A 60,948-nucleotide genomic window follows, 5' to 3' on the forward strand; every position below is an offset into this window, starting at 1 on the left:
TGTGAACATTTTGCCATTTTTCTCACCTTTGCTGATAGATGCTCTGCCACTTTTCCATTTTCTGTCCACTGCCTGGTCCCAAAACTAATGCCACGTGTGTTAGGTTTGTGGATAGCAGCCCACCCCCACCATCACCCCACCTCTGGATTCCAAATTCTGTTTCAGTCAGTTTTTGCTGCATAAGAAACAACCCCAAATCCACTGGCTGAAAGCAACCACCATTTTGTTTGCTCATCATTGTACAGTTCAGCCGTTTGGGCTGGGTTCAGCTAGGCCATCCTTCTACCAGTCTTGCTCAAGCATCTGTGGTCAGCTCGTGACTGGATGACCAAGATGAGGACCTCAGCTCTTCCCTGCCCCAGGGGTCAGACATTCTCCACTCTGCTAAGCCTTGGCTTCTTCGCCTGGTGGTCTCAGGGCCACAGAGGTCAGTGACGTCAGCAAGCCTCAGTGAACAGGACCATGCCAACCTCTGCCTACAGTGTGTGTGCTGATGTCCCGGTGGCCAAGGCAAGTCACACAGCCCAGCCCAGAGTCGAGCGGCAGAAACAGCAAAGTGCTGATGAGAGGAACAGCAAAGTCTGTGCAAAGGAGCAGGATACACCATCGTGTGCAAGCTCCAGCCAGGTTCCTGGCTTGAGGCAGTGTGGATGGCACACCTCCTCGTGGGGATGGGGAACGGTGGGGGACAGGGAGCTGGTCCAGCGGGGCCATCCTCAGTCCCTGGTACCTGCTAGGCACCCAGTATGTACTTACTGGCACTTTCCAAGTGGTCAACCTTCATGATCCAGCATGGTCACCGCTCCTTCTGGGCGGTCTTTCCACCCCCAGCCCGTCTACTGGCTAAGCCCAGCTGATTGGAGGGGACACCTGACCCCAGGGCGGCCAACCCACAAGGTGGTCTGTGACCTGCGACTGGGAGTCTGGCTCAGAAAAATGACCTGCACCAGCCAGATTCCACCCCTGGCAAGTGAACTGGAGCATCAAAGACAGAGCTGCTGGGTGTGGGGGACCCGGAGCCAAGGTTGGGGTGCAGCAAATGCTGGGGGCTGCATTGGGCCACGCTGGGCACAGGCCCTGGAGAGAGGCTGGTCACACTGAACAGTGACCTGGAAACAGGCCCAGAGAGACAGTGGGATCTGTCTGAGGATAAAGCCCAAAGCTGCAGCCGACCTCAGCCCTCTGTGCGGGCCATCAGGCGGTGGCCCCCTCCAGGAGACGGCCCTGCCTCTGAGCACAAGCGTGCTGTCATCGGGCCGTGTGGGCAGCTCTGTGTTGTTGCTTCTCTTTCAATCCTCCCAAACCAATCGGCCAGCCCGTCCCACAGGTCCACTTCCTCAGCCTCCCTCCTACCTGCCCACGTCTCCATCCCCAACTCGGCGCACCACCACCCCACCCCCTGCTTCTCCTGATGACCGTGGTGGTCTCTCAACTATCTCCGTTTGTCCCATCACCCCAAACGTATTGTGTCCCGCAGCCAGCCAGCTGATCTTTCTCGAGCACAGAGAAGAACACGCCATTCTCCTTCCCAAAACACTGCCTCATCCGCAGCACCTCGTCAGTCAGCCCATATGGGAGCACTGTGCCGGGCCCACCCCCAGCCTCCTCCAAGCCCGGCCCCCCCACGCCCGGCCTCCCCCACGCCCAGCCCCCCCTACACCCGGCCCCCCCCACACCCGGCCCCCACATGCCCAGCCTCCCCCACACCCAGCATCCCCAGGGCTCAGCTCAGCCAAGGGCCCTGCAGGAGGGCAGAGGGCAGGAGGGAGGAAGCCGTTGTCCACCCGCAGGCCCCGTCCTGTGGGCCCTGGCTTGTCCACTCTCTCCCAGCTCTTTAGGCTAGAGGTGCTGGTCCTGGGAGCTCCCCAGCCCTGGCGGGCTCCCTTAATCCACCCCACTGCTGGGTAAAACGTCCCCTCACTAAGCCAGTTCGCCAACAAGGAATACAGGCTTGATAGTTTCCATAAAATGTAGCTGTTCTTTTGTATTAAAGTGTAAATCCATTTGTAGGAAAACATTTGCAATGCTCGCCCCTCCCCCCCCCCGCCCTCTGCCCCGCCCCGTCGCCCAGCTAACCCCTGCTCCCTTCTCGCCTGACCTGGGCTCTGGGAAGGACCCCCTGACACGCAGGCTGGGAGGAGGCAGGCAGCACCGGGGCCTTACCGCACTGAGGGCAGACGGGGTGCGGGGGGTACTGACAATGAGGACTGGGGGCCCTGAGCCTCCCTCCTGAAGATCCACCTGTTAGAATTCCTGCAGGGGCTCTGGAAGCCGGTAACAGTCCTCGAATGGAAACAGGAGTCCACCCAGGAGTGTGGCCGTCTGGCTGGCCGCCCTCCGGAAAGGACTGGGCCCTGGAGCCGCACAGAGCTGGGACGGGCCTGGGTCTTCGGTGAAGGGGGCCCTCTGAAGACACTCTGGGTCAGGGGGCTGGCCTCTGAGGGACCCCGGGGGTGGGGGCTGAGCCCGTAGGCCCCAGAGCAGGGCACAGAGCAGGCTACCTGGGTGGACTTTCTGTCCCCTCCGTCCCTTGGGGAAGCTTCACACTAGATGAAGGTGGAGGGGACCTCTGGGCACCCGGGGTCCGGGCTGCAGGACCCCCAGCTGCCCGGCTGGGGGGCTGGAGAGAGGCTGCACTGCAGCACGACGGAGGGGGAGCGAAGGGGAGACCTGGGAGACCCCAGGTTGGAAACCTGAAGGCACAGGGGGCCGCCCCCTGCCCCAGCGGGAGATGCCCACGGAACCCGGGAACTGCCAGGCCCCTGCCGCCGCGCCCTGAGGACAGTGAGCGCCATTCAGAGTTTAACAAGTGGAGAGGAAATGGTGTCACTGATGGATCATTTACTCTGAACATATTGTGACGTGGTGGGGTTGTCCCCAAAACCCCAGGTGGAGGGGACTGTTGGCTCGTTGTTCCTGCAGGGACGCGAGGCACTTCCCCTGGCCCCTCAGCCGCTGCGCAGCCGGCCCCGATGCGAACCCAGGACTGACTGGCTGCAGAGTGAGGCAACCCTGGGGTCCTTGCACTGCGTCCCCACAACCCAGCCCGGTCCTGGTCACTTTTTCCCTGCTTCCGGCAACTGTTTCGCTGCAGAAAACTCCAGGCCTCCAGGGAACACAAACAGATTAGAAGTGGTGGCCAGCAGTGGTGCTTTCAACTTCCTTTTTAGAGATTTTCTGTCTCCCAAATTCTCCACCATAAGCCTACGTTGCTTGTATAAGTTGGGGGCGCAGTGCAAATATTTTAAGACCAGATATCAGATCACTTCCCCCCCTAGAAGGAGGCTGTCTCCGGGACCTGGGAGGTATCCCGGGGGCACACGCGGCCGTGCGGGCCAGCTGGGTTTAACTTCCGCAAGTGTGAGGAGCAATCCAGGGAGAGGCCAGAAGGACGGGGAGTGCGGAGCCATCAGGCAGGTTGTGGGTGTCAGGTGGATGAAATTTACCCCAAAACCATGTTTCCCAAGGGACGGCTTCTAAACTCCCCTGACCCCCAAGGCGGTTTTGCGTTCTAGGAGCACGAGCGAGGGGCTTTCCACACCCCGCAGCCACACAGACGGGGTCTGGTCAGCAGGGAGGAGCAGGCGCACGTAGATTTAGAAAGTCCAGCGCTGACGCCCCGTGTCACAGAGCAGGGGCGCACGGCGGGGCCGGGGAGCGCCGAGCCGCACGCTTCGCCCAGGCTGCTCTGTCCTCTCCCCGCTGTCCAGGGAGCCCACACCGAGGTGCCCGCGAAGCACCCCAAGTGGATGAGACTTGATGAGCTCCTGTCCGGGAGGGAAGGAGGCTCTGTCCCTGCCTCTGACCCCCAGGGCCGTTCAAACTGCCGGCAAGACCACTGGATCCCCCCAGACGCTTCCTCATCCGAAGGGGAAAGCTAATCACAGCGGAGGAGCCCCGCCAACAGCACCTTCATCACCCGATCGACACCAGTCCGACCGGGTCGGGACGCACAGACCTGGGCTCCTGATGCAGCGCACAGACAGGAACACACGCTCACTCCTGTGGGGCTCCCGGGAGAAGGGCACAACCGCATCCAACCACGAGGAGACGTCAGAAAGCAAAGGTCAAGGGCAGCCGCACAAAGGTCACGAAGACAAAGACCGACAGGAACTGAACTGGATCAGAGCCGATGTGCGAGGACGGAGTGGAGCAGCCGCCACCTCCAAACCATCCTGGGCCGGAGCGAAGGGGTTCCGGAGTCAGCCAGGGCACCGGAGCCCCGTCTGCAGGGGGCGTGGAAGTGGGGTGTCTGTGCCAGCTTCCTGGCTTCCACCACCGGGCTGGCTCGTGGAGGAGAGCTTCCTTGTCGTAGGAACCACACACACGCTTATTTACAGGCAAGGGAATCATGCCAGCAACTTACTCTCAACTGTTGCGTAAAAAATACAGGAGAGAGAGAGTGAGAGAACCGCTGTGGCACCGTGGCACCTCGGGGAGGGCTGGGCCAGGGCACCGGGGGTACTTGTGCTATGCTGGCGACTTTTCTGTATCCTTGAAATTATTTCAAAATCAAAGATTTATTAAAACAAAACTAAGGGGGTGTAGCTCACTGGTAGAGCACACGCTTGGCATGCACGAGGTCCTGGGTTCATTCCCCAGTGCCTCTGCTAAGGGGGAGAAAAAGTAAAATAAAACCTTCCAACAGTAACCCATGGCTCCTAGAAAAAATGAAGGTAGGCCCCCCGCCAGATCTGGCCATCCCTCCTGCCCCTGCCCCCACCTCCTTACCTGCTCCCACACTCCAGTCACCTGGCCTCCCTTCTGCATCCTGAAACCGCCAGGCATTCCTGCCTCAGTGCCTTTGCACGTGCTGCCTCGCTTTGGGGACATCCTCCCCCCATGTGTTGGAATGGCTCGTTCCCAGATATCATTCTGCTCTGTGTTCTGATGTCACCCTCCCAAAGAGGACTTCCCTGAGCAGGGACACTGTCCCTTTTGCTCAGATTCCCTGACCTTGCCCTGTTTATCCTCAGCACTTTCAGCACACAGCACATGATCCCTCTCTCGGATTGTGGTCATTTATTTCCTGTTATCTCCATCCCCTCCCCAACAGGCCACCACGGTGTGCTCCCCATCCTGGTGTGCTCCCCGCCCCTGGCATTGCCCTCCGGGAACCTCCCCACCCTGCCATCGTCTGATTGGGCGCATCCTTTCCACTAGCTTGTGCGTCCCAGTCCTTCTTCCCTTCTTGTGCAGTGAGCAACTTACACACCTGTACATGGCCACCCTGCCCAATTCAGCAGCCCAGGATGGGAGAGGAACTCTGATCCTGCCCCTCTACTGCTCAAAGCCCTTCCTTGGCACCTCGCTGATTCGGATTAAAACCTGGAAGTGCCTTACTCCAAGCTCCCAGCCTCACCTCAGCCTGCAGTGGCCGACCCTCACCACACAGAGCCCCGCTGTTCACTGTGGCCCCTTGCAGGGCAGGGCTGGACCCTTGCCTTCTCTGCATCAGCACCACCTGGTGCACGGAAGGCAATGGGCAAACGTGTCACGAGCTCGCCCTCACTTTCTCCGACTGTTTACTGGGTCCCAGAGCCAGCTCGGAGGATGATGCTTGAAATCGGGGGATGGGGCGGTGGGGAAGGACTGGGGAGGCAGGGAGGAAGGCTTCTCCCAGGAGGCGACACTGAAACCACATCCCCGCAGCTCCCGCATCTCCGCTCCACTGCCCCACGCGCCACTCCCCTCCCCGGGCCAGCGCCTCCTCAGCAGAGACCTCACAGTGTTACAAAGGCCAGGACAGGCCTGGTGAGACCTCCGAGGCCCAGGGCGCAGAAGGTCAAGTGCGAGCGGGGCGAACAGCAGCGCCCCTCCCCCGCCAGCCAGGGCGCCCGACTCTTTCATTGGTTGGGGGGTTTGGGGGGGTCTGTGACGTAATCCCGCCCCCGTACGAGTCTCCCGCTGAAAGCACACAGCGCAGACCTCCAGCACTGCAGACGCCCTGTTCACCGGCCGGCTCCGGCCGGCACCTCTCCAGCCAGGGACGAGCCACGTGCCCAATGAACAGCGTCCTTCGGAGGGACCGCGCGAGGAAGTCTCAAGTTTATTTGAACAATACTGCTTTGGACAAAGTATTTTGAACTCCTCTTGCAGAAGTAACCGCGGAGACCATTTACAAGTCGCACTTATCGGTGACCCGACGGGGAGTGACCAGCTCAGTCCCTCGATGTTCTTCACCAGACTTGGCTCTAAAACACCACGAGTTGTCTCCAAGAGTTGAATCCCACGACCTGAAAAATGTGAGGCTCTGCAACTATGAACGTGTCAAAAATGTATCCAAGGCACACGGGCCGATTCCAAGAGCCCCCGCCCCACTGGCGGCTGTGTCACTGCAGTAAGTAAAGGACGCCTCCCGGGGTGGGACGAAAGAACGTGTGCCGTCCAGTGACTCTCAGTAGAGTCACCACATGTGCAGCCGTCACCACAGTCGATTCCAGAATATTTCCGTCACTGCAAGGAGAAACCCCGTGCCCTGAGGCGCCCCCCGCTCCGGCCGCCCAGCACCCCCCCCCCGGCCCCCGCTCCCGCAGCCACTGACCTCCTGGTCGCTGTAGATTCCCCTAGAGATGGCCCGCTGCTGGACTGTTTTCATTTGCTTTCTGAACAAGTGCTCCCCCGGGTCTCCCGGGTGCAGGTGGAGGACGTGCCCTCTGAACCAGGCGCCCCCTTCCCCGTGGCCCTGCACACGCCAGTGGGTTTTCCTTCCACATTCTCGCTGACGGCAAAGGGGGAGCCAAGTCCTGCTGGACGCGTCCTCCAAAGACCCCCTGCTGTTGACCGTCACCCCACGCTGGGCAGTCACCCTGGGGAGAGTGCTGGAAAAGAAAGGGGCGGCTTATGCGACTCCGGCTTGGCCCCAGAGGACAGACTGCGCACGACTTAGGGACTTTGCAGCAAGACTACAGACGTCTACAACTGGGGCTCAGACGGGACAGGCTCTGCCCGAGGAGTCACGGGCTCAGATGAAGGTCGGCGCTGGCCAAGTGGCAGCTGCCGCTCGGGGAGCCAGGATGCCTGGGGTGGGATGGCAGAGAGCTGCCTGCTGGGCACCCAAGTCCTCCACATCAGGGCGGTCACGCCCGGCACGGAAGAACGTTCCCAGGAAGGGACTCGCGCCCCTTAGGTGTCACACCTCCTTGACTTTCTCTTCTTTCCTTTGACAGCTTTTAAGGGAAACCCAATTATTTCCCAGCTTAGTAAACTTGCACGTGTGAAATGTAAGGCACAACTTTGCAGATGGCGACCACGATTCTGATTGTCAAGGGCGCTGTGGGTATGTGCGTGCACTTGAGTTAGGACCTCCTTGGTGGCTAAGACCCTCCCCTGGGAAAGGGGGCGGCGCCCCAGGGGGTCTGCGAAGCCCTTCCCAGCACTTACGACGCCCCTTAAATGCATCAGCAAGTCCCGAACTCTGCAGGCGTGAAAACGCTCCTGGCTGCCTCCCTTTCCAGACGTCCCCCCCCAGCACCCAGGTCCGCGCTGGGTGGGGCCGGGCAGCACACCCTGGGCTCAGAGCCCCATTCGTTCTCCAAAAGCCAGGAGGAGCAAGCGAGCCAAGGCCCGGGGAGCGGACACCGTGAGCAGAGGGAGAGCGGGAGGGGGGCCTCACCCGGGCGAGACCCAGCCCAGAAGGTGCGCGGTGCGCTACAGACGGGACTCGTTTGGGTTCAGCTCCCACGTGTAGAGGGCTGCAAGGTTGCCAGCCCCGTCTTCGGAACCAGGAAAAGCCTCACAAACAAAGCCAGTGCCTCTTCCTGAACCCAGTGGAGCCCTGAGGTTCTGCCACCCTGAAACCTGCCGAGACAGGAATTCAGGATATCGCGGCTCAGACCTGCTCGCCTGGAACAGGAGCGGCTCAGCCAGGACTTGGGAGGGGAGCGGAGATGGGAACACTAGGCGGCCTCGGTGGAACCGTGAATGGGGCATTCCCAGGCGCCACAGGCCAGGGAGCCCTCCCTCTCAAGGGCTCTCCCTCCAGGACCCCCCTAGGCGCCCCTGGCAGGGGATGGGGGTGATCCTGGGGAAACAGGCCAGGGCTGCTCCATCCCTGCCGTGTCTGCGTAGTTGGTCTGGGAGGACGGGGCCCATCGCCCTGCCAGGCTCCCCACGCCCTGGGTGCCGCTGGCCACCCCCCCCCCACGCTCAGCCAACCCGCCCCGTCTGGTGGGCTTCCCGCAAGGCGGCAGCTGGGGCCGGGGGCCCCATCACTCAGGCCTGGTCCCCTCGGCCAACCCTTGGGGCTGCCGTGTTCCTCATCGGGGACACAGACGGTCTGATTACCCCTTTTTAGGTCTTCAGCTGCCGCCTCCCCCACTTACTACTTCCTCAGGAATTGCAAAATGGCGACATCCTGACTCTACGATTCCTTTCACTACGAGCTGGAACGCCTTCCCTAAAAACAAGGCTCCCTGGCAGGGAGGGCGCAGCTCAAGCGGTAGGGCACGTGCTTAGCACACGTGAAGTCCGGGCTCGGTACCCAGCCCCTCCCCTAAGAATAAATAACCCTAATAACCCCCCCCCCCGGGAAAAAGCACCTGAAACAAGACGCCCCCGTGCGCTGCGGGCGGCTCAGGGCGCAGCTCCCTGGGGAAGGGGGGATGCGCGGCCCCTCCGCCCCCGCTGCCCGTCCCCCGCACAAGGGGCTGGTTCCTGTTGTCCTCCAAAGGTGGCGATCTGGGGGTTTTTAATGTCATAGTGAACTGATTTTTAAGTTTTACTCAAATTTTGTGTTGAGTAACCAGTGAAGGAGGGCGACTCCACCGCCCTCAGGACAGAGGACCGAGGAGGCGGGTCCTGGCCGTCACAGGGAGCAGCGGGTGGCCCCCGAGCGCTGGCTCCCGTGAGGGGAAAGCCTGTTCCAGAATCGGTGTCTGCCCACCCGAGGTCTCCCGCTCCGTGTCCTCACCAGGGTGAGGGATTTAGAAGTCACCGGCAGGGTGAGCTGGGACGTATCCACAAAATGTTTACCACTGTTATCAAGACAAACGAGAGTCCCGGGTTGGGGGCAGGACATTTTGATTGAAGCTCTCTCTGTCGCTGGCCTGTCCACAGTCTCTGGACCCCCAGGCTGGGCAGAAGTCCTGTCTTCTTTTTCTTTTTCCTTTTTTAGTTATTTTAGTTTGGCGGGGACAGGGTGGGTAATTAGGTTTCTTTGTTTTTAGAGGCAGCACGGGGGGTTGAACCCGGGACCTCGAGCGTGCCAAGCGCGTGCCCTGAGCTACGCCCTCCCCAACTACCGGCAGCGCCCACTCATAGGCCTCAGGGCCAGGCAGAGCTCTGCTCTGCTCCCAGAGCTCAGCCAGAGACATCAGGGAAGCCTCAGAGCAGAAGCCAGCTGTCAAGCACGCTCTCTCTCTCTCTCAGGGGTCCCCCTTACATGCCCAGGTTTCTTCTTTGAGATTTTAGGCGGAGTCACGTCTCCAGTCGCCAGGGGTCCGGGGCGGCCTCAGGGCAGGGGCCGCACACGAGGAGCGTCTCGGCCGACCCACCGGCGCCCGCAGCAGCGGCCCTCCAGCCCGAGACCTCGGGTCGCCCCACATGTTCTGCTCCAGGCTCCCAGAGCTGGGGTGGCTTTTTAGCCAGAGGTTTGCCCAGCACCCCTTACCCTCCCTGGCGACAGAGGCTGCAGATGACAGTGGCTGGGGATGCGTCGGGGCCTGCCCTGTTGCTGCCTCCTGGTCCCCCACGCAGACGATCGGCTTCTGAGCCGGACTCCAGCGGTAAAAGGCAGTTCCCTAGGGGGAGGGTGTAGCTCAGCAGTGGAGTCCCGGGCTCAACCCCCCGTGCCTCCACCAAGATAAATGAACCTAACCACCTCCGCCCCCAACCAAAAAGCTTTTATTTTTCATTTCAATTCTCAGAATATCTGTATCAGATGCTGAGCTAAACTGAACACGTACAAGTCTCTACTGTTTACACACATTGAAGATGGAACCAGCTCACAGCATCCTAGGCTGTATGCACGGGGACTCCACGGGGGGACGTGAGAGGCCACCTCTGCCCACGTCGATAACGTAGCCAGCTGGTCAGGCACCCAGCGAGTCAGTCGTGTAACCCTCGGGTGCTGTGCGGCCTGGGTTAAAGTCTCTCCCTCCCTGGCTCCCACTCCGGGACTTACAGCCAGGTCTTATGTCTGTCTTACTGGTCACCCTGCTCTCGCCTTCCAGGATGAAGAGTGAGCAACCCCGGAGATCAGGGTTTCAGAACGGAGGGTAAAGCTCAGCAGCTGCTTTTCGCTTTTTACATTTTTTATTGAGTTATAGTCATTTTACAATGTTGTGTCAACTTCCAGTGCAGAGCACAACTTTTCAGTTATACAGGAACATGCATACGTTCACTGTCACATTTTTTCTCCGCTGTGAGCTACCACCCTGCACACATTTCCCTGTGCTGTGCTGTATCACCTTGTTTAAGCAGTGGCTTTTTACAACAGGGCTCGCCCCGCTGTGTGGCCAGGCAGCAGGTCCACCTCGGAGCGTCCGCCCTGGCTCCCTGCCGGCTCCCCCGCGCACACTGCATCTCCGCCGGGGCCTCACCCGTCTTTCCCTGCAGCCTGGGTGCCGGGCTGGCTCGGGCATGTGCATGACCACACTGTACCAGCCAGGTCTGAAGAAGAGCCACGCTCACTGGTCACACTCGGGACAGTGAAGGAGGAAAACCCGGGCTCCCCGGATCCTCAGGGAAAAGCTGTGTCTGAGGCTCTGACTTCAGGGAGGGGAAACCTGCACTGCCCCTGGCTCCCTGCCCATCCAGATCACTCCTCACCCCCAGCCTCCGACCGACCGTCTCTGTGCTTGGCCAGAGAGTCAGCCTGCTGGACCCACCCTCAGATGGCACCCTCCAAAGGCAGTCACCTGATGTGTCCCCCCCCGCCACCAGTGGGTCTCCGTTGACCAGGGTAGAGCTCACGGCTCTTCCCAGGTCTACAAGTTCCCGACGTGGCTGGAGGGAACGCAGCAGTTATGTCTTCCTGCTCACAAGACAGAGGGCGCTGCTCCCAGGATGGGGCACAGAGGGTGTCGTGGCGGGGCAACGGCAGTGGCCCTGAAAATTCAGATGGTGCCTTCCGGAACCGAGGGGCGAAGGGGGCACAGCCCCCCACGCAGCCCTGCTTTCCTCTGACGGCCCCAAACTAACCACCACACAGAGAAGCCGGAACCTGGGCGAGCCCTCCCCGTCCCGAGCCTCCGCGAGGGAAGGCAGGGCTCGGGAGCGAGGCCGCCCTCCACACAAAGAAGCTGGAACTTTCCAGGTGGCCGCCCCCAACTCAGAGAACGTGCAGTAGACCTCTCTCCCTTCTGCCGAAGGAGAACCGAAATAGAACCATTTCCATGGCTCGCGGGAGTTTTGAGACTGAAGTGTGAACCTTCTCGGAGCCAGTTCATCTCCTGGGAGCGCAGGAGCCTCTTCGAGACGCGTTCTGCCCGAGTTTGCTTCTGTGGCCGCACGTGCCGGCCTTTCAGCCCTGACCCGTAACATCCCGACCCAGGTTTTCATCTCTAAGCCTGGCAATCTTTTAGTTTCTTGACCTGTTTTCACCAGCCTCCCCCACCGAATGTAGTTGGCACAACGTTCCTAAGGTTTAACAAGTTAACTCTCTGCCTGAAATTTGGACCGAAAGAGCTGCTGGTGGCGTTTCCGAAGCTCGGGGCACGAGCAGGTGCTCCCAGAGGAATAAAGTCCTGGACGGTCTGCGGTGCCCGCAGGGCAGCTGCCCGGGGCGGTGCTGTGGGAGGGTGGCCGGCACTGGGCCCACAGAGATCCCTGCGGGGCCCAGCCCGAGGACACTCTGTCCTGGGGTCCCCTCCTTCCCGGGGCGGCCCACGTCCAGTGGCCTCTGTTCAGGGGGCGAAGGGCCCGGCCACTTCCCTCGATGGGATGATCTGAGGGGTCTTCTCAGCCAAGGCCCCCACAGCGCCCACATCACAGCCACCTCCGCTCACCCAGTCCTGCGTTCCCAGGGCGCTCCAGCCTGCCCCCCACCGCCCCTCATGTCTGTGCGGACTGACCTGAGACGGGCTCCTGCCCCAGAGCCCCTGGCCCGAGACGTCTGATTTCTGCCGGCCGTTGTCACTTTGCCTTCGTCAGTACGTTTTCCTGCCTTTGAAGGGGCCCCTCGATCCCAGCCTGAGCACCCCCGTCCAGCCACCTCCCAGTGCCACCCCAGGACCCCCTCTGAGGAGAGGACAGTGACAAATCTCCCCAAATTGCCTCATGAGAATAATTTATTTTCTGAAAGAATCTGAGAGACAAAATCACAGAAACATCCCGCTCTTGTGTGAGTAAATGGGAGGTGACGTGCCTTCACTTCCGTTTATGACACACCGGGTCCCCCCGAACACGTTCGTCTCAAGGCGCCTATTTTCTGCCTCCGTCTCGCTGCCTTATAAACAGACGCTCTTCCAGTCACGTTGTCCCTTGCAATGGTAAATAATAAACGGGGTGAAATCCCCTGGCAGCCGTCAGCTTGTCCTCTGTGTCTGTGAGTCTGGTTTTGTTTCGTAAGTAAGTTCATTTGTGTCCTTTTCTAAGATTCTACGTGTAAGTGAAATTCATGCCAGGAAAATTCTGAGAACCTGACACTCAAGAAATAAGCTGAATAAAAGTCGCTTCTGAGGCAAAAGATTTAAAAAGTGGTTTCACACAATAAACGCTGGAGAGGGTGTGGAGAAAAGGGAGCCCTCGTACACCACCGGTGGGAACGCAGGTTGTGCAGCCACTGTGGGAAAGAGTATGGGGGCTCCTTGCAAAACTCAAATACCACATGATCCAGCAATCCCACTCCCCACTCCTGGGCACATGTCTGGAGGAAACTAATTTGAAAAGCCACCTGCACCCCAATGTTCACAGCAGCACTATTTATGATAACCAAGACACAGAGACAGCTGTGTCCATCGACAGATGACTGGGTAAAGAAGCTGTGGTGTATCTATACAACGGAATACTACTCAGCCATAAAAAAGGATAAGATAATGACATTGCAGCAACACAGATGGACCTGGAGATCGTCATACTAAGAGAAGTAATTCAGACAGAGAAAGAAGAATACCATATGGTATCACTTACATGTAGAATCTAAAATAAGGACACAGATGAACTTATTTACAAAACAGAAACAGACTCACAGACATAGAAAACAAACTTATGGTTACCAGAGGAGAAAAGGAGGGGTAGAGATAAATTGGAAATTCGGGATTTACAGATACACACTACTGTATATAAAACAGATGAACAACAAGGTCCTACTGTAGAGCACAGGGAACTATAGTCAACACCTTGTAATATCAATTAAAGAAAGAAAAAATGCCTTGTAATAGCCTATAATGGAAAAGAACACAGAAAGGAATATATACGTGTATAGCCGAAACACAATGTTGTGCACCAGAAATTAACACAACATTGTAAGCCAACTATAATTCAATTTTTTTAATGGTTTTGCAGAAATAGGATTTCCAAAGGCCGACTCGAGTGGGCAGAGGTCCTTGGACCGGGTCTGGGTGGAGGGTGTGTGCGGCCACACTCACACACGTGAATGTCCATACATTCCATTCAGTACTTCGTACAGGTTAATTTTTGTGTCTATGAAAGCAATGCTCATGATGTTAAAAGCTGAAACAACATAAAGAAGTCAGCAGGAACAACACAGGTGCCCTGGCCGGCCCCCCACCCTGCGCCACTCCGCCGAGGAAGGCACACTGCTGATGGTTGCTGGCAAGTTCGGGGGGGAAACAACACGCTCTGCATCCGCTCTGCTGGGTAGCAGGGCACCGGCCACCCACGGCCGTCTCTGAGAGCAGCCCGGCCTGGGCTTTACGCGGCCCTGGGCTCCCCCGGCGTGTGGACCCGCCTCCTTCTCTCCAGGCAGGGCTCAGGGTGCAGGACGGCATCCTTGGCTCCACCGCCCCTACTAAGAGCTCTGTAGGGTTTCTGCTTTGTTAAATGAAGAAGCGTCTTTGTAGAGACCGGTGTGCAGGAACCGCGGGAGCAGAAGCTCAGGACAGGGCCTCCGAGCGGGCCGGCGGGCTGCGCGGCCTCCAGGCGCCACGGCGCCTGCCCGCATTGTGGCAGCGCCGTGACTTGCGGAGGGAAGACGGGCACGAGCGAAGGGGCCCGGCTCCTCTCGCTCGCACTGGCTCCAGCTGTCGCCTGGAGGTCCCCCGCTCCCTGCGGAGACAAGCAGGGAGCAGGACCCTCTGAGGGTCCTCTGCCCCTCGACAGGAGCGGTGATCACCCGGGGCCCCAGAGCGGCCTGGACGCCCAGCCGCCGCTCCTGTCCCTGCTCCCACCACTCACCGCCTGGGGGACAGCCGAGCCACTGACTGTCCTAGAAGCGCCTGGCCTGGACCGAGCAGAGAAGCCAGGGGTCCCCCTGCCTTGGAGAAGGAGGCCCCCTACACGGGGGCCGACGGGCCCACCGCAGGAACGGTGGGAAGGCAGCCCATGGGCGGATCTTGGGGGACCCCGAACCTGCACAGTTAGGGGCTTGATTACGAGGAAAACTGGAGTCCCTGACGCCGCCGCTCACAACAGGGACGTTTTGATTAAAAACAGATGCCGCCCCTTGCTCCTCCAGCGAAGACCTCACAGCGTGCGGGAGATAAGGCTTCCTAAAAGGCAGAACATAGCTACGTGTTCCTGTGCGCGCGCTCACACGCGCGAGCCTGCGTGTGCCTGCGTGTGTGTGCACGTGTGTAACTGGAGGCCAGCGGCTTCAAAAAGGAGGGCAGAAAGCCTCTCCCTTCCAGAACCTGTTTGTTACCCGTCACTCCCCTGGGCACCCGATTCCCACAGGGATCTGTAATTCCTGCCCCTCCGTGTCTTCAAGTGCTGTCTCATTCTGAAACTCAGCCATGAAATGGGGGCAGGCTCTCAGTGTGGTAGAAGCTGCCCCGGGCTTTGCCCAGAGCCGGAAGCCATAAAGGAAACTTGACAGATTTCGGCTGCATACTGATGTAAACCTTGTGCACTGCACACAAAATCAACAAAACACTAAATCCAAAGGTAAAAGAAAAGTGGCACGCTGAGAAGTAAACGCAGTGCACAGGAGTGTACGGGGGGACGCGCCAGACCCTCAACGAGAGAGGTCCTGGAATGAGAGGAAGGCCCGCCACCCAGCAGAAAAACTAAAGACGCACGGAGAGCGCGCACAGGCAATTCCCAAGCGGCTGACAGCACGGTGAGACGCTGTCCTGCGTCGCCAGCAGTCACAGGAGTTAAAGTCAGAGCGGAAAAGGCACGTTCTACCTGTGAGATCGCCGGAGACAGAACGGAACAAAGAATAAAATCACGCCATTTGCAGTAACGTGGATGGACCTGGAGGTCGTCATTCTAAGTGAAGCAAGCCAGAGGAAGACAGACAAATACCATATGATATCGCTCATATGTGGAATCCAAAAAGCACAGAGAAAAGAGGACGCTAATGAACTCATCTACAAAACAGAAACAGACTCGCAGGCGTAGGAAACAATCTTAAGGTTACAAGGGAAAGGGGGTGGGAAGGGACGCACTTGGGAGTTTTAGATTTGCAAATGTTAGTCACTCTGTATAAAAACAGACTGAAAAAACCCCAGGTTTCTTCTGTATAACACAGGGAACTGTGTTCAGTATCTTGTAATAACCTTTCATGAAAAGGACTATGAAGACAAAGGCATGTACGCATATGCATGACTGGGACATGCTGCTGGACACTGGAAACTCACACACTGTAACTGACTGTACTTCAATTAAAAAAAAAAAAAAAGAAACGGAACGACACCACCCAGGCCCCTTACCCACCCGGTGGGCGGACCATCAGTCAGCCGGTCACTTCTGGAGGGCATTTTGGCCACAATGCACCATGGTCCTTGGCTAGCGGTGCCTCTTCCAGTAATCACCCCTAAGGAAAGGCTCAGCCCACTTCCAGCGACACATCACGGAAGCCGTTCATCACAGCCCCGTTCAGGCCCTGGCGTGGGGAGGACACAGCTCAGTGGTCCCCGGTGCAGGCCCAGGGCACCTCCTCTAAAAATAAGTAAATAAACCCAATGCTCCCTCAAAATAAATACATTTTAAAAATAAAAGCAAAGTAAATAAAAAACAAAAACTGTGGAGAAACATGCCAAAATATTTGTCATCTGTGTTTCTGGGTCATTGGGTTATTAATTAGGTACATTTTCCCAAACTTCTGGTAATGAGAAAATCTTATTTATTAAAACCGTTTGCTGAAGCATTAATACAATGTTTTCATGGGTTTCTCGACACTTGGCCCCCAAATCCCCCAAGGTGATTAGACTAGAAATAGCCCCCTTCTCGTTCCCACAGGAGAAAGTTTCTGATTTTTCATCCTGTCCAGCCCCCGGCACTTGTCTTTAAAGCATCTTTATTGCGGTATAAGTATTGTACACAACACTACACATAGTCCGATGTACAGTTTGAAGAATTCTGACAGATGTGCACACCCACGACACCACCGCCACAATCAAGACAGCTAGCACTTCCATCTCTCCCCAGGAGGAGACAATTTCTACTTCCCAATTAATCCCTCCCCACCCCCTTTCCCCCCTGGTAACCGTAAGTTTGTTCTCTATGTCTGTGAGCCTGTTTCTGTTCTGTAGATGAGTTCACTTGTGTCCTTTTTTTTTAGATTCCACACATGAGTGATATCATATGGCATTTTTCTTTCTCTGTCTGGCTTACTTCACTTAGAATGACATTCTCCAGGTCCATCCATGTTGCTGTAAATGGCATTATTTTATTCTTTTTAATGGCTGAGTAGTGTTCCGTTGTATAAATATACCACAGCTTGTTAGTCCAGCCATCTGTCAATGGACACTAAGGTTGCTTCCACGTCTTGGCTGCTGTAAATAGTGCTGCTGTGAACACTGGGGTGCGTGCGTCTTTTCGAATTATATTTTCCTCCAGATACATGCCCAGAAGTGGGATTCCTGGATCATAGTTCAACTCTATTTTTAATTTTTTAAAGGAATCTCCACACCGTTTTCCACAGTGGCTGCACCAAACAACATTCCAACCAGCAGTGCAGGAGGGTTCCCTTTTCGCCACAGCCTCTCCAGCATTTATTGTTTGTGGACTTTGTAATGATGGCCGTTCTGGCTGGCGTGAGGCGGTACCTCAGTGTGGTTTTGATTTGCATTTCTCTGACTAGTGATGTTGAGCATTTTTTCAAGTGCCTGTTCGCCATCTGAACCCTGGCACTTTCTAGACAGGAAACGAAACTCCAGTTCACTCTCCTATATGTCTGGGTCAAGGAGGCCAGTAGGGATGGACAGACAGACTGTATTTGTGTCTTGCTTTCAGTCTGCCCACACACACACTGGTCTGGCTCAGTCCCCACCGGCCCTGGGCCCCTGAGCAGCACCGGGATACTACGAGCCCTGGGCGAAGATTTCTGCACTGTTTGAAAAACAAAAAGAACTGGAAGGACCTTCAAGGCCACACAGTCGGTGAAGAGACCAGAAATAGAATGCGGCTAATAGTCCCTGGTGGGTTCCTGGAAGACAGCGCTCTCTCTCCCCTTCCCAAACTGGCCAGATGTCCAGCAGAGATGTGTCTTTAACATCTACTTCCTCCTGCGGGCACCAGGCTGCAGGTGCACATGGGGAGCTGGCCCCAGGTTGCCCCAGCCTCAGAGAGCCTGGAGGCCAGGCCTGGGGCCTGCACACACTCAGGGCCCCTGCTGCTCTGAAGTCCCCCAAGGCTTATATTTCACCCTACTTCCCGCTTCCCTGCCGCGGGCTCCTGCCCCCGGCTGTTCATCCCGTCTCAGCCTCGGGGTCCTTATCCCTAAGTCTAGGCTGAAGCAGGGGGCACAGACACATAGAAGCATCCGGCAAAGGCAGCTGCAGGCCTGGGCAGCTTTCTTGGAGAGAAGGCTGGCCCTGCAGCCCGGAGCTCAGAGTACTTGAGGGCGGTGGGGGGTGTCAGCAGGAAGAACTCCTGCTTCCAGGGAGTCTGGCTTAGCCTTGAGCTTCGCGCAGCCTTAAGGCAAGGAACCACTCCGCCAGCCGGGAGGGGGAGGAAGGGGGGGAGGGTACGGTGCCGGGCACACAGCGGACACTGGACAGGTGGGAGCTTCCAGTAACGGCGCAGCTGAAGATCAGAGTAGCAGGATCAACGCTCCACTAGCCCACCAGCGGCTCCCCGGCCGCCCACACCTCCCAGCCTAACCTTCCCACCGAGGGACCGCGGAGGCAGGGCGGTGTCTGCCGACGCGGCCACTCAGCGCGCGCCCCTGGCGCCGGGCAGCTGGGGCCCGCCGGGGACAGGGTGCTCGACAGCACCGGAGGGCCCCCGCCTCCGGCCGGGAGCGGGGTGGAGGTCAGACATCAGCCGACTACTCACTCCAACCGCACCAGGCGCGTTTCGGGGGCCTGTCCGAGTCCGGGGAGGGGTGGGGCGTCTCCGAAGGCTCGGGCCGCCTCCGGGCTGGGCGGGCGGGCGCGGGGCGCCGGCGCGGGGCGGGCGCGGGGGCGGCGCGCGGCGCCCGCGGCTCCTCCGCAGCGCGGCCGGCAGGTGGGCGCGCGCTCGCCGGGCGGGGGTCCGGCCGGGCCGCGCGCCTCCCCCGGAACTCGGCCGTGCCATTCCCATGATGCCCAGCCACCGGGCACGGCTTCCGGAGCGCGGCCGCCGCCGCCCCGCCGCCGCCGGTAGGTCCGGGGTGGGGGCTCCACGGGCCGCCCCGCCCCGCGCCGCGCGCCCCGCCCCCCCCCCGCGCACCACCCCCACCCGGCGCCGGCGGCCCGGCCCCCTTCGCGCGGGGACCCGCCGCCTCTCCGGGACTCGGCGCGCGGGGCGGGGGCCGGAGGGCCGGCGCCCGGCCGGGCGGGGCGGCGGGGGCCGGGTCGGAGGGCGGGCGTGCAGGCCGCAGCGCGGCGCCGGCCGCCGGGGAAGGGATCGCGGCGGGCGGGGCGGGCTCGGCTGGGCGCCGGCGTCGTTACCTGGCCGGGCAGGGATCGCGGCCCCGGAGACGGCTCTCGGTCCTCCCCCCCACCCCGCCCCGCGCTCTCCGCGCCCGCGTTCCTCGAAGCCGGCCGGGCGCGCTGCCCAGGTGAGGCGCAGGTGAGGGCCCGCGGCGGGACGGCTTCCGGCCTGGCCCCGGCGCTCGCGGCTCACCGCCCCGAGCGCGGCGGAGGGCCGAGGGCCCGGCGCTCCCGAGAGGGGCGGTTCGCACCCTGCGCCCCGCGCAGCTTCCGGGAGGGTCACCGGGCTCCCCGGCCGGCCCCTCGCCCCCAAGCCCACGAAGCCCAACATACACCCCGGGGGCGCAGCCCTGCTTGGAGGCCTGACCCCTTCCCTGCCGGAGGGCCCGGTCGCTGCTCCAGGCGCCAGGATCCCTCCCCGCTGAGGCCGCGCTGGGGGTTAGCACCCCCAGGCCGGGGGCAGGGGGGCAGCCCGTGCTCCGGGTGAAAGATCAGGGCGGGGGCAGCCGGGAGGGTCTCGCCTTGCCTCGGGGCCCCCAGGCACAGGCAGTGAACCTGCAGCTTTGCTAGGGAGACGTCTTCACCCTGTTGTAAAGTCTCACCTTCCCGCAGGCCAGGGTCGAATTCTAGCCAACGCCCACTCCGGGCTGGCCCTGCTGAGAGGGCCCTCTTTCTGGGCCTGGTGCCCTCACTCGACCCTCCCCTCCCTAACCCTGGGGGAAAACTGGGACTGGGAGGTAAGAAACAGGAGCTGTGCAGCTTTGGGGTGCACCCAGGAGATGTATGGGGGGCATCTCGTGCAGGGAGCCAGTCTATCAGGTTGATAAGCATTAGCAGGGATCTGCCCTCCTGGAGGTTAGTGTCTAGACTGAGAAAAGGTCCAGGCACCCTCCTCCACTTTTCAAATTCTGGCACCACGGGGCTTTGGTGTGCAGACCTGGATGTCCCCACAGCCTCCTTCCAGACCCAGCTCTGGGGCCCTGGGGTGCAGGGTGGCAATTTGGCAAAGTGGAAGCCCCTGCCTTCAGCTCACAGCCTCTCCAAGCACAGCTCAGGGGAGTTTTCCAGAACGATTCATCTCACAGAGCTGATTGTTTCAAAGCCACAAGCTGTCGCCGGAGACGCCCTCTGAATTTTTAACCTCATTCTGGCACTAGGTAGTTTGACACTTCAGAAAACCATTCACTGAGAGTCCGAGCTCTCTACGCACGTTTAAGAGCGGTGACCATGGTCAGCTTAGTTAGAGGGGATGAGCGGTTCCCCTTTGGCCCACGCTGCTTCCTGAGTAGTAATCCTGCAGCCCCGTGCACTTGAGCTCGCCCCTGGGCCCGTCTTTTAAGATGGCATTGATGTTTAAGGAGTTCATATTTTAGATTCAGACTCTTCACAGCCCAAGGGCTACGCGAATGTCTCGTGGTCTCTCACTTTGCTGAGGCAGCTTGAATTATTACCGCAGTGTGCAGGGTGGGCACAGGCCAGTGACAGAGCCCTCCCCCCTGCACTGCTGGTCCCCAGGGGTCTTCGGCCATGGCGGGGGGTTCTCCCGGGAGGGGGCTGTCGTGGGGTGCTAGAACCTGAGGACTGGTAGACGGCTGCACGCGCTCCCCCAGCCGCGTCACCACCTGATGGTGGCAGACCTATGGCCCAGAAGAGCTGCACTTCAGTTGTGATTAACTGTATTAGCCTCAAGGTAGGTCCTTCCAGAATTTAACTCTGAGCCCTTGAATTACTGCAGTTTCTTTCCACCCGAAATATCTCCCAGCCGTGGCTTCAGCCCCTGAGTTAGGACTCTGAGCCTTCAGTGCTGCCAGCAAACGTCCACTTAGTAAGCGGGCGTGGGACGCCACAGCATGTCCATGGAGGGACAGAGACCCGGCCCCCCGCGCTGTTCTGCAGACGTCCCATGGAGCCTTGTCTTGAAGAGCGTTCCAGGTGACTGCTGCCTATTCTTTTACGTGGCAGTTTAGCGAAACTAAACTTTTTTTTGAGTGCAAATCAGCAATAACAAAGGGACTTCCTTCTGAATCGGTGGCGCCCTCTGGTTAATTGCTGGTCGCAACTGTTTGGGCACATCTGTGCCTAGGTGGCCGGGCCAGGCTTTCTTGGAAAGGACTGGGGTGTGTAAACACAGGATTCTGTGTCTGTCGGAAGGAAGCTTCTAGCGGAGAAAGATCTGCATTGGAAGCAAAGCAAACACACAGACCACTTCCAGCCACCCACCGAGGTCCGGGGTGGTGACGGCCTTGCCCAGCTCTGTTTGGGGTGGGAACTCACCTTCCCGTTTCCATAGGTGCTCCCGAGCACCCCTCTTGCATCTCAGCTGCTCTGCATTCCAGTTTGGGACCCGGAAAAGTCAGAGAAACGTTCAGAATTAACCGTTACATGACATGTCTCACGGCTTTCTAACCTCCTGCGCAGGGCCTGCGCCCCGCTCCTCTCTGCGGCAGTGGTCCTAGACCTTTAGCGTAAAGGCTGCTGGGAGCAGATCTTCAGAGTGTTCCTGAGACCGGCCCAGCGGCTCTGCTGACCCGGCCACATTTGGTCCGAGACGTGGAAACTGGGAAAGCCACACTGGATGAGAAGGGGTCCGTGACTGCGTTCAGGGGAACTTTTGTGCTAATTAGTGAAAAATAACGATGTGGTCCCATGAGACCACCTGGGAAATACACAGTTGACATTTTCAAACAAAAGGGCTTTGGTGTAGATGGTTCTGTAAAGGTGTTTGGAGGAAGCACATCAACTCGCTCACGTCACGTAACTTCTCATTTCAGGAGCTGCGGTTCCCGACAAGGCGGGCCGACCCAGGACGTCTTGCTGAGCCTGGATTCACACCAGGCATTCTTTTCTGCCTGCAGAGAAGCACTTGAGGCTTTATCTCAGTGGCACCTCCTGACCACTTCTGGAGGGAAACAAGCCCTCTGTTTCTTTACAGAGAAGATGGACAGACGGACGGAGAAACAAGGTTCATGTGGGCATCCGCCGGCTCCATGCAGGCGGCTCAGACGCGTCTTCTCATGAACCTTCTCAGCCATTCTCCCTTTACAGCTGAGGACGCCGAGGCCCAGGAGGCGTGAGTGGCTTGCCCGGCGGACCCTCGCCAAGCCTGCCCGGGCGCTGTGACCAGACCTCGGGCCCCATCCCTTCGTGCCATCTCCTCCAGGATGTGAAGCCGGCAGAGAAGCCAAGCGCCGCCTCTCTGCCTGCCCTCTCGTCTGCTAGGATGTTTCTCATGAACGCCCCTCCTGTGCTCGCTCTCCAGTCCAAATGGGAGGCCTTTGGGCCACCCGGGATCTGTAGGTTTCCCGGATGCTTCTCAGAGCCCAAAGAGGGCGTCTCGAGAGCAGCGGTGAGCGCCAAGGTGCAGATGGTCATCAGCACACTTCAGGGCGACGGGGCCGCTCTGGGCATGAGCGGCGAGCATGCCCGGCCGAGAAGCCAGAGGGCAGAGAGAGGCTGCGGCGCCCGGCTGGCCGCCAGCCCTGCCTTTGCTGCCTGTGGTCTTGCTGCTGGTTTTGACCCCAAGGGTGAGGAGGAGGCCGCAGACCTCGGCCCCCTGGTGCTGGATTCGGACAGTGACGACTCCGTGGACCGGGACATCGAGGAAGCCATCCAGGAATACCTGAAGGCCAAAAGTGGCGCCGCCCCGCCGCCCAGGGCTGCAGACTCGGCTAGTCGATGCAAACCAGAGCCACCTCCGAGCAGCGCCCCAACCGCCCTGGGTCCCCCAAACCTGGCAGCTGGCTCCAGCCAGGGAGCGGGCAAGGACCAGGGCTCTGCCTCCCCAGCCAGTGTGAGCAGCGATGACTCCTTCGAACAGAGCATCCGGGCGGAGATCGAACAGTTCCTGAGCCAGAAGAGGCAGCGCGACACCCCGAAAGGCGGCACCCCTGCCGACAGAACAGCAGAGCCCAGCGACGGCCCTGCCCCATCAGCGCGCAGACCCAGCAGCACCCCTGCCGACAGAACACCAGACCCCAGCGACGGCCCGGCCACGTCGGTGCGCAGACCCAGCAGAGAGCCGGTGGTCAAGGCGCACCAGCAGGACCTGGCCGGCACCTGTAAGGAGTTTGTCTTCCGGAAACCTCCCCGGGCCGCAAAGTCCGGTGCGCTGCCCAGAGGCCCCAGGTCCAAGGTCACCACCGAGCCTGCATCCACCGCGGGCCGCCCTGCAGAGGCAGCCCCGAGCAAAGGTGGGGTCCGGAGGGGTGCTGGCTCAGGGAGGAGGAGGAGGAGAGCCAGGGGCACGGCCCCAGTGTGCGAGACGACTGACTCCAGCAGCGATGATGGCATCGAGGAGGCCATCCGGCTGTACCAGCGGGAGAAGAGGAAGGAGGCCAGCGCCGACCCGCCGCAGAGGGCACCACGTGCAGAGGAGAAGGGGCCCGGGCCCCCCGCACACGGTGCCTGGCCGGAAGCCCTCAGGAAAGCCCTGGGCAAGAAGAAGCCGGTGGCCGCCAAGCCCTCGGACCTCACCCCTGGTGGTCTGGACCCCGACCATCCCTCCAAGCCCCCCAGGGAAGTCACAGCTCCTGCACCTCCAGTACCCACAGCCGCCAAAGGCGACCTTGTGGACCGGGCCCCATGCCGGGCAGACACATCCACCGAGCTGATGTGCGCTGAAGCCATCCTGGACATTTCCAAAACGATCCTGCCAGCCCCCCCAGAGGGCAGTGACAGACCCCTGCCCGCCAGCCCACTCCCTTATCCCCCAAACGTGCCTTCCCGCTCTGACGGCGACAGCAGCTCCGTGGACAGTGACGACAGCATCGAGCAGGAAATCCGGACGTTCCTGGCCCTGAAGGCACAGTCAGGAAGTTTGCTGGCCGGAACGGAGACCTGCCCGCCGCCACCAGCACAGAGCCCACTGCCATCGCCCGGCCTCAGGGCCCCAGCCTTTAAAACTCCAGACCTGTCGCTGAGCTGCAAGAGGAAGCGTGGAGGTGGAGGCGTCGGCAGTGCGGCACGGCCGTGCCCACCCAAGAGGACCCGAGAGACGGCCATGGCGCAGGAAGGGGCCCAGGACACGGACCGCGGCCAGGGGAGAGCGCAGTCCGGCCAGGGCAAAGCCAGCGAGGCTCTCGGAAGGGAAGGCGAGACCAAGGGCCAGCCTCTCCCCTGCAGGACGGTTGGGCTCGGTGACGAGCACACAGCCCAGGACATAAGGGGGACCTCGTCACCCGGCCCTGGGAAGGCGGCCGAGGTGAGGCAGGTGGACGGGAAGGGGAGCTCCGAGGACAAGAGCAGCTCGCTGGACAGCGATGAGGACCTGGACACGGCCATCAAGGACCTGCTGAGGTCCAAGCGGAGGCTCAGGAAGAGGTGTAAGGACCCCCGAGCTGGGTGCAAGAAAAAGGTCAGATTCAGCACCACAGAGACGCAGTTCTTGGATAAACTAGGCGGCTTCCAGAGAGACTGGAAAGACAGAAGCCCACACTTGCTGAAAAGTTGCCTCTCCAAGTCCAAAAAAGACGACAGGGATTCCCCAGGGAGACCTCCACGTGCCCTCTGCAGGGAAACGGAGAGAGCAAAGTCAGACTGCACTGCCACCGAGGACGCACCCCCGGCTCTCCGGTCCAGGGTCAGAGCTACGGGAGGGAACCTGTTCTCCAGTGAAACGGAGGCCCATGAACTTGCAGGTCCAGCCCCAAGCCCCAGTTCCCTCTCCGATGACAGCAGTTCTGTGGACAGTGATGACAGCATCGAACTGGAGATTAGGAAGTTTTTGGCAGAAAAGGCCAAGGAGTCCGTGAGCGGATCAGAAATTCAAGGAGGGGGCCCCACAGCTCTTGGGACAGGGAGCATGGCCAGGCCAGAACCGCCATGCCGGAAGGTGCCACCTCCCGGCCCAGCCCTTCATCCCGGAGTGTGCACGCGGAGCCAGAGAGCCAGGGCGTCCTCACAGCAGGCCGAGGGCCCAAGGGGCCTGGGGAGAGCCTTCACTCCGGCCGGCAGGAGCAGCCCCCGCGCCGAGCAGGCCTGCCTCCCTGCAGCCCTGGCCAGATGTGTGACTGTGTCTGCCAAAGGCTCACCAGCCGGTAGGAGAAATGTTTATGCTCACAAAGACCAGAGCACGAGAGGGGCCGAGCCTGCCGTGGGGGAGAGCGCTTTCGGTCAGCTGCCGGGCTGTGTGGACCCCAGTGCCCGGGCGGAGAGCCGGGGCTCGCTGGCGCTGACCCCAGGCGCCCAGCAGGACGGGGGGCCCCGGGCCGGCCTCGCCCCACCCTGGAGTGACTTTGCGCCCCGGAGCCGGCTGCAGAGCGCATGGGCGCTGAGCTCGGGGGGCAGGGATGCAGCATGGAGAGGGGGCCTCGGGGGCCAGAGAGAGAAGGGGTCGGAGGGCCAGGCCCGGGGCTCACCCAGCCTCGGGATGGACCCCAGGCGAGGCCTGCCCTTTGCCGGCTTCTCCCCGCTGCTCTCCAGGCAGCTGTTCCACTTTGGGAAGGGCATCTCCTGGGGGGGCAAGCAAGCCAGCCTCTTCAGTCCCCCCCTGAGTCTGCCTCTGCAGGGCCCGTCCTTCTCGGCCTTCCGAGGGACCCAGGCCGGCCACAGCCCTGTGTTTGGCGGCTCTCACTTGCTCGTGAAGAAGGAAGGGGGTCACTGGCCGCACAGGAAGTCCCAGGTGGGGCTCAGCCTGCAGGGCAGGAGGAACTCGGGGCCAGAGGAGAGCCTCTTAGACCTGGGGTGCAGGCAGAGGGTGAGGGACCGAGACGACGGAGACCAGGAGGCGCTGGGCAGTGACGCCAGCGAGCTGAGCGACACCTCGGTAGAGGAGGGTGGCGGCCCCGGGGCCAAGGGCACCGTCCTCAAGCTGTGAGCGCGCCCCCGGCCGAGGCGCACGGGGAGCAAGTGTGCGCGTCCCCGCGCGCGTCTGACACTGAGGTCACAGTACGGGGGGGGGGGGTGCCCGGAGGACCCCGTCAGCCTGTATATCTGTACACTAACACGAAACGATGTTTTTATTTAACAGATGTGTCCTGGTAAATATGATTTTTGTAGCTTTTTTGTAAATTATTTAAAGTGCTGTAAAAAATATTTTTAGCAAATGCTGTCGTCCAATTTTGTAGGGCGTTCCTCGCCCCAGTTCTCGGTCGTCTTCGCACAAGTCTTAGATCCGCAAACGCCTGGGGTTCCACCCAGCCCAGCCTCTGCCCTTTGGGGCGACTGCTGGTGGAAATACATCTCACGTAAAAGAGCCCCCGGTCCCGGGAGCCCCGAGCGCGACTTCTGAACACTGCCATCACCACCTCCGAGCGGAGAAGCGTCTCAAAGCACAAAGGCCGGCAAGCAAACCGGCCGTCCCGGCTGCGTGTGGAAGTCCCGCCGGAGCTCCCCAGGCAGGTCCCCAGCTCACGCCTGCAGCCCATATGGTTTAATGTCCAGTCCCGTTCGATGATGACATGATTCTAACAGCTCAATAAACCTCTTTTTATACAAGAACTGCTGTTCTTCGTTTTTAATCACAAGGTGACAGCTGGCCCACATCAAGTGTCCTTGTCTTGATCGGTGCAAGCAAAGTGGTCCAGACTTCTGAGAACCCAGGGCAGAGCCCAGCACCCTCCAGGGCCGGGAGTAGTCAGGGCTGCGCTCCGACAGCCTTCCCCGGCCTGCCCGCGTCGCGGCTGCGGGCCGGGCCTGTGTTCTCGCCGCGCAGCACGGGGTAGAGCGAGGCGTCCTATGCCTTCTGCTCGGAGGCGGGAGGGACAGCTGCGTGCACAGGGCTGGGTGCCCAGTCACGACATCTGCACGGCGACTGTCGGCAGACTTTCCGCAGCCGCCGTGGGTGTCGCACCTCACCTCTGCAGTTCAGCTGCGATGGGCCTGGAGCAGGGCTTACTTTGCAGCTGACCTTCATTGTTCTTGGAATGAGCAAGTGAATTTTCTACACATTGTCCACCCCTGGGGTTTTAGCAGGAATTCACTTCTGTGCCCAAATGGGGACGTGCACCAGCACCCACGGTCAGCGTCAGCTGAGTCAGACGCCGTGACGAGCAGGTCCTGTGGCCTCCGTGACTGTCCTTGTCTGCACGACATGCGTGTAATATCTCCTTGGTCGAAAATTCATTCACTTAAATGCTTCCAAGAACAATTTATTAATCCATGCTTTAAATTTGATTTAGTTTTTAGGGACTGCTTTTAACACTTGGAAACAAAAATCAGCTTGTTTTGTACGTAAGAACTGGTTTGGGGTTTTGTTTTTGTTCTTGATGCTAATCAATCGGGCACTGCTCATGAGTCAGTTTATGTAGTCTGTCATCTGCAGAGTTGCCTCTGGGGGATGTTGATGTGAAACCCCAGCGTCTGGGCCCTGTCAGTGTCCGTCCTGTGCCGTCAGGGCCTTTAGCCTGAGCACCTCTGCCGCCGCCCATCCCAGGCTCCCCGAGCCTTCCTCTCCTCCCGCCTCCCCAGCCCCGTTCTGTGTGCTTACCGGGCACTACCGGCCATCCCTGGATTGCCGACAAGCCACACCGCATGAAAGCTTTTGCTTCCACACCCTACATCCTGGGTCAACCCTGGCACACACTGAGGCCAAGGTCAGAGGTCCCCGCGCACTGTCTGGAAAGGGACCTGCAGTGGGGCAGACGGGAGCACTGTCAGGGAGCGATGCCCGGCTGTGCGTCTGCCGCTCTGGCCCGGCTCCTCCGGGGATCCGGGCCCGACCACGCGTCCCGGGAGCTGCTGCACGAGGTGGTAAACGTGTGCCCTCTTGTAGGAAGAGGCTCGGGGAGGATGTGTCACCAGATGGAACTGTCGTGACTAAGACCCGTGGCGGGGAGGGTGGAGCTCAGCGGCAGAGCGCCGACTTAGCAGCACGAGGGCCTTGGTTCAGTCCCCAGGGCCTCCACGAGCAGCAGCAGCAGAAAGACCCACGGACAAGCCTGAGCCAGAGAAGCCCGCTTGCTTCCCGAGAAGGGGCCACGGGGCCTTCCCCTCCCTGCAGGGAGGAGGGAGTGGCCCCATCTGGGCTGTCTAGTCCTCCGGGGAGGGAGGGAGGACAGGGTCTTCTAAAGGGAAGAGTCACTCCTGACTGCTGCTCCGGACCTGTCTTCCGCAGGGTTTCCCCAGCCGAGACACACTCACGCCGGGGAACCAGGCACTCAGTCCAAACACTAGCGCTTTATCTGCTCATGTACACAGCATTGCCCCCTCAATGTCGCATCTCTCTCCTTGAAATTAATTACAGGCCCGTTTAGAGGGGGAGAAAGCACCTCTACCATCCACCCCTGTAACCGCAGCCGGGTGTGAACCAGGCAAGGCTGCTGCGGACAGGGAGACACACATTGTCTGCAGAATCTCTTGAGGTTTCTGGTGCTCTATGTGTTGGACGTAGGGGACTCCCCCTGCCAATGTCAGCACATTTCACTCTGTATTTGGAACCATTTATTCTAATTGGAAACAAAAGATGAAATGTCACTGAGGAAAAATACACAAATGAAAACGCACCTTTAGAGTAAGTGGTTACTGGGTTTCATCCGACCCAGCAGCTAAATGACGTGACTGGTGAAGTGTTAGGAACGTCTCTTTGTCGACGTTTCATTTCAGAGCAGAACAAAAAGGCAGATGAAGCCAAGGCTGGCGGCGGCGGGCGGAGAAACAGGCTTTCGGGAACTGCCGTGCGGTTTATCAAATCACCTGCGGAAACTGGTTTCTGTTACCCTTTGTGTTCCGATCACCTTTTCCGTAATTATTCTGACTGGATTTGAGCTTTTGGAAGAACTCAGTACAGAGATCAGAAAAACGATGGCTGTCGCTTCCCTTCCATTTTTCACCCATCCGCTCCGTGTGCTCTAACCCTGAGCAGAAGGCATGTTCTTGGACAGTTCAATCAGACCTGTCAATCTAAACTTCACCTTCCCTCGACACAAAGGTCCCAGTTTGAAAGTATGTTTAAAAAGATCAGTTTCATAAAGTGTATCATCACTGGAGTTCCTGTGTGACCTGTGCAGAGAGTTAGGGTGGGTCTGGGGGTCACCCAGCCCCTCCCAGGAATTTCAGGGCCTGCTGCAGGCCGCCTCCTCTGGGCCCTAATTTCCCATCTGAAAACGGAGGCACAGGAGTCAGGCTTGCCCCCAGGCATGAGCATCAGACGAGGCGACACTGGCAAAGCCCTTGGGACCCTGGAGACATCAGACAGGCGGGCGGGGGCACAGCCGGCCGGCAGCTCACGGGGCCCAGGTGCCAGAAACGGGAATTAGGAGCTTGGGCTGGAGACGGTGAGTTTTCAGTAGGACGGGCACACGTGTTACACAGAAGGTATTTCTGTTTTCTGCCTTTCTGTTTATTCTGTGTACAGAGTTTAACTTTACACGGACTCATTAACACCTGTTACAGAAATACTAGTTATTGGCCATGACAGTTAACTAAAGCACGTCCTGACTGTGATGCCAGATTAACTGGCATTTGTTCTGTCCATGGATGTCAGCCCAACTGGTCCTCCGAGCCTGCGCCCCGACACGGCCACCCGCTGAGAGCCAGCCCCGCGGTCCCTCGCACACGCGTGTGGCTGGGCGACGCCGTCTTGTTACAGGGGTGCAGACGCGCCGGGGCCGAGGTTGGAGGGGAAAGCCACTTCGCCTGCTGGCTTTAGCCTCACCGGGACAACCGGCACCTCCCCACCGGCCGTAGGGGAAGGGATTCCTTCCTTTCCTTGAGTTTAGAAACTGGGTCGATCGGGTGTTCTCTTTCTTGTTTTATTTGAGTCTAAATACAGAAGCATTCTTGTATTTTGATATTTTTAATGAAAGCTTGTAAACACTAATTTGCAGCTCGACCCCCGGTGTCTCCGCTGACTTTCCAGCTGAGAAGCTGGATGTTACACAATCCTGGCTTCAGGCTCAGCTTTGTGTTTTCTGCTCAATATATTGATTTTTCCTGGAAACCATTTCCCACTCCAAACTGAACGTTAAGAATGTTGCCTGCATGCATGAGGTCCTGCGTTCAATCCCCAGAACCTCCATTAAAAAGAAAAATAGAAGTTAATTTAAAAATAAATAAAAACGCACCAAAAAGAGATTAACAATAATTTTTTTTAAACCTGAAAAGAGTGTTGCCAAAATGTTGACTTTTGTGTAATAATAATAAAAAATTTTTAATGAAGAAACAATCGGTCATGGCATTGAATTTCTTCCCAAATCCTTATGTGAGTAAAATCTCTTCGGGTCAAAGTCTGTGTGGACAAGGTGGCATCGATGGTCTGTGGCAGTGATTTCTTCTGTCTGGCTCCAGCTCTTTCCAGGTCTCCTGCGACGAGCAGGCCCTGCTCCCACACAGCAAGGGGGGCAGCGTCGCGTCTGGAAGATGCTGGAGGACGCATTCTGTCGTGGAGAACGTCCCTGTGCGGAGGGGTCTCTGCATCACAGCAAACGCTGGCTGAGAACTGACTACACAGAGAGGAACGTCCCCTTAACGCAGTTATTACCCCTACTTGAGAAGGATGTATTCTTCCCTGCCTGCTGTTAACTCTTTATTGAAAATGTAAGCTGAACACCAAGTGGAGCACCACCATCACCGTCACCCCACCCCTCGCCAGCCTCGTCTGTCTGTCCCGCCTCCGCCCCAGCCCTCATCTGTGGCCAGAGGACGGTCAGTCCGACTCCAAGCGTGGCCTCTGGGTCAGGGCCAGCAAGGGCCCCCCGCCTGCTCCCACCTGGAACTGCCCTCTCGGGGTCTGCTCTGCTTCCCTGCCCAGCTCTCGTCCACACCCTGGGCTGGGCATCCTCCCCTCCCTCCATGGCCTGGCAGGATGCCTGAGAACAGAAAATCTGCTCTGTAACTTGTCACGAGTATATAAATGGCTCCCGGGAGGAGGGGTGGAGAGTAGAACGCATGCTTAGCATACACGAGGTCCTGAGTTCAATCCCCAGGACCGCCATAAAAAAGATTTTGTATTTAAATTCTTTTTTCTTTTTTTTTTTGGAGGGGATAATTAGGTTTTTTGGGTTTTTTTAATGGAGGTACTGGGGATTGGACCCAGGACTTAATGCATGCGAAGCATACACTTTACCACTGAGCTACACTCTCCCCCAATTTCTTTTAATTAAAAACGAAAAACAAAAAAATGGCTCTCAAATAAAGACACAGGGAGGGCTATCTGGGCATTCCCAGCATTCAGGCCGAGACTGGGGTCCCAGGACACCCACCGCCCTGTTTCTTGACTACAGATGACTCGGGAATTCAGGGCAAACATGGCAAGGCCTTTAATGGGAAGGCAAGCTCTGATCCATCTTAGATGTAAAATGGGGGGGGGGGGGCCACCACAGCCCTGGTAGCATGTTTTTCTAACCTAGAGAGGAAAAATACTATATTTGCAGGGGAAGAGTAAAGCGTGTCCCTTTACAACTGGGCAGATTATCAAAGACTAGGGCTGGCGACTGTCCAGACCGTCACCGCCGGCGCCGGGAGGGCCCTGGACGGAGGGTCTCCCGCCGCTGCCCCTCAGTCGCAGATGGACGGCTTGTTGGCCCGGTAGCTGGGGTGGAAGTTGAACCGGTCGAAGGAGGTGATGTAGTTGTCGGGACCTGTCACGATGCTCTTCTCCATGTACACGTTGAAAGTATTGTTCTGGAACATTCCACCAGCTGCAAGTTGTTTAGAAAATCTATGCGAATTTGGATAAAATACCTTCTGGAAGTGAAAAGGGAACACTTGGATTAGTGATGCATGGTAGCGCTCTGGAGCAGTCAGTCACGAGGCATTTTTGGAAGAAGAATAAGAATTTGTAAGAAAAGGTCTCTATCCCTAAGGAGCGGAGAAGCCAGGGTGGGCAGGCTGGCCCGGGTTGCCCCTGACCTTCCCACTTCACGCCTCATGTCAGGCAGTAAGTATTACCAGTACCTCCTTCCACTAGGACGTGGACAGGAGGGTCCACTACGGCCCCCCGGACGAGGCGCTGCCGCACCTGGGCCCGGCACCCGGGTCAGGCCCAAGCGGCACCCGGGTCTGCGCCTGCCGGCTCTGCTGCTGGGGCCAGTCACCAGGCCGCTCTGCGCTGGAGCTTCCCTTCTGTGGAAAAGAGCCAACGTCAGTGGGCTTCAGCCTTGCCTGTGTGTTGGAATCCCTTGCGGAACTTTGAAAGGACCCTGATGCCCACACCCCACCAGCCAAGGGGGCCGGGGACGGGCTGCCCTAGCGAGGCGAGGCCGCCGGCGTGTGCGGCCCCCGAGGGTAGGAATCGTTCCGGCAGCACAGCATCCTCAGGTGACCTTGAGGTTTCTGACGCCAGTGGCCTGGACCACTGCCAGGTAGTACGCCCGGGACAGGCGACCTGTTCTCGGCCATCCTTGTGTCAAGGGGTCACTTGGCGTTTTATCTCTTCGGCAGGAAGCAAGTGCAAAGAGAAAGGGCTTCAGTGCGTCGTTTAATAGGGTTTGTTTTTCCGGGCAGTTCTGGGTCCACAGAGAACCTGAGCAGGGCGCACGGACTTCCCACACCACCTCCTCTCCAGGACACACGGGGAAGCCTCGCATCAGCCTGGTGCCCCCACGACAGCTGAGCCAGTCCCGACAGGTCATTGCTAACTGAAGCCCAGAGCCTACGTCTGGGTCCGCCTTCTGTGCTGTGCGTTCTGGGCTTTGGCAAGCGGATGGTGAATGACGTGTGCCCGCCATCACGGCGTCACAAAGAATAGCTTCCTTGGCTGTATTTTCTAAAATGCAAAGAAAGCATTTTTGTTTTCTGTTCCCACATGGGAAGTCCACACTGAGGGCGGCTCAGTGAGTCCAGAGGCCACGTCCAGGTCAGGAAACTGCACACCAGGCTCCAGGCAAAGCAGGCTGATAAGGAGCAGGAGCAACTCCTCCCACGCTCGCCTCCTGAGAACCTGGTGCTGCGCCTCACAGAGCCCCGCGAGCCAGCCAGTGCCTCTTTTATGAAAAGCAAAACATTCGGGCCTACGTTGGTGAGTCCTCTGTCATTTTCATGGAAACAGCTGATCTCTGGGGAAACTTGGAGCCGCCTGATTCCAGAGAGGGGTCCTGAAGCACTCTAGAAAGCTTCTAGGTAAGTAACCTTCTCGTCAGAGCCCTACCTCCCATGCACATCAATTAAATAAGCTAATATCCAGATCTTCTAAATGAGGAATAGTCTAAGAGGAAAAACACGGCCACCCCACAATGGGTGGCCCTGCTGTCTTGAGTACCTAGGGGATGCTTACGCTGGTCCCTCTGCCCTTCTCCTGGACCCAGCGGGGGCATTAGGGGGTTCCAGGATGCCCTCTGCAGTGAGAGGTCGATCTCAAAAAGGGGTCGGGTTCCCCCAAAGGCACACAGATCCCTGCGTCCTTCTGTAACCAGTGCTTTGGTCAGCCAGTGCTACCTCTTAAGGCGGCAAGTTAATAGCTAATAAAACAAGGTATTATTCCAAAAAGAAAGCAGTTCTTCGTTTACTTGCCTCAAAACTTACTGCTTTCGGTTGCAAGAGTTGGTTGGTTGTATGAGTGAATGGGGCCAGGCCTTTGGGATGTCATAAGCAAGTCTACATGCAATTTTTTCTTTCTCTCTCTTTTTTTTCAATCTAGGTAGTTTATTTTGGAGACAAAGCAGTACATGCCCTTTTTTCACCCTTTAAATGCTTCATTGCTAAATTCATTCACTCATTTATTTCTACCCTCCCCTGTCGCAAAAGGATTTGCGGGATCCTTTCCACTTTGTGACGTTGGAACTCTGAGCCCCTCCGCTCCTCCTCCCTCCACGCTGTGCTGCCCTTTTGAGACTTTCAGGGTTTCAGCCTCCTGCTAGAGACGCCCCACCCACACACACGAGCACGCGCACCGTTCTTTGCTTCCTGCTTACCGGCATCTCATGCACCGTGGGGGCTCTGCTCCCGTAAGCTTGGTTACTGGTCCTGTACACTGAGGGGGGCTCCTTGGCCCTGGCAGATGAGAAACATACTTTATTTTCCACTCACTTACTCTAAATTCTGCTCAAGCCACAGCTTCCACATATTGGGTCCATGGAGCCTTGTTGGAAATGCCCCAGGTTGGTGATGCCGCGGTGAACCTGGGCTCCTGCGGAGCGCGAAGCTGGCCTTCCTGGCAGGCTCAGCCTCCCGGGCCCCGCCCCTGCTGAGCTCTGCCAAAGCCCCGCGGACATCCCAGGTGGCAAGTGCTGGCCCTCAGCCCTGGCGGGGCCTGGGCCCAGGCCGTCGTTTCCCGGGTGGGTGGGCGGGCTGGGAGCGGAGGGGCCGCCCCCAAGGGGAGGGTCCCTCCTACTTCTGAGCCTCCAGGAGAAAGTTTCACAGAGCGGCGGGGGATTCAGACACCCCAGCTCCGTCGCGTACTAACTGCGGGCTCTCGGGCAAGGCACTATCTTTCTGCATCCCAGCTGTCTCTCCTGGGAAATGGGGATGATAACAGAGCCAAGTGTACAGGCCGGTGGAGGCACTAAGCGAGGGGCAGGGAAGGCGCCGCCGGCGGGGTCTCAGAGGCTGCGGCGCAGGAAAGCTCGCAGGCCACGCCCCTCAGCAGCCTGGTGATGGACGCGTCGCCGGAACCCCCGCCCCACCTCCGGCAGACGCGTCTTCTCAGCCTAGGGAGGAGAGGGGACGCCACCCGCCCCGGGGTGCGGCTGGGCTCAGCCTGGGCTGTGGGATTTCCCCTGGGGCACGCCCTGCCCCGTGTCACCCCACCGAGGGGTGGGAAGCTTCAGGCAGCACTTCTGCGCCCCTCTGATGGTTGACGGGGACCCCGCTTTGACTTGGGGCCAGGCTGGGGCCCGGGGTCTCTTGCACACAGAGCTATCTAGCAGCGCGCAGGGCCAGCTGGGCATCGGTCGGCTGGACCGGCGGCCTTTCTTTCCTCTTTGCATGCCGGGTGGACCCTGACCGGACTCCCTCGCCCTCACCTGTAGCCCCGAAACCACGCCGGGTTGTTGAACCTGGCCGGCAGGTCCTCGCTCACGCGGTAGTAGTCACTGGTTTTCTCCGGGGGGCCCTTGGCCTTGGGCTCCTCCGGCTCCGCGCACACCTGGGGGTTCTCCTCGGACATCTCGCCTCCGTCCACCCGAGCTTCGGGGACAAGAAAGAGCAGACAGGAAACAGCCTCTCAGCCCGCGGGACCACGAGGGTCCGCGCGGCGTCCTGTTGCCAAGCGACGGGCTGGTCCCCTGCGTGGGTGGGCGGGGCCCTTAAAGGCGCCGCGCCGCGGGGACCGGGCCCCACGGCTGGCAGGTGGGGCAGAAGTCCGAGGTCTAGAACCTTCTGTGGCGAGCAGCCCAGGCCCTGTGCTGGCCGTGAGGGTGAGGAATTGCTTCCCAGGGTTGCAGTGCCGAATGCCTTATGGTCAGTAGCCATTGGCCCAGACACTTGCCAACGTTTTCTCAAACGCAGTGGGAGGCGGATTTCGGGACGGAGGAACCTCGGGCCCTGGTTCAGATTCCCCAAGGCCGCTCCGCAGGCAGTGAGGTCACGCTCGCCGTGTGGGCTTCTTGAGCCCCCAGCCCTCCGACTTCAGGCCCCCCCCAGAATTAGACTCCAGATTTGCCTAACTATGGAATTCTTCTAAGACAAATGTTGTTCAAAAATTAAAACGCTTTTGGACAAGCGAGAGGTGGTGCTGTACTGGTCGGAGGTGAGGGCGGTCCCCATCGCTCGGCGGGTTCCCAAGGGGGCGACTGGGGGCCTCCTCCGCCTCCGGGCACCGTGCAGGGAGCGGGCGAGGACCCCTGGAAGGGGGACGGGGCGGGGGGACCTGCCCCCCAGGCCCCGCGCTTGCCCGGACCCCGATCCCGACCCCGCCTCATGCGCGTCCGCGGTGCCGGGCAGATGTGGGGCTCAGGGCCTCGTGCGTCCGGAGGACGGCGCGCTCCGACCCGAGGCGGGGGCCAAGGGGCGGGGACGCGTCGCGAGCGGGGCTCCCGGAGCGAAGCCGCGGGCGCGCAGTGGCACCTCCGGGCCTGCAGGCGGCGCTGCGACAGAGGCGCGGCCCGCGGCGGAAGGAGGAGCCGCTCGTGGAGCCGCCGCGTCCGCCCGCCCGCCTCTCGCGTCCGCCCGCCTCCCTGTGTCCGCGCCATGGCGTCCGGCCCGGCGCTGCCCCGGCTGCTCGGCGCGGGTGAGCGCGCCGGGGCCCTGGGGCCGGGGGCGCGGCGCGGGGCGGGGGCCCCCTTCCCGGGCCGGGGGCGGGCGGAGGGAGGCGGGGGGGGCGCGCCCCACGAGCCCGCTGTCCCCGCAGGTGTCCGGCGCAGGCCGCTCCGGCTGCACCTCGTCCCGACGGCGACTCCGGGCCCGGCCGGGCCGAGCAGCAGGACGCTGGGGAGCGCCGCGGCCCCCGCCGCCCGCGAGCCCGGGAGCAGCAGCGGTAACGCCGGCTCCTCGGCGCCGGGGGAGGGGGGTGAAACCGTCCCGCCGGGGGGCCCAGGCGCCCTGGGTTTAGACGTGGGCCCTGGAGGGACGCGGGCCCCCGGAGCCCCCGGCCCCCAGCAGCCCCACCTGCTGGGCCGCACGCGCTTCCAGGGGCCTCGGCGCGGGGGGCAGGGGGCCGCCGACCCTTCCCGGAATCCTGGCCGTGTTTCCGCGGGCGGCTGGACGGCACCGCCGGGACCTCAGGCATCAGCCAGGCCCCTACTTTCCCAGTGAGGGTTTGACCAGGTTTACCCGGGGCGACGCCACCGTCAGACTTGGCCTCTACCTCGAGTCTCCAAAGAGGCCCCTGTGGCCCTGGGCCCCCTCAGCGTCTGGGCTTCCCGCCCTCCCCGCCCGCGGCCCCCTGGACTGGGAGCAGGGGCCCAGACCCTGCATCCTCCCTGCCTCCCCGCCCTAGATCTCAGCGAGAGGATCCTCAGCGAGCCCCTCAAGCACTCTGACTTCTTCAACGTCAAGGAGTTGTTCTCGGTGAGAAGTCTCTTCGATGCGCGAGTGCACCTGGGACACAAAGCGGGCTGTCGGCACAGGTGGGTGACGTCCCTGGTGAGTGTGGTGATTCCTCCAGGGGTTTGGGACCCTGCCTTGGGGTCCAGGGCCACTCCAGTTTTTGCGAGAGAACAGCCCCCTCTGCCTCCAGATGGGATCACTGACCCCAAAAACGGGCAGGTGTTTATGCTCAGATTCGGTTTGTTCCCCGCTCCCATGCGTCTAACTGGGTACCTTGGAGTGGGGCCCATGGTCCTGGGTGGGGACAGGCCAGCAGCCGGTCTTGTGAACCGGTGATGGATGAGGGGGCTGCCATGGCCGCCCACATCTGGAGGGGAGGTCTGGAAGATTATGCAGACAAGTAGAAACTGGCTCAGTTTCTTCACAAAGTTGTAAGATGGCTGAGTTGGAAATGGATTGAAGGGGCAGGTGGGAGGCCACTGGGGGAGGTGGTTGTGGAAGTTCAGGGGGAGGTGACGGGCCCAGTTCCTGGGGGCAGAGTCCGGGTTGGGGTTGGTGTGGGGGGACAGAGCAGGTGTTGGTGTCCTTCCCTGAGATGGTCAAAGCCACATCAAGGCCTGGGGGACATCAGAAACTTGGTCCTGTGCCAGGTGACCTTTCGGCCACCCCAGTATTGATGTCACACAGGCCCTAGGAGGGAGTAGCCTGGGCCTGGGGGGCACCATGTCAGGACCTCTTGAGAACATCTGGAGAGGAGAGGAGGTCCCAGGCAGGACCTCTGGGCTGCCAGCATCTTAGGTTCCAGGAAGAAGGGAAGTGGCCAAGAAGAGGGAGGGAGGGCATCCACTGTGGGCAGCTACCCAGAAGTCACCTGAGGTGAGGGCAGGTGGAGGTCGTGGGGCCTCGAGCAGTCTGTTGAGAAGAAGGGACTGAATCCAGATGCGAGTGAGCAGAAGAGTGAGCAGGGGATGAGGACCAAGGGACGGTCTCCTGCCCCCATCTCTCCGTCCTAGTCAGCCAGTCTGTGCCCTTGGGGCTCTCCTCCCGGGCCTGGCTGGCTTCTGTTCTGTCCCCTCACACTCGCAGCCCAGGGCACCCCCTGCTCTGCTGGTCCCCCAGGCGGGGTGGGGGAGGGGGAGGCAGCCTTGGTTGTAAAGCCTCAGAGACGGAACTGCAGCCGGCCCAGCAGTACCAGCAGAATGGTCTGCGCATCGCGTGGGCGTGTCCAGACAGCCGTGTGGCATGAGCTGTTAGAACCCCCATGCAGCAAAGTGGAGGTTCCGAGGCCGAAGCCGCTTGCCTGAGACGCGGAAGTGGCCTGTGGCCCAGCCTGCCCTGCTCCCGCCCCCACCCCTGGCTGCCTCTGGCCGTCACTCCTGGGACGAGGCGCTTGCCGCTCGCATCGCACTGAGGGGCTGCGGGCTGCGGGCTGCACCAGCCCCGTATGGTGTGTCCCCCGTGGAGGGGCCGAGGGGGCCCGTTCACACTGGCCTTGGTGCGTGTCTGGCAGGTTCATGGAGCCGTTCATCTTCGGGAGCCGCTTGGACCAGGACATCATCGACCTGGACCAGACGGCCGCACACCTGCAGCTGGCCTTGAATTTCACGGCCCACGTGGCCTATCGCAAGGGCATCATCCTGTTTGTGAGCCGCAGCCGGCAGTTCTCACACCTGATCGAGAGCACGGCCAGGGACTGCGGCGAGTACGCGCACACCCGCTACTTCAAGGGCGGCCTGCTGACCAACGCGCCCATCCTCCTGGGCCCCATGGTGCGCCTGCCCGACCTCATCATCTTCTTGCACACGCTCAACAATGTCTTCGAGCCCCACGTGGCCGTGAGGGACGCGGCCAAGATGAACATCCCCACCGTGGGCATCGTGGACACCAACTGCAACCCGACCCTCATCACCTACCCCGTCCCTGGCAATGACGACTCGGCCCCCGCCGTCCACCTCTTCTGCAGGCTCTTCCAGACCACCATCAACCGGGCCAAGGAGAAGAGGAGGCAGGTCGAGGCCCTGTACAGACTGCAGGGCCCAGAGGGGGCCGCGGGCCGGGCTCCAGCCTACCCTGCTCCCCCAGGAGCGCAGGCCGGGCTGGACTTTGGTCATTCCCGTTGATGGGCCACCCTCCTGGGTGAAGCAGCAGCCAAGCCCGTTCCTAAGCTGGGAACAGCCCCCCATGCCAGTCCCCTCCCTCCCCCTCCTCCCTCCCCCGTCGTCCCAGGCACTGGGTCCCTGCTACTAGGAACTTCTCAGCAGCTGCCCGCCCAGGGCTCCACGTCAGACCCACGACCCCAGCAGGCTCCCAGGGCAAGCGGCCTGTCCACAAAGGACCCATTGGGAGCCACCTTGCCCCTGGGTCCTGCAGTCCTTGCTTCTACCTCGAGATGAGCCCCCCCATGTGTTGGCAGGGTTCTCACACCGGGTCGACTTTTACTCTCAGAACACCCCGAAGTCAGGCTGCTTCCTGCCGCCTGGTTTCAGGAGCTGTTTTGTAACATGAGGCTGCAGGGCGAGCCACTCCAAGATCCTGTCTGGGTTGGAACTGGCCGGGCAGAGCGGGCAGCACAATTCCAACAAATAAAACTGGGCTTCCAGCAGGACGGTGCCCGGACCATCAGGTCTGCAGTGTGGTCTGTGCTCTTGTCTCTGCTCGCCCCCGGGAGCGCACAAGACTCATCTGTGCCCTCTGGTGCTCGGGCTTCGGGGAGGCAGACGTGCAGACGTGTTGGGTGGGAGGGCGGAGGCCCTGGCTGTGCCTCGGCACCGTCCTCCGTGCTGGGGCTCGGAGGCCTTGGGACCTGCCCGCGTCCTGAATGGTCAGGAAGGACGTACGGACGCTCGTTCCCGGGTTTCCTGGGTGCTCCCTCGTCAGTGAGGCCTGGGGTGAGGTGCGGGCCGCTCTTTCCGGGAGCCTGCCCTGTGGCGCTCAGCACGTTCGCTCCCGGTGTGCCTGACCGCCCCCGGGAACCTGTCTGCTGGCGAGGGTCTGTGAGGGCGGGGCAGGCTGGCGCACGGGGGCAGGAAGCCGAGTCCTGGGGTCCACTCAGCGTCTCCTTTCAGAGAGGGGGTGCGTGCTGGAGGTTCCTGGTGTTCTCTGGAGACACGCTGGGTTCCTGGTTCAGAAGGTGCAGGAAACCGAGCGTCTCTTTGAAAGCACCGACTGACCAGTCTTGCTTTGATTTGCAAACGTGAAGTATGAAGATGCAGATCTGTAGGCAGGTAAACCGAGGGGCCCCCCCCAGGGCTTCCCCCCACTGGAGACCCCGTGTGTGGGTGTGGGTGAGTTTCCCCGAGCAGGTGGCCTGTGGGGAGAGCCAGCAGGGCCGCCCCTCGGCGTTCAGGGAGACCCCCGTGGGAGCCGAGGGCCTGGAGATGAGTACAGTGTGGAAATGCTTCCTGGCCGTCCATGCACAGGAGTTCCCGGAGCACAAACTGGGCCTCCCCAAGGCTGCAGGGGGTCCACACCACCCCTCAGAAGCGGGCATTTAGGGCACCACAGGCAGCCTGGGGGCGGTGAGTGACACGCAGGGAGACATGAGTACACAGGAGCCGTGGGACTGGCTGGAGGGGAGCAGCCCTGCCTCACCCCATTCCCTAGGGGACCCTAGGATACTTAGAACCCGCTCTGGATCCAGGCAGTGAAGACCAGCAGGGGCGACAGCAGTGTCTGAGTCACTGGCTGTGCTTCCAGCCCGGGTGCTGGGGGCAGGGTGGGCAGGAGCGGCGCACCCAGTGGGTGTCCCAGTGGACAAGCAGAAGCAAATGAGCCCGATGGGTCCAGCTGCACGAGGACCAGAGCCAGGGTCGGGGCCTCTCTGGGAAGAGCAGCGAGGGGACCAGAGGGGCTCAGGTTGACGGAGCGGGCATGGCCTCAGCCCTGCGGGAGGGCACCTCCAAGTTTGCCTCCCTGGCGGTGAACCCCAAGAGATGCCAGAAGCTCTGAAGGGGGTGAATGCACCTAGCCTTGGGGGCACGAGAGGAAGGGCCGCCCCCGAGCCCTCGACTTGCCCTTTATGCCTGAGCTCTGGGCCCTGGCAGGGCTGGGCCCTGCCCGCTGGCCCCGCAGGCGCCTGGAAGAGCCGGGCTCCTGACTGGGCAGGTGCACCACGCCCCCAGCCTGGGCCAGGACAAGCCTAGGGCGACCGTGGGCACAGAGGGTCTCCAGAACCAGGCCTCGGGATGGCTGTGACCAGACGCCACCCAGACACCTCCCCAGGGCCCCGCCCAGGGCTTCGCCTCTTGAGTGCCCAGTCCCCCGCCAAGAAGCTGGGCCCCTCCCTTCACCCACCAGTGCCGTCCACCCCGGGCCTAGGCCGGGTGCGAAGACAGTTTGCACGTATTTGTAAGGCTGGCCGAGACAAGTCTTTGTGTGCTGTTGCGTTTCAGGATGTGAACATGGATATTTGGGGATTGTTTTTGAACTGCCTTTCCTTTGAAAATTGGCCCCCGTGTGAGAATGAGTCAGCCCTGAACCCGTGAGAGACCTGGGGTGGGGGTGGGGGTCACAGCAGACCCCGGGGGGGAGCTGGCGGCGCGCCTGGTGCCTGCCTTCCAGGGCAGCGACCTCTCCTATGTCACCATCTTCCTGTGCACCTACCGAGCCTTCACCACCACGCAGCAGGTCCTGGACCTGCTCTTCAAAAGGTGAGCCCCCGCCCGCCTCCTGGCCGTGTGACTTGGGAGCGCCACTTCACCTCGCCGAGGCTCCGTTTGCGCCTGTGAAGGCCGGGCTGCCCAGAGGCCCGGCCGCACGGGGCTGGCAGGACATCGGGTGAGCGTGCACGGCGCGACCCTGTGCCCGGCCCTGCGGGAAGGGCTGCCAGGGCACGTGCGGTTCTTCCTGAGGGTTTCCTCTCCCCCGGAAAGAAGCCCCCGCCCTTAGGCAGGGCTGTCTTCCCGTTTGTGAAGGAGGTTCCGGGTTCCGTCGCGGGGCGGGGGCCCTCCCAGAGCAGGGGTCACTGGGCGCTGGCTGAGCCCACTCAGATAGCTGTAAGGGGCCGACTCGGGGCTACACACGGGGCCCCCACTGTGCGCAGGCGCTGTTTCAGGCCTTTGGCGTAAGTCAGTGACTGGGGCAGATGGAAACCCCTGCCCTCCCGGGGTTCCGCCCTGGTCGGGGGGTCAGCCAGTAACACCGGACGTCACAGCAGGTACGGTAGATGTGACGCCCTCACGGCCTCCTCTAGATACGGATGCATCCTCCCGTACTCCGACCAGGACGGCGGGCCCCAGGACCAGCTGAGAAAGTGAGTAGGCTTTGGGTCTGATGGGGGGGCCTCCTGTCTCCAAGATGGGGACTTTGTGGGGCTGAGGCTGCGGAGGGGCTGGGCAGGGCTGAGGTCTGGGGGCCTCTCCTGCGGGAGGAAAGGAGTCAGGGAGCTGTGGCTGGGGTCCTGAGTCCCCAGGGAGAAGAGGGGAGGCTGGGGGCTCAGAGCCGCCCCCTGAGAACATCCATCCCCTCCCAGATCTGGGGCCCAGGACAGGAGATGTGAGGGGCGAGCTGCTCACACGTCGGCCTCGTGCCCCAGTGTGAGTGCTCAGCTGGGGCTCACAAGAGCTCAGTCGGGGCTCGGGGGCCGGCCGTGTTCCCAATCCCGAGAAAAGTGTCACTGGGGTAATGAGGCTGACACGCGGTGCGGAGACAAAGGCAGCCCTTCGGGGCTGAGCTGCAGGCTCAGGTGCGCGAGGCCCAGGAGAGCCAGGCAGGGGCCACGCTCTGCTCGTCCCCTCCTCCCTCACACACTCATGCAGCACCTGCCGTGTGCCGGCCAGGCCAGTGTGATGGAGTAGACGTGACCCTCCCTGCCCTCCTGCAGTTTCCACTGCAGTGAGGAGGGCCTGGGGTCGGACAGGAGTGAGTCAGGTTCCCTGAGAAAGGGAGAGGTGGTCACCACGGATGGAAGGCTCCCTCCCACGGAGACTGCCCGCCCCACCTGCTGACCAGGCTGCCCCTGTCTGGGTGGGCTGGGGCGGGGCTGGCCTCCGGATGGGCAGGGATGGGCCCCAACACCCAGCCGCCTTGGAGGTGCCATGGGAGGGCAGTGCAGAAAGAAAGCCCAGGCCTCTGACTCTGTCGTGCCCCGTCCTCCACCACTGCCTACCCCCAGTGCCATCTCCTCCATCCTGGGTACCTGGCTGGACCAGCACTCAGAGGCCTTCTGTCAGCCACCGGACTTCCCCTGCCTCAAGCAGCCGGTGGCCTACATGCAGCTCAACATGCCTGGCTCTGACCTGGAGCACCGCGCCCAGCTTCTCCTGGCCCAGCTGGAGCATGCTGACCTCACCGAGACAGAGCCAGAGGGTGAGGAGATCCCGGGGAGGGGGGTTGAGCACGTGGGGAGGGGCCCCAGAGGCCGCTGCTGGGCCAGTAGCAGAGGCGGGCCTCAGACCACTGGCGTGCTGGACCACAGGCGGGGAAGTCGCCCTGTGCCGGATTCTCGTGCCAAGGCTCCTGTAAAAGGCGGCAGGACGTTTTCTGTCTTTGGAAAGGCACCATTTGGAAGGCGGGCATGTCCATCTCCTCTGTGGCTTCACCGCTGTCTCAGCGTCTCATGATGGCTCCAGCACCAGCTCCGGGACCATCTGAAGATCTGGACCAGCCGCAGAAGCACCAGCAGAACTGAAGCCAGAACCAGAGCCAGAGGCATCTCCATCAACAGGTGCGCCAGGGTGGGAGCCAACAGCACTGTCAGTCCCATCAGCACCTCTGCGGCTGGAGCCCGGCGCGGCGGGGACAAGGCCCCGTGGGAGGCCACCCTCAACTCGCTGCCCCAGGACGTCCCTTCCCTCTCTTGTTTCTGTTTTTGTTTTTAATTTTACTTTCCCCTTTCATGTTATTTGTGATGCTTTTTATCTTATGTCTTAATACAATCAAGCTTAACTTTTTAACTTTATATTGAGCACTTGAGGAGCGCGTAGTCCACTCACGTGACCTTCAGGCCTGTCTCAGAGCCGACCGCCTCACTCCCCAGAAGGAAGCCTGGGACTGAAAGCCATCGGCCCCCAGCCCTCCCTCCCCCGCCCCCTGCACCTCCTAATCTGCTCTCTGTCTCTGTGTCTTTACCTGTTCTGGATGTTTCCATAAATGGAATCGTGCAACATGCGGCTTTTTGTGTGTCTATTTTGAAAGAATAGTTCATTTTTGTTTTCTTTTTCTACCTGAAATAGCACTTCTGTTACATGAAGGGGAAATCCCGATGGAGTAAAGGTGGAATGCACAGAATGAAGCCCTTTCGGCAAACACGTGCACAGTCTCAGGGCAGAGACCCCATTCTAAGTGTGACAGCAGCTCCCTAGGACAGAAGGGACACGCCCGGCTCCTCCCGGGCCGAACAAAACCGCGAGAAACGCGGAGAGAGCGGGTGAGGCCGCACCCAGACCTGAGCTGCGCTCCTCACGCCCAGCAGAGAGAGGGCGGACCCCCCTGCGGGCCCCGAACTCTCCAAAGTCAGTGCTTTTAAAAGGGCCCAAGAACAAACATGCAATTCCAACGAGAGGCCGCACACATGGTCAGTACGTGTCAGAGACGCTTGACCTCACTGATGGGGACACGCAGACGTAACCACTGTGGAGACAGCACCGGCCACCGTCACACTGGCAGGTTCCTCGTCTGGAGGTGACCAGCCCTGGGGACGACGTGAGGGGCAGAGGCCCCCCGGGCCCCCCAGAGGGAGGTGTGGAGGACACGCCTCTCTGGGAGAACCGTGTGCATGCTGCGGCGCTAAGCCTAGGCTCACCCACAGGAGTTCTTGCACAGGGTTTTGAGATGTATTTTCAAGTGACCCATCACAGCGTTGGCCGAAATGGCAGGGACCTGGAAACAACTCTAGTGTCCATGGAGGGGGACGGGGTCCATCAGTCCTGGTCCACGCGGATGGGCGGTGCTATGCAGCTGCCCCAGTGGGTGTGCGGGTCTCCGTGCTGACAGGGGAGATCCAAGGGGTCCTTTTTCATGAGATACGTGTGGACAACCATCTGCATCCAGGAGCTCGTCTGTAAGACTACATGTATCTCATGTCAACATGCAGACACGTGTATATGTAAATGAATCTGCATCTCAGACAGACAGACAGAGACAGAATGAAACCAACAGAGCCCGAGGGAAACACACCGAGCCGCTCACGACGGTTGTCCTGGGGTGGGACTCGGATCTCTCCTCCTTTAGGTGATGTGAGATTTTTTGTACGTGTGTTTGTGTGCATGTGTGTGTGCATGTGTTTCTGTGTGACACGTGTGTGCATGTGTGCCTTCCCGTGTGTATGCAGGAGCGTACACGCGTCTTGTGCAGATGTGTGCAACATGCATGTCTGTGTAACATGCCTGAATGTGCATGTGCACATGTGTGTGTGTCTGTGCATGGTCGGGGGAGATTCCAGAACATTCCCCCGGCTACACAGTTCTTACTCCAGTGGTGGGTGGCCCCATCCCCACCAGACCCAGAACCTTCTCTGAGCCCTCCAGCCTGGACTTGCAGCCCCTCTGCTGGGGATGCATCACCGTGTGGTCACGACAAAGCTCGGGCCCCCTTCTCGGGGGTCTTCCCGCTGCTCCTGAGGGGTCAGCCACGCTGTTTGTCCCCTTTAATGGCTCCTCACACACCAGTGACACTCGTGTGGCAGGAGGGAACATCTGCTCCATGGAATTAGCCTGGCACGTGCCCCGCCCACCGAGAGGCCCTCGGAGTCACCGTCTCACTGGTCCCTGGCAGCGCTGCGCGCGGTGCCCTTCGCGGCCGGTCCAGGCCAGACCCGTCGGTGTGTTAGACTCACGGCAGGGAGCCCTGCAGGTGCAGATGGGCTGAGGGGCGGGTCAACTCCCCTTGAGGTGGGAGACCATCCCGGATCATCCAGGCGGCCCAGAGCAGTCTCACCTGTTGGGAGGGGCAGGGGGATGGTTAGAGAGGGGGGACAGGAGGATGGGACAGGGTCAGAGTGACGCCCGTGGGGTGACTGCGCTGGACGCTGCTGGCCCTGACGGTGGACGAAGGGGCCGCCAGCCCCGGGAAGGCGGTGGCCTCTAGAGGCTGAAAAAGGTGAGAAAACGGATCCTTCCCAGGGGCTCTGGAAGGGAACCAGCACGAACTAGAAAAACAACCCTGGTCTGTGAAATGGACGGTTCGTTGGGGAGGCCGCCCTGCCGTCCGGCAGATGAGGATGTGGGGCTGGTCCGCTCGGGAGAGGCAGGAGGTGGCTCTGCACGGAGGGCCTGGTCCAGGCCCGTGGGAGTGTGTGTCTGTGCTTGTCTGTGTGTCTGTGCATATGTGTGTGTGTCCGTGTGTCTGTCTACGTGTGTCTGTGTGTCTCTGTGTGTCTGTGTCTGTCTGTGTGTCTCCATGTGTGTCTGTGTCTCTGTGTGTGTCTGTATGTCTCCATGTGTGTCTGTGTGTCTGTCTGTGTGTCTCCGTGTGTGTCTGTGTCTCTGTGTGTGTCTGTGTATCTCCGTGTGTGTGTGTGTGTCTCTGTGTGTCTCTGTGTGTCTCTGTCTGTATGTCTGTCTGTGTGTCTCTGTGTGTCTCTGTGTCTCTATGTCTGTCTGTGTGTCTCTGTGTGTGTCCGTGTGTCTCCGTGTGTGTCTGTGTGCACCCACATGATGGTGGTGGTTCACAGTAACAGGAAGTTCTCTCACAGGTTGGAGGACAGGTGTCTACAACCAGGTGCCGTTGGGAAGTCACCCAGGGCGTGTCCTGAACCAGTGGCGTCTATGGCCGCAGCCCAGCATCTGAAGCCCTGGACACACGGCTGCCCGGGCTCTTCCTAGGGTGGGGCTGGGTGTCCCTGTGACCTCTGCCCCCTGGTTCCTGTCATCCAGTCTGACTGTCCTGGTTCCTACAAGCTGTGAGAGCCACAGGACCATGGCCCTGAACTGTATTTCCACATAAACCCACTGGAGAGCCTTCTGGCACCTGTAGTCAGAGCCCCGGTTGGCCAGATGCTTATAAAGAACAGTTAGCCCGGCGGTGCCAGCACCGGGGTCTGTGCAGAGCCGGCGCCCAGCGTCCTAGGCTCTGTCCTCAGACAGAAGAACAAGAGACGTGACTGCCGATCGTGGAGAAAAGTTTACTGGGTGATGAAGATAGTCTGGAATCAGATGGTGGGGGGGCCAGGACGGGGGCTGTGCCTCTCAGAGGACGGGGAGGGTTTGCGTGGGGTTTCTGAGTTTGACGTGGAGCAAAGGTGCAGTGACCGGCGTCCTTCACTGGCCACCTGGCCTGGGCAACCTCCCAGCTGTGGCCTGGGACCCCTTGATGCTGAACCCTGAAATGGTGGGTGGTGCTGCTAACTCTGCAGGGCCAGTCCCGCGGCTGGGGGTCACCTCCATCTGCCAGGTGGACAGCAGGGCCTTGTAAGCGCTGTGGACACCAAACCAGAGACTCAGGTTCCAGATGATTCTTCCTGACAAATTCTAACCAGACCTGGGGGTCAGGTAGCTCCTCTGCACAGACAAGGTGCTCCGTCCCAGGCTGGGGACAGAGAAAGGACACCCCGGCCACCTGACCCAGCATGTGTGCAGGAAGGAAGGGCTGGGTTTCCCACCCAGGGAACTGCCGGGACCATGATGTGGACCGACAGGGGAGAGGCGCAGCGAGAAGGGACAGTGGCCGGGAGGCTGTGAGGCTACACCAGATCAGGGGCAGTGGTTTGACCAGCGACCTCCTTCTTCTGAGTGTCCTCTCGGGAGGAGTGGTCCCAGGGCCTGCAGTACAGCCCCCAAGGTGAGCAGAGGATACGACAGGCGGGCTGTGGCATCCATGGGGGCATCCATCCATCCTCAGAGCCCCTTCAGGAGAGACCCCACCGCTGAGCAGTGAGGAGGTCAGCGGGCCGACACCCCAGGGACAGCACCCCATGGGGGTGGGGGGCCGGTCCCACCTCTGCCCCTGCAGGCCCACCGCGGACACCCTGGCTCCCACCTCCCCGCTGGACCAGAGGCTCTTGTGAGGGTCTCCGTGCTGTTCAGCCTCCTCCCCCCACCCCATCCTTCTCAGGCTTCACCCCCGTGCCCCCTCCATCTCCCACCCATCTCAGCAGCCGCTTCCCGGGGGACCCAACTGAGCAAGAGTTGGAGGAAACGCACCAGGAGCAGAAAGGGAGAAGCAGAAGTGCCACGTTTGCAGGGAAGTTAGCTCTGTGCGGTCAGACCCGCGGGCTCCACTTCCCACCCCTCTCTGAGTGCCTCCCCCACACTGTGCCCACGGCTGCCACTGCCGTGGGGACCTCTGACCTGGGCCTGCAGGGCTGCTCTTGCTTCGGGGCCACTCCTCGGCCTCTGCCCCAGAACCAGGCCCGGGTGGGGACAAAGCACAGTGGTCCGATGGCAGGACGTGAGCCCCCACGACGCCAGCTGCCTCTGAGAGGCTGAGGTCCTCCGGGGCCTCCGGGGTCTGTCCCCTGGGAAGTGCGGGCTGTAGGATTCTGTTCAGATCACGCTGCTTCCCCGCTCATCTCAGCCCTGACCGTCCTCCCCGGACACGAGGGCCCTGCAGGGTCCGGGCCTCCCTGCAGCCCACGGCCCAGCCCGGAGCCCGCACCTGGACGCCCTGCAGGCCGGGCCGGGGTGGGGAGGTGCGGACGGCGCTGGGGAGCGGGCTGCCGGGCTCGGGCTCCCAGACAGAAGAGAGCGTCTCCACGGCGGGCCCTGCTGCCCTTGGCCAGGAAGATGGACCCCAGAGTAGGCTCCTTCAAGCCCAGGCGCTGGGTGCAGAGACCCCCAGCTCCACGCAGGCTTCTCCAGGTGGAGGGAGGCCTCCCAGGGAGATCTGAGGAGGACTGTCTCCTGTCGGGTCCAGCACCCCCGCCCGAGTCTTAGCCCTTGATCGTTAAGCCCTGACCCTGGCCAGGCGCCAGCCCCTTCTCTGCACAGCCCCTCGGGGGCAGCCAGGTAGGGGGACCCACCGCTTAGGGGCAGGGCAGCACCAGGCAGACAAATGGTCCAGGGCCCGGATCCCAGGACAGGGGCCAGTGGATCAGGCACTGTTCACCGGGTCCCCCCACCAGGCACCCAGTTTGATGGCCTCATGCCATTGCAGGGACAGTGGGGCCAGGAGAGTTGTCATTACAGAAAGTGGAACATATACCACCAAAGCCTGAGATGGCCGGACCCCCAGACACCCCTAGACTGGTGAGGGGCTTGCACTGCCGGGGGAGCCCCATCTGGTGTCTCCTTGTCAGGGAAGGAAGTGCCTGAGCCCCAGCATCTGCGTGCGGGGCCTGCTGTGCCCAGGAGGGGCCCGGGAAGGCTGGCCTCCCCCACTGGGGGCTGTGGGCCTGGGACTTGGGAAGTTGCCCTGACCCTGAGTGGAGGGAGCCCCCTTGTCCCCAGTCTCCAGGGAGGTTGGTCTGGGGTCACCCTCCCACCACGAGAGAGAAGACCCTGGACGCTGTTGCCTGGCTGTCAGGCAACGCATCGCCAAGCCCCAGGGTGATTTTGGGAAACTGCGGTGTTGGCGTCAGAATATGCGGGCAAGGTCACTGCTGAAGTGATTCCCTCCCCGGGGGCAGCGCCTGTGTCCAGCCAGGAGTGGGGGAAGGGGCAGGAGCAGAATCCCGCCCCAGCTGGGGTCCCCGTGTCCTGCTGTCCCCATCCTGGTGGGCCTGGGCCAGCCTGGCCCCTTCCTGCGTCCTCCACTGGGGGCTCCCCTCACTCCTGCCTCGGCCTCCAGCCAGCGGGGAGCCAGGGGGCCAGGCCATTCCCACCTGCACAGGTGACCCCACCTGAGGACTGGAGCTGACCCTGTCATCCTCACACCCCTCCCCCCACCCCCAGGACCAGGGAGACCCGGAGCTTCACGGGCGTCAGACCTGCAGGAACCCCCACGGGACCTCGGGCAGGGCTGCCGGCACCCACCTCTCCCCTGACTCTCATGCCTCTTGGACTGAGACAGGACCAGGGACACCCAGGACAGCAGGGGTCCTCCCACCCTTCCACCCCGCGTCCACACCCCCTCCCGGTCCCAGCCCACCTGAGGGACCCCACAGACAAGCAGAGCCACCGAGGATGCGGAAGCTCTTTATGTGAAGCCAGGAGAAGGGGCGGGGGACTGGGGGAGGAGGGGGAGATGGGGACGCCGAAGGGGGCGAAGCTGCCCAGGCCCCCGGGACAGGGCTCCTTCCAGGTCCTGTGGCACAGAGGTCCTGGTGGTGCTGCCACTGGGTGCTCCCTGCCCTGGAAAGGGGTGGGGGTCATGAGCCAGGATGGCAGAGGGGGAGGGGGCTGCAGTGGAGAACCAGGTGCGGGGCTCTCGAGGGCTCAGCAGGAGGGATTTCCCACCTGCTGGGGGTGCAGCTGTGGGGATACGGCAGGGCCGACAGCCTCCCTCCTGCACCCAGCCCACGGAGTGCTCACCCAAAGCAGATCTCCCAGCCACCCAGGCTCCCCGAGACAGCCGGGAGGCATGGCCCACGTGCAGGGGCCCCGCCTGCCTGGCCCAGGAGGGGTCTCCTGCCCCGCGGGGAGCAGGGCTGGGAGACCGACCCTGTGGCCTCTCAAGCGTCCTCTCCCGCTGCTTACTTACCCTAGGCTTCTGGAGAGCAGGTTTCTGCAGAAAGAGGAAACACAGTTCAGAAGAGCCAGGGAATCCGCTGGCCCAGGGCCCCTTCGCCAGCTGACACTTCACTTGACCCAGAAGGACAAGCCCGGACCAGAGGTGGGCTGTCCAGTCAGGTGTGCTCTGCTGACAGGGCCACCGGGGCAGCCGGGCAGGAGCGGGCACGGGCGTTCCTCCTACCGCTTTGCCGGGGGATGAAGACCTCCAGGTGTAGCCCCTTGGCTTCTGCGACCTTCTTGAAGTCCTCCAAGGCCCCTGCGTTGTTCTCAGGGTCCCTTCCTGTGGGGGAGACCGGGAGCCAGACGGGAGGGTGAGGGTAGTAGTGGGGGGCACCGGCATCTCCATCCCAGTCTGGAGGAGTGATGGGCCGAAGGCTGGCTTGGAGGATCCCGCACCCGTGTGGGGCTGGACCCCGGGGTCCTCGGCGGCCGGGAAGAGAGCTCGGCTGGAAAGGTCGATCCAGGAGCCTCCGGAGGGCTGGGGCGCCCTCGCAGCAGAGCTGGGAGGGGCGGGAAGTGCTCTTGGAGGACACGCCTGAGACTCTGCCTGGGAGTGAGGACCTGCCTGGCTTCAGAGGTGGCGCAACCGTCTCCGGCCCTCAGGTCCCTGCCGTCCCCCCGGACTGGCATTCACACAGCTCCTGGCCATGGGGACACTCAGGTGACCCTCTCGGGGGCCTCCCGTCTGCAGGCAGGGACGGAACTGACGCTCCAGTGCCTCTTTGAGCCTCCTCCCTGGAATTAAGCCCCAGGGGCTGGAATCCCCTTCCCACATGTGGCCCGCCTGTGACACGGTGACATTCGGATGCCTGCCCACTCGGCCTCTGCTCCTCCCGTGCGCCCCTGCCGAGATGGGACTGGGCGCCTGCATCCTGAACTGGGCGTGGGAACCAGTGCTTCCTCCCGGGGCGTCTCCTGAGGGCAGGCGGGGGGAGGGGGTGCAGGGGCTGGGACGCGGGACCCTCACCCATGAGCTTCGCCACGCGGATCTGCTTCCCGCCAAGCTTGCCTTCGCAGTAAAGGATGTAGTGGTCCTTCACCGCTGACGGTGTGATGTACACCACGCGCTTGCCCCCGTCTGGAGGGGGAGGGCCCAGCCTTGAGCAAGCCCAGGGCCGGCCGGGAGCAGGTTCTCCACCCAGGCCGTGGGGCCCCACCTCCCAGGAGAGCGCACGCCAGAGAGGTAGTCACACCCCGCCCAGCTGGTCACAGGGGGCCTTGGGGGGTGGGGGCTCCAAGAGGCTGGAGCCTGGGGAGCTCAGCTCTGCTTCTGGGCCTGACATGTGGCCGCCCTGACCTCGGGCGGGCCAGTCCCTCCTGGGACAAACCCATCAGCCTGGTACGTGGTGTCAGGTGTCCGTATCTTTAAGGCAAATCAACCAGTGGGAGGGGAGGGAGGTCATTCAATGGGGTCAGAAAGGAGGGGGGCTTCTCAGGCTCAAAGGCTGTCCTAGACGCACCCCCACCCCCCACCCCGGCTGGGGCTCTGGGACTCACAGGCCGTGTATTTGCCAGGCTCGCTGGCTCTCTCCAGGACCAGTGTCTTGTCCCGGCACTGACCGTCAATCCTGGGACAGAAGCCACACAGCGACGCTGCCTGGGGTGCGCCCACCTTGGAACCCAGCCCAGCCCCGGCAGCGCTCCCCCACCCTCACAGGCGGCCACGGGGAGGACAGTGCATCAGCCACCCCCAGTCCAGACACCAGCTGGGCCGTCAGTGTCTCACATGGCAGCTCCGGGGGTCTCCCTTGGTGGTGGGGAGGGGCAGCCGGCAGTGCTCTTCCCATCCACAAGGTCTCACCCGGGCTCATCCCCTGCACGGCACTCCGGGTGAGGCAGGGCGCCCTCAAAGCTGTCCAGTGCCGAGCGTGGTGGGAGGGGCTGGGAAGGACACCTGCGTGGTCCGCCCACCCCACCCAGACGCTGGCTGTCCTGGTGTGGGGCGGGGAAGCGGGGAGGCCGGCGGCGACACTCACAGAATGGTGGCCTGGACTTCCAGGTTGCCTCCCTCCAGGACCGTAAGGTTCATGGAAGTCACCGACTCTGGTTTCTTCATGGGAATCTCCTGGTCTGCGGTCGCGGCCTTCAGATACCATTTCCCTGACACCTGGCGAAGGCTCCCTCCAGTCAGGGCTCAGGTGCCACCCCCCACTCTGCAGCCCCAGACTCTGCCCAACCCTGGGGCTGGAGCTCAGTGTGCTTTCCTGCCCCGCCCCCAGCAAATGCCCAGCATCCTCGCCAGACACCCCCAAGTGTGGGCTCCAGCCCTGCAGCTCAGCCCGGACCATGGGCCCCCTGTCTGGCTCAGGGCCCTCTGCTTCGTCTGACCGTTGCCTCAGGGGCAGGGATCAACGCCCAACCCTAAGATGCACGCCTCCGCCTCTCTCTGCACACCCCCAGCCCAGCCTGTCCCATCAGAGCCTCACGTCCTGGCCCAGCCCGCCTGAGGCCGGGGGGTCCTGGGCCTGCAGGGCAGCAACGAGGCCGAGGCTGACGGTCAGGAGCAGGGTCCTCATCTCCGGGGCTCTGTGCTCACGGCCACCCGACAGGTCACCTGCTGGGGCTGGGAGAGGCTGTGCCGGCCCCTCACACGGCCGGCCTTTATCCTCCTCCGCCCAGGGACCCTGCAGAACTTGGCACAAGCTACCGACCCGGCCCTTCCTGGCCGCGAACCGTGGTAAATTCTGCAGAGGAGCAGGTCGACATCCGCATTGCTGACGCTTGTTCACCACCCGTGGCTGTCTCAGCACCGCCCCCCGAAGGAACCGGTCCACAGGTGTCGTCTGCGGGGGAAGTGGTGCCAGGGAGGGTGTGGCTGGGTCTGAGAGCGTCCCTGGGTGGCTCCTTAGCCTCGGATTCAGCACCAAAAAAGAGACACCTGCTGTGTGAACATGGCGGTGTATTTGAAAGTCTACACCCCGACAAGACCCGCAGTAAGGAGGCACTTGGACCCCCGCTGCCCCATGCACGGAGCATGCAGATCAGACACAGGAAGGGAGAAGCAAGATGGCAGAGCCGTGAAGAGGTGTGCATGAACACACACGGACGCACGCGCACACACCCTTACATACACACGTGCTTACGTGTACACGTGCACATGCACACATGCACACACCCACGTGTGCACGTGCACATGTATGTACTGCACACACACACACAGAGTCAGGACCAAGGAGAAGCACGAACTGGTGCATGGAGCTGAAGCCCTGGCCCAGGAAGGTGAGAGGACAGCTGGGCCACCTCCAGGGTCACCTCCGATATGTTATCTGTGTCTGTGACCCCCTCTGCCTCACAGTGAGGTGAGAAGCCCCATGAAAAGACCGGCAGGACCCCCAGGCAGGGCCACTGCTCTCCTGCCAGCACCATCCGGTTCCCTGGCCCAGCGGCTTTATCTCACTTTTTACCTCTGAAACTGCTTACTTACCCCTAAAATTCTATTGGTTCCCTGAGCTCACTTCTGATTGGTCCATTTCTACAAAGCTTGTTCCTAATTAGTCAACTTTCGTTACACCTCATTTGCATATGATGTTGCAAAGTGTAAAACTGGCAGCCTATAAAGGCCTGTGCAAACCCACAGACGGGGTCCAGAGCTTGGAGTGTTAACTCTTCTGGGCCCGCTGGCGTAATAAACCTGAGTTCTCCAGCTCTCCGAGTGCTGCTGGGTCTCTCGCCCGGATCCAGGTTGCTGTCACAACTGAGCTGTAACCCTTTGAGCTGTAACACACTTTTCTACAGCAACAGCAGAGCAGAGCAGGGGCCACGGCCGGGGGCAGAGGCTACGACCAAACAGCTCAACAGAGAATGATGACAACACGGCCGCCGAGAAAGTGCACCAGTTCCACATCTTCATTAAAATGAGCCGAATTATCTGCAAAAGTAGCCTGTGAAGAAAAGCAGGTTTAAGACAAACACTCAGTTCAGGAATGTACTCCAAGAAACAAAAAGTGTGACTTGCATTTTACAAGCGCAGCAGTGTGATGAAGATGCCTCAAGATGAAAAGGAACAAGAAATTACGCCATTAGAACTGGGCAGAATATGGACAACACGGAGCTGGGAGTGCAAACCAAAAATACTGAAGGTGAGTGAGCACTGTGGTGAGTAAAAATCCGATGGATAAATGCAGAACCTGACACGGTAAAGAGGGTTCGTGACCGGAAGACGGTTCTGATGAAATCAATGGAAACAGAAAAAGGCAAAAGAGAAGGTGAGATATTGGAGCAGACTGAGCAACCCCAGCCTCCAGTGGGCAGCAAATGGCGCTGAGGACAGTACCCAGAGGGCAGCAGCTCTGGAAAACAAGAAGAAACCCATCCTCTCGTGCCCACGCAGACACGTGCACACGTGTGCACCTCCACACACGCACGATGCCAGCAACTCTGATCCTCTACTGCCTTGAAAGCACTGAGAGCTTGTTTAAAGTGAGGAGGGGAGCAAAGACATGTTTTAGTGGATATTTAAACGCACACAAAACAAAATGATGTATGCTTGCATGAGTTCATAGAAACAAAAGAAATGCACCTTAAGCCAGTGAGAACTGTGTTTTCCGTGAGAATGGAGATGGGGTGGGTGAATAGCTAATGCATTGTAAAGACAAAGATGCCAACCGGATAAAAGGTAACTTAAGGCAAAACGCCTCAGTAAGGATGAAAAGGGAACCAACAGCACAGTGCCGTGAAGTCGAGGGCGCACGGCGTCCAAATACAGGCCAGCCCAGGCAGACGGGAGACGAGGGCTGCTGACACAGCGCAGTCAGGGGTCAGGACGGGAGACATCAGGCCTTCTGCCTGAGAAGCAGGGCTCTGCAGGCCCGACGTTCACGCCAGCGTGGAACCTTCTGCACCAAACGACAGAGCGTGTCTACAAAGCCCCTGTGCCCGCCACAGCTAAGGAACGACATTCTTCTAGATACACACGCGGTCATCATAAAAGCCGCCCACATCCCGGTAGCACGGGGAACTCCTGAGCCGAGACGATGGGGCCTGCCCTGTCTGACCTCAAAGCAGTGAAATGAAATCCTCAACGCACAGAGTGGTCCGTAAAGGCAAATCCAAACTTTAAAAATGCCCCTAAACAATTTGTGGGTTAAAGAGGAAATCACAATTTTTTAAAAATGCAGAATATTTAAAACCAAAAAACTATAAACATGGCAGATATTAAAAGAAAAGACACACACTGTGGTTGGAACGTCTGTGTGCTCCCCAAACCCTAGTCCCCAGCGTGATGGTGTTAGGGGGTGGGGCGTTCAGAAGGCGATTAGGTCGTGAGGGTGGAGCCCCCACAAGTGGGATTAGGGCTCTTATAAGAAGGCCCCAAAGAGCCCCCTCACCCCTTCCCAGAAGACCACCATCAGTGAGCGAGCAGGTCCTCACCCAACAGCGGGCCTGACAGCACCAGGATGGCGGCACCATCCCCCAGAACTGTGAGCAACGAGAGTCTGCTGTCTAACCCGCCCACCCTGTGCCCTCCTGTCCTGGCAGCCCCCGTGGATGGGGACAGCACCATCACAGAAACACACAGAGGAAAACAGCTATGGCCTCAGATGCTTTTATCAAACAACAAGAAAAATGAAAGTAAGTGGGTTATGCATTCAAATCTAGAAACAATAAAAATAACCCAAAGACATTAGAAGATAAAAAATAGTGAAGACCGGAACCAGTGAGCTAGACTATAAAGAAAAATAGAGAGAACCCACAAAAGTGAAACCTGCTTTGGGGGAAAAAGGCATTAAAATAGGTAAACTCCTACCAAGACTGCAAAAACATTTAGAAAAGCAACAATCAAACAGCATGAGGGGTGATGAGGTGATGTAAATGACAGCTAGAGAGTGAAGAAAACCTCAGGCCACAGTGAAGGGGGCCGCGGAGGGCGCGCCCGGCGGGTCCCAGCACTCTGCGAGGAGCAGCACGGCCAAGAGGAGGCAAGCTGCGGGCTGCTGGGCGTCCAGCTGAGAAAAGAAAAACTCATTCAGAGAGCGACACGCGCCCAGTGCTCACGGCAGCACTAGTTACAACTGCTGGGATGGGGAAGCCGCCCAAGTCATCAACAGGTAAAGGTGTGTGTATGTGCCTTGGAGTACTACTCAGCCATGAAAAATGAAGTATTGCCGTTCACAGCAACATGGATGGACTCACAGGGAACTATGCTCAGTGAAGTAAGTCACAGAAAGACAAATGCGGTAGGTATCTCTTAAATGTGGAATCTAAAACTACAGCACACTAGTGAATATAACAAACAAACACAAACAGACTCACAGATACAGGGAACAAAGCCTGGTCGCTGGCGGGGAGAGGAGGGGAGAGTGGGGAAGGGGGTTAAGAGACACAAACTATGATGTATAAAATAAATAAGCTATAGGATTAAAAAGAAGAAAAAGAAGGCGTGTTGTCACAGGACCGAGCAATAGATCCACAGATCAGCAGCAGGCCCGGGCGCCCTGGGCAAACCCAGCTGTAGCACAGGGGACGACAGTGTGTGTGGGGACAACATTAGACAAACAGAACTTGTTATCCACGTGGAAAAGACACACAAACGCAGTTCCTACCTCACACCACACCCAGGTAACTCCTGGCAGATTAAAAGGCTTAGCTGGGAAACACAAACCTGTAAAACATCTGTCAAAGAAAGTGAGGGCAGGGGCAGGGTGTGGCTCAGCGGCAGGGCGCGTGCTTAGCACGCACGAGGTCCTGGGTTCTACCCCCAGCACCTCCACTAAACAAAATTAACTGTTTTTTAAAAGAAGAAAGTGAGGGCAATGCCTGTGTGACATAGAAGGAAGTCCTCCGGGTACATAGAGTCCAGACAGAGGAGGGCCAGTGACCGAAGGCAACACTGGCCGCTTGGTTACCGCAAAGTGTCTGTACGCAGGTCCGCCAAGGACTCCCACAAACCAACGAGAGAAGGACAACCAACTGGACAGAAACGTGGCCAAGGGTATAGAAGGGGAGGGTGGTCATGGGGTGAAGAGATTGAAACGGAAGGGGCCGATCTCAGCCTGAGCCCGACGGCATTTGCCATGGACAACAGGGATTCCAGGCGTGGTGCCCGGAGTCCTGATCCAGCGGCCCCGTGACCAGGCACCACGTGGCAGTGCCCCGGCGCGCCCTGGGCCCGTAGTTCTGTGCTCGGAGGGCCCCCGGGAGGCTCCTGCACGTCCGGGGTCAGAGGTCCACGCCCCGAGGTAGACCGCCCTCATCCCAGTCCAGTCCAGACCCAGCCCCCTCTGTCTGGGATTGCTGGATAGTGTGACGTGTGTCCTCACACCGTGTGGTTTTATGCTGTTTTGATGGTGATCACACCAAGTGGAACTGATCAGAATTCCCATTTACAGCCCAAACCTACAGCAGAGCCACACTCAGCACACCTGTGTCGGAAGCCACGTGTCTCACGTGTTCCGACTGATAGAAGAGATGTTCACACACTGGGGTCTGGGGACGCCGCTCCGGCTTACACGTGGGTTAATGTGAGCGTGACGCTGACCACAGCAGCCTGCGTGCGGCCCATCCAGCAAGCACTGTGCATCTGCTTTCGTTATTAAAGGAAAGGGTCAGGGGTGAAGGGCGTCCAGGCTGAAACTAAAGACCAAGTGCCCCTCCTCCTGGGACGCCAGTGCCGGCCCTCCTTCCATGCTGACTCCTGCCCGGGGGCCAGGGCCACACCGACTCGCTGGACGTGGACCGATCTGTGCGGGGTTCTTTTGAAACCTTGGAGAAACGTGTCCCTAACCGGTCAGCACTCCTTGTTCTTGACAGGACATAAAACTGGGCTGGAACCTGCATCTCCGGGACCGTTTCCCAGAGCCGCCTGGGACGCGGGCTTCCGCGCTGGGCCTGCGCTTGCCTCGGGTGAAACTCTTTCCCTCTCTTATGATTGGTTGTTTCTTGATTCTGTTCGTCGCCACGACCATCGGCAGGAAGAGCGAATGTCCGTCCCCCAGGCTCTGAGCCGCCTCCCCGTGCTCTTTACGGGGCCTGGTGGAGAGGCGTTTCACAGGGAGCGGCGTCGGGACGGCGGGGACGCCGGGAACCGGAGCCCGGGGGGGGGCCGGCAGGGCCGGGTCACGTGTGGCGGGTGCTCTCGGACGGGGTGTGCGCGGCCCTTGCCGGCCGTGGGGTGTGGAGGCCTGCTGGCTTTCCCACCCCCCTGATCTCGCGTTCTCAGATCTAACCTGCGTCCAGAAGGTTTACTGCTTTTGCTCCCTGTCCAGGCCGTGCGTCCATTTGCCCCGTCGAGCCTCCCAGGGCTCCAGGGTTGGCCCCCGCCCCACCCCCCACGGCAGGCAGGGGGTGCTCTGCACAGCTGGTGCGTGTCCTGGTGGCTCGGGTCTCCCCCCTCCCCCGACCTGGGCTCACGAGGCCCTGGGGCGTCGGCCAGCTGAGCCGAGTCCAGATGTGGACTCGAGCCGGGAGCCCGCCCGGAGGGGAGCCCAGGGCCCCGCGGGCAAGGCGCAGCTTCCAGGAAAGGTCAAGCTGTGTTTGCGTTCCGGCTCGTTCTCCACCTTGAGCCCCTGCGAGGCTCCCCGGCTTACCTGGACACTGGATGGCTTTGTGCGCCGGCGTGCTCTGTGTCATGGAGAATGTCACACAAACAAGGCCGTGCCCAGAGGCCACCTAGACCCATGTCCGCCCGTCTCTGCTGCCAGGTGGATGCCAGCGGACGTGGCCTCCCGGGGCAGCTCTGCCAACCTTGCCCCGCTGCTCCCTCGGTGTGGGGAGTCCCCCTTCCCAGAGCAGATCCCAGGGAACGGGATTCCTGTAGGCAGGCTCTCCCAGGGGCTGGCACCTGGGACCTCAGCAGGCCCCCTGATGTGGTCAGTACAGGGGCCCCGGCTGGACAGCCTTGGCTGGCCAGGGAGGAGGGGCCTTCCTGGGAGCACCCTAAGCTCCTGGCCAGACATCTTCCTGTCTACTGGACACCTCGCTCTGCAGCTGGGAAAGGCCCGGGCAGGGGACTGGTGGGCCAGCCCCATCACTGCCCCCAAACTGTCTCTGCACTTTGCCTGAGGACCCCAGGAGGCACTCAGAGAAGTAGGAGGGAGGGAAGGAGGAGCCACAGGTGGGAACCCCCCAGAAAGGGGCAGCATGAAACCACTAGGTGCGCCTCCCAGGAACTCTGGCCTGGCCTGGCGGACCCAGGCAGGGCCGGGCAGGTCCAGGCAGGGCCGGGTGGACCCAGGCAGGGCCGGGCAGAACCAGGCAGGGCCGGGCAGGTCCAGGCAGGGCCGGGCAGACCCAGGGTAGCCAGGCCTCCGGCCTCCGAACGGCGGTTTCTCCCGCTCCCCCAAGCAGTGGGCGCTGGCGTCCAGGTGGGGCCCTGAGAACAGGGGCTGCGCGAGGGATGCCCCACCCTCTGTCCTCCTTTCTGAGCATCTGCCTCCCCCAGGTGAGCGCCAGGAAGGTCCCTTCTGGGCTCCAGGTGGACGTGAACGTTTTGTGATGCAGAAAGTTCTTTTTGGTGAAAGGCTCAGAAATGCAGATCAAGACATATGAGTAAGACCCTTATCCCCGCCTTGCACAGAATCGTGAAAGTGTGAAGCTGACCTAATGCCTGAGGTGAGGAGTGGACAAACGGGCAACGAGAGAGCTAAAGCGTCGAGGTCTTACAGCCTTCTTGGGAGATCTTCTGCCACGATGTATCAGCTTTGGGGAAAAAACAAGTGTTCTCAATATTGAAGACACGTGTAAGGAGAGACGCCACCGTTTACCTGTCCAGAGCTCTGCCCTCCGTGGCCAGCAGACGCACACGCAGAGGCACACGGGGGAGGGAGCCAAGTCCCCGTCCGCACCGCCCGCCACCCAGGGCACACCCGCCTCTGACCACTGCTGGCGCCTTCCGGAGCGTCCCAGCCCTCCAGTTCCACCGCTGACACGAGAGTGACGGCCTCTGCACGAAAACACACCGCCTCTCACTTACGAGCAGGGAACATCATCCACGTTTCGGGCACGAGCAGGAGGAATTTCATAAGTTTCCAAAATTGGAGTTTCTAGACCAAATGGCGGGCGCGTTAGTGTTAGAGGTGCTCCAGGGAAGCCCTGCCCACCCCTCCAGCTGCTACCGGCCAGGGCCCAGCATCCACCAGGGCCGATGGTGCCCTTGGCCTTGGCCCTGAAAGGGGCTGTCCCCAAGTCCCCCTCACAGTGAGGGAGGCGGCGTTGGGAGGTGGGCAAGGGGCCGGCTCACACCCAGCAGCCTCGAGAAGCCACCCTCTCTGCGGCCCCGGACCCCCCCTCTCCCTGACTGCCCACAGTGTGCCCACGGGGGCACTTTGAGGACGTGAGCACGCAGGGCGGGCAGGAGGGCTCCTCTGTCCCAGTCACCCTGGGACTGGCCCAGAGATGCTCTCCCATTTCTTTCCTTTTTCAATTTCATGAGCCCACATACCAAGTACCGTCAGGAAGGCTGCCTCCTGGTGGGGGGGCTGACAAAAGAGAATTTTAACAGAAGAGGATTTTTAACTCCTACTTTTGAGTTTCCAGCATTTTCTGATTTTCATATAATCAGAATCCAAAAAAAATTTCACATTAAATAGAAGGCAATTTGTTTTCATCATAATTTTATATTTCTAAGGAAAAATAGCCATCGCCTGCAACCCCGGCCACCCCCGAACGCCCCAGGAGTCTGACGGGCTGCAGTCAGGCACACGGTCAGCCTGCGGGCGACTGAGCCGCTGGGGCGGCTCGTT

The 60,948-nt window shown here is 60.4% G+C and overlaps 5 protein-coding genes and 1 long non-coding RNA gene across 18 annotated transcripts; 3 read left to right on the forward strand and 3 right to left on the reverse strand.

Annotated features, from left to right (window-relative positions):
• Positions 1 to 6,026: 6,026 nt before the first annotated feature.
• LOC123616683 (uncharacterized) lies at positions 6,027 to 18,344 on the reverse strand. Of its 3 annotated transcripts, XR_006724695.2 has the most exons (4): positions 8,325 to 18,344; positions 7,616 to 7,800; positions 6,545 to 6,821; positions 6,027 to 6,236 (listed from the first exon to the last, which is right to left on the reverse strand). It is a non-coding gene; the product is annotated as an uncharacterized LOC123616683 (long non-coding RNA). The 3 variants fall into 3 exon arrangements; XR_012506652.1 differs by lacking the exon at positions 7,616 to 7,800; XR_012506651.1 differs by having other exon boundaries at positions 6,545 to 7,800.
• Positions 18,345 to 18,513: 169 nt separating this feature from the next.
• Positions 18,514 to 26,360, forward strand: PPP1R26 (protein phosphatase 1 regulatory subunit 26). 9 transcript variants are annotated; one of them, XM_074362656.1, is made up of 2 exons: positions 18,514 to 18,650; positions 21,695 to 26,360. In XM_074362656.1, the coding sequence occupies exon 2, from the start codon at positions 22,144 to 22,146 to the stop codon at positions 25,735 to 25,737; it is 3,594 nt and encodes a 1,197-aa protein (XP_074218757.1). In that variant the 5' UTR covers positions 18,514 to 18,650; positions 21,695 to 22,143; the 3' UTR covers positions 25,738 to 26,360. The 9 variants fall into 9 exon arrangements, with proteins under 9 accessions (XP_074218757.1, XP_074218756.1, XP_074218754.1 ...); XM_074362655.1 differs by having other exon boundaries at positions 18,515 to 18,650; positions 20,659 to 26,360; XM_074362653.1 differs by lacking the exon at positions 18,514 to 18,650 and adding an exon at positions 18,859 to 19,062 and having other exon boundaries at positions 20,659 to 26,360.
• A 1,901-nt stretch (positions 26,361 to 28,261) lies between these two features.
• Positions 28,262 to 35,046, reverse strand: PIERCE1 (piercer of microtubule wall 1). 3 transcript variants are annotated; one of them, XM_010954456.3, is made up of 3 exons: positions 34,760 to 35,046; positions 33,710 to 33,788; positions 28,262 to 31,498 (listed from the first exon to the last, which is right to left on the reverse strand). In XM_010954456.3, exons 1-3 carry the CDS (start codon positions 34,900 to 34,902, stop codon positions 31,442 to 31,444), a joined length of 279 nt encoding a protein of 92 aa, XP_010952758.1. In that variant the 5' UTR covers positions 34,903 to 35,046; the 3' UTR covers positions 28,262 to 31,441. The 3 variants fall into 3 exon arrangements, with proteins under 3 accessions (XP_010952758.1, XP_010952757.1, XP_074218763.1); XM_010954455.3 differs by having other exon boundaries at positions 28,279 to 31,544; XM_074362662.1 differs by having other exon boundaries at positions 31,402 to 31,922.
• A 593-nt stretch (positions 35,047 to 35,639) lies between these two features.
• MRPS2 (mitochondrial ribosomal protein S2) lies at positions 35,640 to 39,344 on the forward strand. The gene is made up of 4 exons (XM_074362660.1): positions 35,640 to 35,964; positions 36,085 to 36,210; positions 36,673 to 36,802; positions 38,233 to 39,344. Exons 1-4 carry the CDS (start codon positions 35,655 to 35,657, stop codon positions 38,840 to 38,842), a joined length of 1,176 nt encoding a protein of 391 aa, XP_074218761.1. The 5' UTR covers positions 35,640 to 35,654; the 3' UTR covers positions 38,843 to 39,344.
• A 149-nt stretch (positions 39,345 to 39,493) lies between these two features.
• Positions 39,494 to 43,776, forward strand: LOC105068620 (uncharacterized). Its single transcript, XM_045516287.2, has 4 exons — positions 39,494 to 41,498; positions 41,914 to 41,973; positions 42,835 to 43,028; positions 43,217 to 43,776. The coding sequence occupies exons 1-4, from the start codon at positions 41,299 to 41,301 to the stop codon at positions 43,348 to 43,350; spliced, it is 588 nt and encodes a 195-aa protein (XP_045372243.1). The 5' UTR covers positions 39,494 to 41,298; the 3' UTR covers positions 43,351 to 43,776.
• Positions 43,777 to 49,719: 5,943 nt separating this feature from the next.
• LCN1 (lipocalin 1) lies at positions 49,720 to 52,860 on the reverse strand. The gene is made up of 7 exons (XM_010954507.3): positions 52,696 to 52,860; positions 52,246 to 52,376; positions 51,767 to 51,837; positions 51,237 to 51,347; positions 50,451 to 50,549; positions 50,238 to 50,261; positions 49,720 to 49,888 (listed from the first exon to the last, which is right to left on the reverse strand). Exons 1-6 carry the CDS (start codon positions 52,783 to 52,785, stop codon positions 50,239 to 50,241), a joined length of 525 nt encoding a protein of 174 aa, XP_010952809.3. The 5' UTR covers positions 52,786 to 52,860; the 3' UTR covers positions 49,720 to 49,888; position 50,238.
• Between the last annotated feature and the right edge of the window lie 8,088 nt (positions 52,861 to 60,948).

The sequence above is a fragment of the Camelus bactrianus genome, chromosome 4 (assembly GCF_048773025.1).
Source record: "Camelus bactrianus isolate YW-2024 breed Bactrian camel chromosome 4, ASM4877302v1, whole genome shotgun sequence".
Lineage (NCBI taxonomy): Eukaryota > Metazoa > Chordata > Mammalia > Artiodactyla > Camelidae > Camelus > Camelus bactrianus.

Excerpts from the sequence above, each read along its gene's own strand:
- LCN1 (XM_010954507.3), bottom strand. The coding sequence starts at position 52,785 with ATGAGGACCCTGCTCCTGACCGTCAGCCTCGGCCTCGTTGCTGCCCTG. Across the intron at positions 52,377-52,695 it reads CAGGCGGGCTGGGCCAGGAC|GTGTCAGGGAAATGGTATCT; the intron begins GTGAGGCTCTGA and ends AGCCTTCGCCAG. Across the intron at positions 51,838-52,245 it reads GAAGTCCAGGCCACCATTCT|GATTGACGGTCAGTGCCGGG; the intron begins GTGAGTGTCGCC and ends CTTCTGTCCCAG.
- MRPS2 (XM_074362660.1), top strand. The coding sequence starts at position 35,655 with ATGCGCGTCCGCGGTGCCGGGCAGATGTGGGGCTCAGGGCCTCGTGCG. Across the intron at positions 36,211-36,672 it reads CGAGCCCGGGAGCAGCAGCG|ATCTCAGCGAGAGGATCCTC; the intron begins GTAACGCCGGCT and ends TCCCCGCCCTAG. Across the intron at positions 36,803-38,232 it reads AAAGCGGGCTGTCGGCACAG|GTTCATGGAGCCGTTCATCT; the intron begins GTGGGTGACGTC and ends CGTGTCTGGCAG.
- PPP1R26 (XM_074362656.1), top strand. The coding sequence starts at position 22,144 with ATGTTTCTCATGAACGCCCCTCCTGTGCTCGCTCTCCAGTCCAAATGG.
- LOC105068620 (XM_045516287.2), top strand. The coding sequence starts at position 41,299 with ATGTCACCATCTTCCTGTGCACCTACCGAGCCTTCACCACCACGCAGC. Across the intron at positions 41,499-41,913 it reads CGGGGCTGGCAGGACATCGG|ATACGGATGCATCCTCCCGT; the intron begins GTGAGCGTGCAC and ends GGCCTCCTCTAG. Across the intron at positions 43,029-43,216 it reads CACCGAGACAGAGCCAGAGG|GCACCATTTGGAAGGCGGGC; the intron begins GTGAGGAGATCC and ends GTCTTTGGAAAG.
- PIERCE1 (XM_010954455.3), bottom strand. The coding sequence starts at position 34,902 with ATGTCCGAGGAGAACCCCCAGGTGTGCGCGGAGCCGGAGGAGCCCAAG. Across the intron at positions 33,789-34,759 it reads GCGTGGTTTCGGGGCTACAG|GGCCAAGGAGCCCCCCTCAG; the intron begins GTGAGGGCGAGG and ends CTCATCTGCCAG. Across the intron at positions 31,545-33,709 it reads CCACGGTGCATGAGATGCCG|AAGGTATTTTATCCAAATTC; the intron begins GTAAGCAGGAAG and ends TTTCACTTCCAG.